The sequence below is a fragment of the Triticum urartu genome, chromosome 2 (assembly GCF_003073215.2).
Source record: "Triticum urartu cultivar G1812 chromosome 2, Tu2.1, whole genome shotgun sequence".
Lineage (NCBI taxonomy): Eukaryota > Viridiplantae > Streptophyta > Magnoliopsida > Poales > Poaceae > Triticum > Triticum urartu.
The window spans coordinates 193,073,081-193,144,851 of NC_053023.1; the positions used below are offsets into that span (position 1 = coordinate 193,073,081).

The 71,771-nt window shown below is 47.0% G+C and overlaps 4 protein-coding genes across 4 annotated transcripts; 3 read left to right on the forward strand and 1 right to left on the reverse strand.

The window, feature by feature from the left end:
- Positions 1-27,464: 27,464 nt before the first annotated feature.
- LOC125541394 (laccase-4-like) lies at positions 27,465-30,319 on the forward strand. Its single transcript, XM_048704819.1, has 4 exons — positions 27,465-27,569; positions 27,665-28,190; positions 28,915-29,889; positions 29,978-30,319. The coding sequence occupies exons 1-4, from the start codon at positions 27,465-27,467 to the stop codon at positions 30,106-30,108; spliced, it is 1,737 nt and encodes a 578-aa protein (XP_048560776.1). The 3' UTR covers positions 30,109-30,319.
- Positions 30,320-32,719: 2,400 nt separating this feature from the next.
- Positions 32,720-37,595, forward strand: LOC125536704 (putative PAP-specific phosphatase, mitochondrial). The gene is made up of 9 exons (XM_048699947.1): positions 32,720-32,880; positions 32,987-33,119; positions 34,701-34,803; positions 34,893-35,128; positions 35,214-35,273; positions 36,471-36,844; positions 36,958-37,036; positions 37,126-37,176; positions 37,284-37,595. The coding sequence occupies exons 1-9, from the start codon at positions 32,780-32,782 to the stop codon at positions 37,425-37,427; spliced, it is 1,281 nt and encodes a 426-aa protein (XP_048555904.1). The 5' UTR covers positions 32,720-32,779; the 3' UTR covers positions 37,428-37,595.
- Positions 37,596-43,966: 6,371 nt separating this feature from the next.
- Positions 43,967-45,938, forward strand: LOC125536707 (transcription factor MYB41-like). Its single transcript, XM_048699948.1, has 3 exons — positions 43,967-44,365; positions 44,473-44,602; positions 44,745-45,938. The coding sequence occupies exons 1-3, from the start codon at positions 44,233-44,235 to the stop codon at positions 45,529-45,531; spliced, it is 1,050 nt and encodes a 349-aa protein (XP_048555905.1). The 5' UTR covers positions 43,967-44,232; the 3' UTR covers positions 45,532-45,938.
- A 23,607-nt stretch (positions 45,939-69,545) lies between these two features.
- LOC125536708 (transcription factor MYB41-like) lies at positions 69,546-71,518 on the reverse strand. Its single transcript, XM_048699949.1, has 3 exons — positions 71,120-71,518; positions 70,883-71,012; positions 69,546-70,740 (listed from the first exon to the last, which is right to left on the reverse strand). The coding sequence occupies exons 1-3, from the start codon at positions 71,250-71,252 to the stop codon at positions 69,954-69,956; spliced, it is 1,050 nt and encodes a 349-aa protein (XP_048555906.1). The 5' UTR covers positions 71,253-71,518; the 3' UTR covers positions 69,546-69,953.
- Between the last annotated feature and the right edge of the window lie 253 nt (positions 71,519-71,771).

Consider the following 71,771-nt stretch of genomic DNA (forward strand, 5'->3'; position numbering starts at 1 on the left):
GGAACAAGGAAAAGGGGGCTGCACCCCTTGTCCAATTCGGACCAGAGGGGGGCGCGCGCCTCCTTCCTTTTGGCCTCTCTCCTCTATTCGCGTATGGCCCAATAAGGCCCATGTACTCCCCGGCGAATTCCCGTAACTCTCTGGTACTCCGAAAAATACCCGAATCACTCGAAACCTTTCCGATGTCCGAATATAGTCGTCCAATATATCGACCTTTACGTCTCGACCATTTCGAGACTCCTCGTCATGTCCCCGATCTCATCCGGGACTCCGAACTCCTTTGGTACATCAAAACTCATAAACTCATAATATAACTGTCATCGAAACCTTAAGCGTGCGGACCCTACAGGTTCGAGAACAATGTAGACATGACCGAGACACGTCTCCGGTCAATAACCAATAGCGGAACCTGGATGCTCATATTGGCTCACACATATTCTACGAAGATCTTTATCGGTCAAACCGCATAACAACATATGTTGTTCCCTTTGCCATCGGTATGTTACTTGCCCGAGATTCGATCGTCGGTATCTCAATACCTAGTTCAATCTCGTTACCGGCAAGTCTCTTTACTCATTCCGTAATATATCATCCCGCAACTAACTCATTAGTTGCAATGCTTGCAAGGCTTATAGTGATGTGCATTACCGAGTGGGCCCAGAGATACCTCTCCGACAATCGGAGTGACAAATCCTAATCTCGAAATACGCCAACCCAACAAGTACCTTCGGAGACACCTGTAGAGCACCTTTATAATCACCCAGTTACGTTGTGACGTTTGGTATCACACAAAGTGTTCCTCCGGTAAACGGGAGTTGCATAATCTCATAGTCATAGGAACATGTATAAGTCATGAAGAAAGCAATAGCAACAAACTAAACGATCAAGTGCTATGCTAACGGAATGGGTCAAGTCAATCACATCATTCTCCTAATGATGTGATCCTGTTAATCAAATGACAACTCATGTGTATGGCTAGGCAACTTAACCATCTTTGATTAACAAGCTAGTCAAGCAGAGGCATACTAGTGACACTCTGTTTGTCTATGTATTCACACATGTATTATGTTTTCGGTTAATACAATTCTAGCATGAATAATAAACATTTATCATGATATAAGGAAATAAATAATAACTTTATTATTGCCTCTAGGGCATATTTCCTTCACATAATTATTCGACTACTCATTGATCTTCACTTATATCTTTCGGAGTAGTTTGTCATTTGCTCTAGTGCTTCACTTATATCTTTTTAGAGCACAGCGGTGGTTTTATTTTGAAGAAATAATTGAACTCTCATGCTTCACTTATATTATTTTGAGAGTCCTAAACAGCATGGTAATTTGCTTTGGTTATGAATTTAGTCCTAATATGATGGGCATCCAAGAGGAGTATAATAAAACTTTCATAGAAAGTGCATTGAATACTATGAGAAGTTTGATACTTGATGATTGTTTTGAGATATGAGGATGGTAATATTAGAGTCATGCTAGTGACTAGTTGTGAATTTAAGAAATACTTGTGCTAAAGTTTGTGATTCTCGTACCATGCACGTATGATGAACCGTTATGTGATGAAGTCGGAGCATGATTTATTTATTGATTGTCCTCCTTATGAGTGGCGGTCGGGGACGAGCGATGGTCTTTTCCTACCAATCTATCCCCCTAGGAGCATGCGCGTAGTACTTTGTTTCGATAACTAATAAATTTTTGCAATAAGTATGTGAGTTCTTTATGACTAATGTTGAGTCCATGGATTATACGCACTCTCACCCTCCCACCATTGCTAGCCTCTATAGTACCGCACACCTTTCGCCGGTATCATACACCCACCATATACCTTCCTCAAAACAGCCACCATACCTACCTATCATGGAATTTCCATAGCCATTCCGAGATATATTGCCATGCAACTTTCCACCGTTCCGTTTACTATGACACACTCCATCATTGTCATATTGCTTTGCATGATCATGTAGTTGACATTGTATTTGTGGCAAAGCCACCGTTCATAATTCTTTCATCCATGTCACTCATGAGTCATTGCACATCCTGGTACACCGCCGGAGGCATTCATATAGAGTCATATCTTGTTCTAAGTATCGAGTTGTAATTCTTGTGTTGTAAGTAAATAAAAGTGTGATGATCATCATTATTAGAGCATTGTCCCGGTGAGGAAAGGATGGTTGAGACTATGATTCCCCCACAAGTTGGGATGAGACTCCGGACGAAAAAAAAAAAAAAAAAAAAAGGCCATAAAAAGAAAGAGAAAAGGCCCAAATAAAAAAATAAAAAATGAGAGAAAAAGAGAGAAGGGGCAATGCTACTATCCTTTTACCACACTTGTGCTTCAAAGTAGCACCGTGATCTTCATGATAGAGAGTCTCTTATGTTGTCACTTTCATATACTAGTGGGAATCTTTAGAACTTGGCTTGTATATTCCAATGATGAGCTTCCTCAAAATGCCCTAGGTCTTCGTAAGCAAGCAAGTTGGATGCACACCCACTTAGTTTCTTTTTGAGCTTTCATACACTTATAGCTCTAGTGCATCGGTTGCATGGCAGTCCCTACTCACTCACATTGATATCTATTGATGGGCATCTCCATAGCCCGTTGATACGCCTAGTTGATGTGAGACTATCTTCTCCTTTTTGTCTTCTCCACAACCACCATTCTATTCCACCTATAGTGCTATGTCCATGGCTCACGCTCATGTATTGCGTGAAGATTTGTGACGCCCCCGATTCAATCGTACACTAATCATACATGCAAACTTGTACGATCAAGATCAGGGACTCATGGGAAGATATCACAACACAACTCTACAAATAAAATAAGTCATACAAACATCATATTACAAGCCAGGGGCCTCGAGGGCTCGAATACAAGTGCTCGATCATAGACGAGTCAGCGAAAGCAACAATATCTGAGTACAGACATAAGTTAAACAAGTTTGCCTTAAGAAGGCTAGCACAAACTGGGATACAGATCGAAAGAGGCGCCGGCCTCCTGCCTGGGATCCTCCTAAACTACTCATGGTCGTCGTCAATGGGCTGCACGTAGTAGTAGACACCTCCAGTGTAGTAGGAGTCGTTGTCAACGGTGGCGTCTGGCTCCTGGACTCCATCGTCTTGTCGCAGCAATCGGGTATAGGAAGGGGGAAAAGGGGGAGCAAAGCAACCGTGAGTACTCATCCAAAGTACTCACAAGCAAGGAGCTACACTACATATGTATGCATTGGTATCAAATGAAATAAGGCTATCATATGTGGATTGAACTGCAGAATGTCGGAATATGAGGGGGATAGTTAGTCCTATCGAAGACTACGCTTCTGGCCACCTCCATCTTGCAGCATGTAGAAGAGAGCAGAAGGTAAGTCCACCAACTAGCATCGTGTAGCATAATCCTACCCGGCGATCCTCTCCTCGTCGCCCTGTTAGAGAGCGACCACCGGGTTGTATCTGGCACTTGGAAGGGTGTGTTTTATTAAGTATCCGGTTCTAGTTCTCATAAGGTCAAGGTACAACTCCAAGTCGTCCTATTACCGAAGATCATGACTATTTGAATAGTTTAACTTCCCTGCAGGGGTGCACCACATTTCCCAACACGCTCGATCCCCTTTGTTCGGAGACACATTCCTGGGTCATGCCCGGCCTCGGAGGATCAACACGTCGCAGCCCTACCTAGGCACAACAGAGAGGTCAGCACGCCGGTCTAAATCCTATGGCGCAGGGGTCTGGGCCCATCGCCCATTGCACACCTGCACGTTGCGAGGGCGGCCGGTGAGCAGACCTAGCCTCCCTTATACAAGAGCAGGCGTTCCAGTCCAACGGCGCGCGCCGCTCAGTCGCTGACGTCACGAAGGCTTCGGCTGATACCACGACGTCGAGTACCCATAACTGTCCCCGCGTAGTTGGTTAGTGCGTATAGGCCAGTATCCAGACTTAGATCAAATACCCAGATCTCGTTAAGCGTGTTATTTTGAAGTAACCGCGAACGCAGACCAGGGCCAGGCCCACCTCTCTCCTAGGTGGTCTCAACCTGCCATATCGCTCTGCCTCAAAGTAACAGTCGGGGGCCGTCGGGAACTCAGGCCCACCACTACCTGGATGGAGCCACCTGCCCCTTCAGCCCCCACATCCGAATCACTTGCGGGTACTCAATGAGCTGACCCGTCTTTAGTCACTACCTGTATAGTATGTATGTATGTATGTATGTATGTATGTATGTATGTATGTATAAGTATATTCCCGTGATCACCTCCCGAGTGATCACGGCCCGATAGTATAGCATGGCAGACGGATAAGAATGTAGGGCCACTGATGATAAACTAGCATCCTATACTAAGCATGTAGGATTGCAGGTAAGGTATCAACAGTTGTAGCAACAATGACATGCTATGCATCAGGATAGGATTAACGGAAAGCAGTAACATGCTACACTACTCTAATGCAAGCAGTATAGAGAAGAGTAGGTGATATATGGTGATCAAGGGGGGGCTTGCCTGGTTGCTCTGGCAAGAGAGAGGGGTCGTCAACACCGTAGTCGTACTTGGTAGCAACGGTGTCGGTCTCGGTGTCTAGCGAGAGAAGAGGGGGGAAACAATAAATATTAAGCAAACAGATGCATAGCGATGCATGACATGACAAGTAGCGGTGCTAGGGGTGCCCTAACGCGGTATGAGGTGGTACCGGTGAAGGGGGAAACATTCGGGAAAATATCCCCGGTGTTTAGCGTTTCCGGACAGATGAACCGGAGGGGGGAAGTTGCGTGTTCGCTATGCTAGGGATGCGTGGCGGACGAACGGGCTGTGTATCCGGATTCGTCTCGTCGTTCTGAGCAACTTTCATGTACAAAGTTTTTCCATCCGAGCTACGGTTTATTTCATATTGATTTTAAAAGATTTAAATCATTTTTAGGATTTATTTAATTATTTTAATTCAAAATTATCCAGAATAGTGCCAGCTGATGTCATCATGACGTCACGGTCAACTGTGACCGTTGACCGGGTCAAACTGACATGTGGATCCCACTGTCATTGACTAAGACTAACTAAACCAGTTTAATTATCTTAGTTAATTAATTAGTTTAATTAATCAAATTTAATTAAGTTAATTAATTCTTTAATTAATTAATTAATATTATTTTATTATTTTATTATTTTCATTTTTTAAATACGTTCTGGGTGGGCCCCGGCTGTCATTGGGCCAGGGGCCCCAACGGGTGCATGGGTGGCGGTTTACGGGCACTGGGCGTACTGACGTGAGCACCCGAGCGGGGCTGTGGGCACCGGGCCACCGGACACGGGCGCCTGTTGGCTGGCCGGCGGCCACAGCAGGGCGGCCGCAGTTGGAGGGAGCGGCGGGCGCCGACGACTGCAGAAGTGGGAGAGCGGGGCGGACACGAAGGGGGCGAGGGCCCTAGCAGCGAGCGACGCAGGTGAGCGCGGGTGCTCGTGATAGCAAGTGGCGCGACAGATGCATCAGCGGGGAATAGTAGCAACAACGCGTGGCGAGCAGGACGGAGCGGGGCCAGGCGGTCGCCATGGCGGGCGGCGAGCGGAGAACACGGGCTGGCAAGCCCGCGCCGGGCGGGCGACGAGCGCGTGTGCGTGAGGCGGTTGTGGTGGTGCGGGGCAGTGTAGGGGGGTCGGCGGGGGGGGGGGGGGGGGGGGGGGGGGGGGGGGGGGGGGGGGGGGGGGGGGGGGGGGGGGGGGGGGGGGGGTAGTGGAGCACAGGGGGGGGGCCAGGCAGGGCTTGGCCGACTCAGGCGCGCGGTCTGGGCGCCGTTGCGGGCGACGGCCACGGCAAGGAGCACGCGGGAGCATGGGGCAAGCGCCGGTGAGCGCGGGCGCATGCATCTGGCGTGGCCAGAAGCAGGGAGGGGGAGAGGGGAGGCACGACCGGCTCGGCAGCTCACCGCGTAGCTGTAGGGGGTGGCAGTGGGGGTTGAGGAGGAGGACGGGGATGCGTCGCCGGTGAGGAGGAGAGGTCGAGGCGGCGACGGACGACAGCGGGCATCGAGGGCGCGGCGCGGGCACGGTGACCTCGGCACGGGGCGAGGAGGAGGCCGAGGCACGCGGGGCGATGGCGATGCTGCGACGCGGAGGCGGCAGTCCTCAGGCGTGACGCGTCGGGTGGAGGTGGCAGGCGGCGATGCGGTCCGGGGGGGTTGCTCCCCCGATCTGGAAATGGGGCGGGGAGAGGGAGGAGTGGGGAGAGTGGGGTTCGTGGGGTTCGTGGGGTGGGTTAGGGTTCGGGATGGGGGGGGTAAGCAGGGGGGTTGGGGTGGGCCGGCCTGCCCGAAGTGGCTGTGGCCAGCTGGCTTGGCCGAGGCCCAGTTGGCCATGGGGGGTTCTTTTACCTTTTTTATTTTACTTCTTGTTTATTTATCTTTTAGTCTTTAATGTATTTTATTTTAATTAAAAGACAAAAATAAACTTCTAAATTAGTATTATCATTTAACCCACGGCCACAAAAAGTTTGACCCCTAAATAAAATGTTTTAGTATTTTTATATAATTTATAAAAGGCATTTAATTATTGTTTTAGTTATTGTTTTAATTATCTTAGTGCATTTAATTATTTTATAGAAATGTGGTTTCTCTACCAATATTACATATGATTTAATTGCCACATTTAGAACATTTTAGTTTTAACATTTAAAAACTTTTTTTGACTTTATTTTAAATTTGAATTTGAACGGGTTTTGAATCAACGTGAGGTTTATCAACAGTAATCGTGGGGACGCGGCATCGTTAGCAGAGGGTTACTGTAGCTTAATTATCCGGGCGTCACAATTCTCCTCCACTACAAGAAATCTCGTCCCGAGATTTAGGAGCGGGAGTAAGGGGGAAGAGATTAGGTTACGAGATTCGAATGGATCTTCTCGGTTGTGGTTGCTCTTCTCGAAGAAGTTGACCGCTTCCGTTGATGTCGTCATTCCTTAGCTTCGGGTTATCAGGATAAATCATCAGCCTTTCTTGGTGAACTTCATCGTACTTATTAATAAGAAAGAGGCAGCCTGACAACGATAGATTGCTATCAGGGGAAATCATCTGGGGTTTATCCCTTGAATGTTCACACGAGTAACTCTCGAATTGGTCAAATGGAACACATCGAGAGCCTAGCAAGAAGGTGCGGTAAGAAGTTTCAAGTGGCTAGCCAATCGTTCGTTGCCTAAAACCGAGTGTGAAAGGGTTTTAGAGCAACGGGAATAAGTAATATGTCTGATACCAGAATTGATGATTTCTTGGAAGGTGGCTCATGAATTACATACGAAGCCAAGCATGAGGAATAGCCTTTAGGAGCTAGGGTGTACAGGAGAGTCAGGTTTTGATCCTGGGACTTGTGGGTTATGGGCCCACCATGTGGGTTGAAAGTAGGAGGAGTGGTGACATCTTGCATGGTCATGATAGCAAGGCATGTCAGAGGGTAGCCTGCCAGTTATGTCGGCAACAACATCGGTACCAAGGGCGAGGGACGAAGAGAACCATCTTCCTGCTCGTTGAACGAGGCGGACCAATAGGCAAAGTTCTCGTCCATCGATGGTTACCGGAATGTCAACAACAATAGTAACAGGGTCTTACTGACAGAGTTGTGCACTGAGGTGCTTATAAAAGCAGTGATGTATTGCTGCTTAGATCATATAAACCTCAAGAAGGTTAAACAGAACAATGGAAAGGAAAATTTGATTATCAGATTAAATAGAACAATGGAAAGGAAAATGTGTTTAAACACATATTTCAGGGGTATATCCTTCCCAAGAACAAGCAGAGTCTGATATCCAAGACCGGATAGAAGGTAGAAAACCACTTAAGTAAGGGGGAGGAAGCTCATGATATTACACATACAACGGTGTTTGGATAATTGAGCAGGAAACATTTAGCATTAGCTTCAATGTTCTTGTTGAAAATCGGAGTACCATAGACATGCTTCGAGATAGCATTGACATGGTCAACAGGTGAAGATCAGACTTTGGAGACATAAAGGATCCATCAGGAATAACTTGTAGAATAGGTCTTACAATTCCCTCATGGAAGAAGGGATAACCTTGCTGAAAAGGAATCTATAACAACAAGTCCTCCGGCCAGGTGTGATAGGCATGACATCACCTTACAGATATATAAGGACTAATGTAATAACTCTTGGAAATATATTCCAACCATCATATCTGACCGAGATTCAGATCTGATTGGTGCCAGGATGCCTCAGACTCAGGATGCCTGAGAAGAAAAGGTGCAACACAATTGACGAGATGACATTGTAAGATTCTCGGGAAATGTACTATGGAAGCGAGTTCTGAAACAGGAGTTCATCATTAAAACCAAGGAGAGGATGAAGAGGTGGCTGATGAACTCAGTGACAATTCATTGAGATTTTCAAAAGATGGATTTCCACATTATGTGAACAAGGAGATAACATTTGTCGGATCAAATGATATAAGGACGTATGCTCGAGGAAAACATACACAATTAAGCATTGGTTGAAAAGTGCACCCAAAATATGGTCTTAGGTAGCATGATCAATGTTAGAAAGGTGATTCAACAACCAATAGTCTAAGAATGAAATATTGACCATTAACTTGAAAGCAATAGGGTTGCTAGAAACACGAACAAGTTTGTGTTGAACGGAAGACAATAAAGTGGTCGATGATAACACAAATCATGAGGGCAAGGATGGTACTTCTCATCATGAATTCAATTGATATCCTGGAAGGGGTCAAAATGTTGATGATGATCACGACACATTCGTCGAGAGGTTTCAAGAAGATGTAACCGATCGGCGATGACATCAAGTCAACGGAATGATGAAGCGAGAAGTTATTGAAACCATAGGTACAACACAAACTTGAAATCAAGCTTGTCATTCAAGGACAATTGTTATGAAAAGGAAGATCGACGTAAGATTAGCTCACCTCGAAATGTTTGCTCCGGGAAGAAGGACCAGGTAGCACAGTTAAAATCGGCATGACAAAGGTATAGCCAAGCAGGCTAGGAATGACGTGATCGAGTTTATCACCTCAAGAGTTGATTAATCATGGTGCGGACTTGAGTCAGTTATCGGTGTCTTTGAGTGTTTAATAACTCAGAGCCCGTGAAAAATTGGAATCAATGGGAATGTAGCACTTGATGAAGAGCTCATAAGAAATTATGCGGTTCCATGATATTCTCGAGATACCAGAGTGTAATACTCGACGGTAGATCAAAGTAAAGGTTGGACTGGGGTATTGATCCACAGAAGACAAATGCTTAAACTTGCCCGAGAAAAGGAATCAAGGAATATCAATATGGCCGAAACCATAGTTGCAAGGGATCCAATTCAAAGACACCGGAAGAATTATCCAACTGATTAAAAGTTTTGCAAGAAGCTTCCATGATAAGTTCCACATCGGGTCCATGGGCATGAACACTAAGTTCAAGGTCGACTCCCACTTCTTCAATGCATAACCTTCCATTCACCTCTCACTTTCAAAGAAATTGTAGTGTTGAAAATTTAATTGGCATAACACTACAAGAGTATGACTCGTGAAAAACTTTCGAGTCCATACGGTTTAGGGAAGGCATAGGTTCAACCCATCAGGGCACCTTAGGAACATATAACACAAACTTCAGGAGTAATTAACACAAGTTCGAAAGTAAAGCATGGTTGGCAAAAGGAAAGGATACAATTTACCGAAGGCAATATGTATCAGGGGAGGAGCGCATGAGATTTTGAATATGAAGGACATTGCCAGATAATAATTCAACAAAGGATTCAGCGGTCCTCAATGGATCTGATGTGAGTATCAGTACTCAATCAGAAGGGGGAAAGAATGCAAAGGCATTAGATTATAGAAATAGCTGAATAATTCGACGTTCAAGTTGAAGGGAACTAGGTGGACAATCAATTACAACATGATTGGCCGAGATCCAGCCATGTCTAGAATGACGTATGAGCAGGAAGGTCAAATTTCAGGGTTCGGCTGATGATTGCGAGCAATCGCAACATAATGAATCAATAGGCTCAGGAAGGCAATGACAAAGGATGTTAATGAATATTGATGGACATATGGATTTAACCATAATGCGGGTAGACAAGACTTTCGGGAGCACTAGGCTGCAGAGGATCTTCAGGAGATCCAATTGCATTCGAAGAATTTTGTGAGACATATGATCAACTAGGGATGAACGAACCCCTGATAAGTTTGAGGAATTATTCATAGGGTTATTCAGGCAGAAAAGAGCTGCATGGCAGTCGAAAAAGGATTCTCGAAAGTCGGAGAATACTTTCGAGTATCTTGTAATAACAAGAACAACTAGGGATGAAAGTATGAATGGCGAGGGTACACAGTTATCCATAAGGATGCAACGGTGTTAAGGGATTGCAAAAGAAATCAACACAAGTTCTCAGGAGTACATCTAAGAGTATTGTCAGAATCTTTTGTTGAAGCAGTCGATTGTTCAGACCGAGGGGCTCTCCGGGAGAAAGTATTTACGAGAACCTAGAGTTTAGAGCTAGCATATCATTTAACCCGAATAGGAGAGAGATCAGAGTCCCAGAGTATAGACAAGGAGTAAAAGATCCTAATACCACCCAATGGCGACGTGGGCCCGTAAGCCACACAGCCATGTTAGTAGAAGTTTTTCAATGACTAGATTCAACTTCAGCCAAGGAGTTGGAAAGGGGGATTCCTATAGGCAGTTGGCTCTGATACCAACTTGTGACGCCCCCGATTCAATCGTGTACTAATCATACACGCAAACGTGTACGATCAAGATCAGGGACTCACGGGAAGATATCACAACACAACTCTACAAATAAAATAAGTCATACAAGCATCATATTCCAAGCCAGGGGCCTCAAGGGCTCGAATACAAGTGCTCGATCATAGACGAGTCAGCGAAAGCAACAATATCTGAGTACAGACATAAGTTAAACAAGTTTGCCTTAAGAAGGCTAGCACAAAATGGGATATAGATCGAAAGACGCGTCCGCCTCCTGCCTGGGATCCTCCTAAACTACTCCTGGTCGTCGTCAACGGGCTGCATGTAGTAGTAGACACATCCAGTGTAGTAGGAGTCATCGTCAACGGTGGCGTCTAGCTCCTGGACTCCATCGTCTGGTCGCAGCAATCGGGTATAGGAAGGGGGGAAAGGGGGAGCAAAGCAACCGTGACTACTCATCCAAAGTACTCGCAAGCAAGGAGCTACACTACATATGTATGCATTGGTATCAAATGGAATAAGGCTATCAAATGTGGACTGAACTGCAGAATGCCGGAATAAGAGGGGGATAGCTAGTCCTATCGAAGACTATGCTTTTGGCCACCTCCATCTTGCAGCATGTAGAAGAGAGCAGAAGGTAAGTCCACCAAGTAGCATCGTGTAGCATAATCCTACCCGGCGATCCTCTCCTCGTCGCCCTGTTAGAGAGCGACCACCGGGTTGTATCTGGCACTTGGAAGGGTGTGTTTTATTAAGTATCCGGTTCTAGTTGTCATAAGGTCAAGGTACAACTCCAAGTCGTCCTGTTACCGAAGATCACGGCTATTCGAATAGTTTAACTTCCCTGCAGGGGTGCACCACATTTCCCAACACGCTCGAACCCCTTTGTTTGGACACACTTTCCTGGGTCATGCCCGGCCTCGGAAGATCAACACGTCGCAGCCCTACCTAGGCACAACAGAGAGGTCAGCACGGTGGTCTAAATCCTATGGCGCAGGGGTCTGGGCCCATCGCCCATTGCACACCTGCATGTTGCGAGGGCGGCCGGTGAGCAGACCTAGCCTCTCTTATACAAGAGCAGGTGTTCCAGTCCAACCCGGCGCGCGCCGCTCAGTCGCTGACGTCACGAAGGCTTCGGCTGATACCACGACGTCGAGTGCCCATAACTGTCCCCGCGTAGTTGGTTAGTGCATATAGGCCAGTAGCCAGACTCAGATCAAATACCCAGATCTCGTTAAGCATGTTATTTTGAAGTAACCGTGAATGCCGACCAGGGCCAGGCCCACCTCTATCCTAGGTGGTCTCAACCTACCCTGTCGCTCCACCTCAAAGTAATAGTCGGGGGCCGTCGGGAACTCAGGCCCACCACTACCTGGATGGAGCCACCTGCCCCTTCAGCCCCCACATCCGAATCACTTGCGGGTACTCAACGAGCCGACCCGTCTTTAGTCACCACCTGTATAGTATGTATATATGTATAAGTATATACCCATGATCACCTCCCGAGTGATCACGACCTGATAGTATAGCATGGCAGACGGACAAGAATGTAGGGTCACTGATGATAAACTAGCATCCTATACTAAGCATGTAGGATTGCAGGTAAGGTATCAACAGTTGTAGCAACAATGATAGGCTATGCATCAGGATAGGATTAACGGAAAGCAGTAACATGCTACACTACTCTAATGCAAGCAGTATAGAGAAGAGTAGGTGATATCTGGTGATCAAGGGGGGGGACTTGCCTGGTTGCTCTGGTAAGAGAGAGGGGTCGTCAACACCGTAGTCGTACTGGGTAGCAGCAGCGTCGGTCTCGGTGTCTAGCGAGAGAAGAGGGGGAAAACAATAAATAGTAAGCAAACAGATGCATAGCGATGCATGACATGACAAGTAGCGGTGCTAGGGGTGCCCTAACGCGGTATGAGGTGGTACCGGTGAAGGGGGAAAACATCCAGGAAAATATCCCCAGTGTTTAGCGTTTCCGGACACATGAACCGGAGGGGGAAAGTTGCGTGTTCGCTATTCTAGGGATGCATGGCGGACGAACGGGCTGCGTATCCGGATTCGTCTCGTCGTTCTGAGCAACTTTCATGTACAAAGTTTTTCCATCCGAGCTACGGTTTATTTTATATTGATTTTAAAAGATTTAAATCATTTTTAGGATTTATTTAATTATTTTAATTCAACATTATCCAGAATAGTGCGAGCTGACGTCATCATGACGTCAGCGGTCAACTATGACCGTTGACTGGGTCAAACTGACATGTGGGTCCCACTGTCATTGACTAAGACTAACAGTTTAATTAATTTAGTTAATTAATTAGTTTAATTAATCAAATTTAATTAATTAATAATATTATTATTATTTTCATTTTCATTTTTTTAAATATGTTCTGGGGTGGGCCCTGGCTGTCATTGGGCCAGGGGCCCCAACGGGTGCACGGGTGGCGGTTTACGGGCGCTGGGCGTACTGACGTGAGCGCCCGAGCAAGGCTGTGGGCACCGGGTCGCCGGACCCGGGCGCGTGTTGGCTGGCCGACGGCCATTGTAGGGCGGCCGCAGCTGGAGGGAGCGGCGGGCGCCGACGACTGCAGAAGCGGCAGAGCGGGGCGGGCGCGAAGGGGGCGAGGGCCCTAGCAGCGAGCGAAGCAGGCGAGCGCGGGTGCTCGTGACAGCGAGTGGAGTGACGGATGCATTAGCGGGGCGTAGTAGCAGCAGCGGGCGGCGAGCAGGACGGAGCGGGGCCAGGCGGTCGCCGTGGTGGGCGGCGAGCTGCGAACACGGGCTGGCAAGCCCGCGCCGGGCGGGCGGCGAGCGCGTGCGCGCGAGGCGGTTGTGGTGGTGCGGGGCAGTGCAGGGGGGTCGGCAAGGGAGCGGGGGTTGTGGAGCACAGGGGAGGGGCCAGGAAGGGCTTGGCCGACTCGGGCGCGCGGTCTGGGCGCCGGTGCGGGCGACGGCCACGGCGGGGAGCGCACGGGAGCATGGCGGAAGCGGCGGTGAGCGCGGGCGCGCGCATCTGGCGTGGCCGGAAGTAGAGAGGGGGGAGAGGGGAGGTGCGACCGGCTCGGCGGCTCACCTCGTAGCTATAGGGGGTGGCAGTGGGGGTCGAGGAGGAGGACGGGGATGCGTCGCCGGTGAGGAGGAGAGGTCGAGGCGGCGGCGGACGGCAGCGGGCATCGAGGGCGCGGCGTGGGCACGGCGACCTCGGCACGGGGCGAGGAGGAGGCCGAGGCACGCGGGGCGATGGCGATGCAGCGACGCGGAGGCGGCAGTCCTCAGGCGGGACGCGTCGGGTGGAGGTGGCAGGCGGCGATGCGGTCCGGGGGGTCGCTCCCCCGATCTTGAAATGGGGCGGGGAGAGGGAGGAGTGAGGAGAGTGGGGTGGGTTAGGGTTCAGGATGAGGGGTTAAGCAGGGGGGTCGAGGTGGGCCGGCCTGCTCAGAGTGGTTGTGGCCAGCCGGCTTGGCTGAGGCCCAGTTGGCCATGGGGGTTCTTTTACCTTTTTTTTATTTTACTTCCTGTTTATTTATCTTTTAGTCTTTAATGTATTTTAGTTTAATTAAAAGACAAAAATAAACTTCTAAATTAGTATTATCATTTAACCCATGGCCACAAAAAGTTTGACCCCTAAATAAAATGTTTTAGTATTTTTACAATTTATAAAAGGCATTTAATTGATGTTTTAGTTATTGTTTTAATTATCTTAGTGCATTTATTTTATAGAAATGTGGTTTCTCTACCAATATTACCTATGATTTAATTGCCACATTTAGAACATTTTAGTTTTAACATTTAAAAACTTTTTTTGACTTTATTTTAAATTTGAATTTGAACAGGTTTTGAATCAACGTGAGGTTATCAACAATAATCGTGGGGACGTGGCATCGCTAGCAGAGGGTTACTGTAGCTTAATTATCCGGGCGTCACAAGATTGAAAAAGTTTGAGAACATTAAAAGTATGAAACAATTGCTTGGCTTGTCATCGGGATTGTGCATGATTTAAATACGTTGTGTGATGAAGATGGAGTATAGCCAGACTATATGATTTTGTAGGGATAGCTTCCTTTGGCCATGTTATTTTGAGAAGACATAATTGCTTAGTTAGTATAATTTAAGTATTATTATTTTTATGTCAATATTAAACTTTTGTCTTGAATCTTATGGATCTGAACATTCATGCCACAATAAAGAGAATTACTTACAGAAATATGTTAGGTAGCATTCCACATCAAAAATTCTATTTTTATCATTTACCTACTCGAGGCCGAGCAGGAATTAAGCTTGGGGATGCTGATACGTCTCCGACGTATCTATAATTTTTTATTGTTCCATGCTATTATATTATCAACCTTGAATGTTTTATATGCATTTATATGTTATTTTATATGAATTTTGGGACTAACCTATAAATCCAGAGCTCAGTGCCAGTTCTGTTTTTTCCTTGTTTTAGAGTATCGCAGAAAAGGAAATCAAACGGAGTCCAATTGACCCGAAACTTCACGGAACTTATTTTTGGACCAGAAGAAGCCCACGGAGTATCGGAGTTGGACCAGGAGAGTCCCGGGCTTGGGCGCGCCCCCTGCCTCGTGGACAGACCGGAGGTCCACCGACGTACTTCTTCCTCCCATATATACCCATATACCCTAAAAACTTCGAGGAGCAGAATAGATCGGGAGTTCCGCCGCCAAAAGCCTCCGTAGCCACCGAAAACCAATCTAGACCCGTTCCGGCACCCTGCCGGAGGGGGAATCCCTCTCCGGTGGCTATCTTCATCATCCCGGTGCTCTCCATGACGAGGAGGGAGTAGTTCTCCCTCGGGGCTGAGGGTATATACCAGTAGCTATGTGTTTGATCTCTCTCTCTCTCGTGTTCTTGAGGTGATACGATCTTGATGTATCGCGAGCTTTGCTATTATAGTTGGATCTTATGATGTTTATCCCCCTCTACTCTCTTGTAATGGATTGAGTTTTCCCTTTGAAGTTATCTTATCGGATTGAGTCTTTAAGGATTTGAGAACACTTGATGTATGTCTTGCGTGGGATAACCGTGGTGACAATGGGTTATTCTATTGATTCACTTGATGTATGTTTTGGTGATCAACTTGCGGGTTCTGCCCATGAACCGATGCATGGGGTTGGCACACATTTTCGTCTTGACTCTCCGGTAGAAACTTTGGGGCACTCTTTGAAGTACTTTGTGTTGGTTGAATAGATGAATCTGAGATTGTGTGATGCATATCGTATAATCATACCCACAGATACTTGAGGTGACATTGGAGTATCTAGGTGACATTAGGGTTTTGGTCGATTTGTGTCTTAAGGTGTTATTCTAGTACGAACTCTAGGGCTGTTTGTGACACTTATAGGAATAGCCCAACAGATTGATTGGAAAGAATAACTTTGAGGTGGTTTCATACCCTACCATAATCTCTTCGTTTGTTCTCCGCTATTAGTGACTTTGGAGTGACTCTTTGTTGCATGTTGAGGGATAGTTATGTGATCCAATTATGTTATTATTGTTAAGAGAACTTGCACTAGTGAAAGTATGAACCATAGGCCTTGTTTCAACGCATTGCAATACTGTTTACGCTCACTTTTATCATTAGTTACCTTGCTGTTTTTATATTTTCATATTACAAAAACCTATATCTACCATCCATATACCACTTGTGTCACCATCTCTTCACCGAACTAGTGCACCTATATAATTTACCATTGTATTGAGTGTGTTGGGGACACAAGAGACTCTTTGTTATTTGGTTGCAGGGTTGTTTGAGAGAGACCATCTTCATCCTACGTCTCCTACGGATTGATAAACCTTAGGTCATCCACTTGAGGGAAATTTGCTACTGTCCTACAAACCTCTGCACTTGGAGGCCCAACAACGTCTACAAGAAGAAGGTTGTGTAGTAGACATCACTTAAGTCTGTCCGAATCATGTTAGCAAATTGCCACATTTTATGAAATCTGGCAAATGGATGTCAAAACTACATTCCTTAATGGATTTCTTAAGAAGAGTTGTATATGATGCAACCAGAAGGTTTTGTCAATCCTAAATGTGCTAACAAAATGTGCAAGCTCCAGTGATTCATCTATGGACTGGTGCAAGCATCTCAGAGTTGGAATATACGCTTTGATGAGTTGATCAAAGCATATAGTTTAATACAGACTTGTGGTGAAGCCTGTATTTACAAGAAAGTGAGTGGGAGCACTACAACATTTCTGATCAATATATGTGAATGACATATTGTTGATCGGAAATAATGTAGAATTTTATGGAAAGCACAAAGGAGTTTTTGAAAGGAGTTTTTTCAAATAAAGACCTCGGTGAAGCTACTTACATATTGAGCATCAAGATCTATAGAGATAGATCAAGACGCTTGATAAGTTTTTTCATTGAGTACATACCTTGACAAGATTTTGAAGTAGTTCAAAATGGAACAATCAAAGAAAGAGTTCTTACCTGTGTTACAAGGTGTGAAATTGAGTAAGACTCAAAGCCCGACCACGGCAGAAGATAGAAAGAAAATGAAAGTCATTCCCTATGCCCCAGCCATAGTTTCTATAAAGTATGCCATGTTGTGTACTAGATCTATTTTATTCCCTACACTCTGTTTAGCAAGGGGGTACAATAGTGATCTAGGAGTAGATCACTGGACAGCGGTCAAAATTATCCTTAGTGGAATAAGGATATGTTTCTCGATTATGGAGGTGACAAAAGGTTTGCCGTAAAGGGTTACGTCAATGCAAATTTTGACACTGATCCAGATGACTCTAAGTCTCAATCTGGATACATTTTGAAAGTGGGAGCAATTAGCTAGAGTAGCTCCATGCAAAGCATTGTTGACATATAAATTTGCAAAATACATACGGATCTGAATGTGGCAGACCTGTAGACTAAACTTCTCTCACAAGCAAAACATGATCACACCTTAGTACTCTTTGGGTGTTAATCACACAGCGATGTGAACTAGATTGTTGACTCTAGTAAACCCTTTGGGTGTTGGTCACATGACGATGTGAACTATGGGTGTTAATCACATGGTGATGTGAATTATTGATGTTAAATCACATGGCGATGTGAACTAGATTATTGACTCTAGTGCAAGTGAGAGACTAAAGGAAATATGCCCTAGAGGCAATAATAAAGTTATTATTTATTTCCTTATTTCATGATAAGTTTATTATTCATGCTAGAATTGTATTAACCGGAAATATGGTACATGTGTGAATACATAGACAAACATAATGTCACTAGTATGCCTCTACTTGACTAGCTCGTTAATCAAAGATGGTTATGTTTCCTAACCATAGACATAAGTTGTCATTTGATTAACGGGATCACATAATTAGGAGAATGATGTGATTGACTTGACCCATTCCGTTAGCTTAGCACTTGATCGTTTAGTATGTTGCTATTACTTTCTTCATGACTTATACATGTTCCTATGACTATGAGATTATGCAACTCCCGTTTACCGGAGGAACACTTTGTGTGCTACCAAACGTCACAACGTAACTGGGTGATTATAAAGGTGCTCTACAGGTGTCTCCGAAGGTACTTGTTGGGTTGGCGTATTTCGAGATTAGGATTTGTCACTCCGATTGTCGGAGAGGTATCTCTGGGCCCACTCGGTAATGCACATCACTATAAGCCTTGCAAGCATTGTAACTAATGAGTTAGTTGCGGGATGATGTATTACGAAACGAGTAAAGAGACTTGCCAGTAACGAGATTGAACTAGGTATTGAGATACCGACGATCAAATCTCGGGCAAGTAACATATCGATGATAAAGGGAACAACGTATGTTGTTATGCGATTTGACCGATAAAGATCTTCGTAGAATATGTGGGAGCCAATATGAGCATCCAGGTTCCGCTATTGGTTATTGACTGGAGACGTGTCTCGGTCATGTCTACATAGTTCTCGAACCCGTAGGGTCCGCACGCTTAACGTTCGGTGACGATTTGTATTATGAGTTTATGTGTTTTGATGTACCAAAGGTAGTTTGGAGTCCCGGATGAGATCAGGGACATGACGAGGAGTCTCGAAATGGTCGAGACGTAAAGATCGATATATTAGACGACTATATTCGGACATCGGAAAGGTTCCGAGTGGTTCGGGTATTTTTTCGGAGTACCGGGGAGTTACAGGAATACGGGGGAAGAAGTATATGGGCCTTATCGGGCTTTAGGGGAGAGAGAGAGTCAGGCTGCACGCCCCCCCCCCCAATGACTTGTCCGAATTGGACTAGGGGGAGGGGCGGCGCCCCCTCCTTCCTTCTCTTCCCTCTTCCCCTTCCTTGTCTCCTACTCCTACTACTTTGAAGGGGAGGAATCCTACTCCCGGTGGGAGTAGGACTCCTCCAGGGCGCGCCATAAGGGCCGGCCCTCCCACCTCCTCCACTCCTTTATATACGTGGCCAGGGGGCACCCCATAGACACAACTGTTGGCTTTCGTAGTAATTTCAAAAAATTTCCTACGCACACGCAAGATCATGTGATGCATAGCAACGAGAGGGGAGAGTGTTGTCTACGTACCAACGCAGACCGACTGCGGAAGCGATCACACAACGTAGAGGAAGAAGTCGTACGTCTTCACGATCCAACCGATCAAGCACCGAAACTACGGCACCTCCGAGTTCGAGCACACGTTCAGCTCGATGATGATCCACGGACTCCGATCCAACAAAGTGTCGGGGAAGAGTTCCGTCAGCACGACGGCGTGGTGACGATCTTGATGTACTACAGCAGCAGGGCTTCGCCTAAACTCCGCTACAGTATTATCGAGGTATATGGTGGCAGGGGCACTGCACACGGCTAAGGAATAGATCACGTGGATCAACTTGTGTGTCTAGAGGTGTCCCCTGCCTCCGTATATAAAGGAGTAGAGGGGGGAGGCTGGCCGGCCAAGGAGGGAGGCGCAGGAGGAGTCCTACTCCTTCCGGGAGTAGGACTCCCCTCCAATCCTATTCCAACTAGGATTCCCCGAGGGGGAAAGAGGGAGAGGGGTGGCCGGCCACCTCTCCTAGTCCTAATAGGACTAGGGGAAGGGGGGGAGGCGCGCAGCCCTTGTGGGCAGCCCTTTCACCTTTCCACTAAGGCCCATGAAGGCCCATATGGCTCCCGGGGGGTTCCGGTAACCTCCCGGTAACCCGGTAAAATCCCGATTTCACCCGGAACACTTCCGATGTCCAAACATAGGCTTCCAATATATCAATCTTTACGTCTCGACCATTTCGAGACTCCTCTTCAAGTCCGTGATCACATCCGGGACTCCGAACAACCTTCGGTACATCAAAATGCATAAACTCATAATGTAACTGTCATCGTAACCTTAAGCGTGCGGACCCTACGGGTTCGAGAACAATGTAGACATGACCGAGACATGTCTCCGGTCAATAACCAACAGCGGGACCTGGATGCCCATATTGGCTCCTACATATTCTACGAAGATCTTTATCGGTCAGACCGCATAACAACATACGTTGTTCCCTTTGTCATCGGTATGTTACTTGCCCGAGATTCGATCGTCGGTATCCAATACCTAGTTCAATCTCGTTACCGGCAAGTCTCTTTACTCGTTCCGTAATACATCATCTCACAACTAACATATTAGTTGTAATGCTTGCAAGGCTTATGTGATGTGTATTACCGAGAGGGCCCAGAGATACCTCTCCGACAATCGGAGTGACAAATCCTAATCTCGAAATACGCCAACCCAACATCTACCTTTGGAGACACCTGTAATGCTCCTTTATAATCGCCCAGTTACATTGTGACGTTTGGTAGCACCCAAAGTGTTCCTCCGGTAAACGGGAGTTGCATAATCGCATAGTCATAGGAACATGTATAAGTCATGAAGAAAGCAATAGCAACATACTAAACGATCGTGTGCTAAGCTAACGGAATGGGTCATGTTAATCAGATCATTCAACTAATGATGTGACCTCGTTAATCAAATAACAACTCATTGTTCATGGTTAGGAAACATAACCATCTTTGATTAACGAGCTAGTCAAGTAGAGGCATACTAGTGACACTTTGTTTGTCTATGTATTCACACATGTATTATGTTTCCGGTTAATACAATTCTAGCATGAATAATAAACATTTATCATGATTATAAGGAAATAAATAATAACTTTATTATTGCCTCTAGGGCATATTTCCTTCAACAACAATTGATCTCTTGATCTCTTAGCCGTGTGCGGTGCCCCCTTCCACCATATTCCACCTCGATCATATCGTAGCGGTGTTTAAGCGAAGCCCTACGTCGGTAGCAACATCATCACCATCACCACGCCGTCGTGCTGATGGAACTCTCCCGTGAAGCTCTGCTGGATCGGAGTTCCCAGGACGTCATCGAGCTGAACGTGTGCTGAGCTCGAAGGTGTCGTACATTCGGTACTTGGATCAGTCGGATCGTGAAGACGTACGACTACATCATCTGCGTTGTGCTAATGATTCCGCTTTCGGTCTATGATGGTATGTAGACAACACTCTCCCCTCTCGTTGCTATGCATCTCCATGATCTTGTGTGTGCGTAAGAATTTTTTTGAAATTACTACGTTCCCCCAACAAATACCCCCTAGAGGGCGGGGGCCCCTACGATATTGGATCTATCCTCCTCTTTTTATCTAGGGTTTCTATCTATTTTTGGTCCTCTTTTCTGGCCGAGCACCGTTTCTTAAATATTTGAAATTCCATAACTCTGATCGGGCTGAAATTTTCACATGATTTTTTATTCATAATTAGCTTCGTTGCGGCCGAAGGAGAGCTCCAACAGACTTACGGTTTGTCCACAAGCCAGGCCCCCGCACCTTGGGGGGGGGGGGTAGGCGCGCCCTACTGGCTTTTAAGGCCCAGGACCCTCATCTTGTGTTGATTCTTGGGCCATAAATTCAGATATGTACAATAAAAAATCCACGTAAAGTTTCAGGTCATTCCGGTTCTATGAATTTTTCACCTAAAACCCCCAATACAATAGAAACAAGAACTGGCCATTGGCACTGGATTAATAGGTTAGTCCAAATAGAAATAATATAAATTGTTGTCAAGAAATATGTAAAAGTGGTATGATAATAGCATGACACAACACAAAATTATGGATACGACGGAGACGTATCAGAGTGGGGGAACACAGTTAGGCACATATGAATGCATTCGTGGATACAATTGCCATGTTTGGGCTTGAAGATTTGGGTCAACATGGCTGATTTTGGACTTTCAAAAGGAAGGTGGCAGGTAGTTCCTAAACCAGGATTAGATTGGACTGAGCACTTGGCTCAGCTGAATGGGATCACAATTCCCTATGGCATTGTTGAGTCACCTTACCACGGCGACTAAGATCATTCTCCGATCTTGCTGCGCTAGAGAACGAGACAAATTTAGGTGGGGGAACATCCAGTTTCGCTATGAAGTGATGTGGGGTACCCATGAAGACTTAAAACAAACCGTTGATGCTACATGGAGGTCGAACGACCATGAATCAACGGTGGACGATGTTTGATCCAAGTTGATTAGACTACTTTTTGATCTTTGTTTGTGTCTTTCAAAAATGTTAGAAAGGAGATAAATAATTTGGAAAAAGAGTAGGAAGATCTATGTAATAACCCAACAAGCATAGGCCCTTCACATATCGATAATAAGATTAATGATAGACTTGTTGAGCTTTACTACCGGGAAGAACTCATGTGGCGTCAACAGTCTTGGGTGGAATGACTCTCAACTGGAGATAAAAATACACACTTTTCTTTTCATGTGAGAGCTTCAATGCGGAGTAAAAAAATATTAGCACTTTGAAGAAACTGGATGGTAGCATGATGGTAGAGTCGATCGAGATGCAATAGATGGCTAGAATTAGATAAATTTACATGCTTTCTCATTCCATTTGCGAGGAGTTGGATGAGAAGAAACTCTCATGTTCAGTTCTGGAAACACTTTTCGTTAGTGAGATTGAATATTTTTATGCAAAAAGAAGTACTTTAAAAATCACCTCTATCCCTTCATCTCCAAATTATTACAAATATCAATTAACAGAGCGTTTGGTTTGAGTCTTTCTCTAGAGTCCTATATTATTCTTTCTCTGGGTTTCCATAGTAAATTTTGGCTCCCATATTCATCTTCTAGGGGTCTTATCCATTAGACAATGGACGCTTTTCTTTTATATTTTATTCTTTTTTTTGTCTTGTTTAAGCTTTCTATCAAATCGCTGCAATTGATGTCCGATAATAAGGAGAAGGAAGAGATCTTCAAAAAGTAGGCTTTATGATACGATAAAGAATCAAACTTGTTTACATTTTACCAGGAAAATTTACACCACCAGCTATGAAGGAATACCTCGGAGGGTGTGTAGGGGATCTAGGAGGTTCTCTCTCATGTTCCAAGAAAAGTTATACCACCAACTATGAGGGGTGTCCAAACTGCACCGTAATCTCCTATTGAAGTTAATAAGGCATTGTTCGAGATGTTCCCGACAAAAGCACGGAGACAAGATATATACCAGACACATTTTTTCGATGCCATTGGGATGTGTGCGGCCCAGCGACCAGGACTGTTCGCAGGGAGAAAAGTGCGGAGTGCATAAATGGCACCATTTTGCTTCTCATTCCAAAGGTACCAAATCTCACTCTCTTGTCACATTTCTGACCAACCAGTCTATGAAGTGTACTGTACAAAATTGTTTCTAAAGTTGTGGCCAACCGACTAAATATGATTTTGTCGAAAATTGTTTCGGAAGAATAACATCATGCATTCATATATATTGTGCTCATAACTGATAATATCATCTCAGCATATGAATGTTTGCATTTCATGAAGCAAAATAGGGCGAAGAAGAATATCTACTGTGCTCTAGAGCTTGATATGATGAAAGCCTATATAGGGTTGAATGGACATATTTGCAGGCTATAATGAGGGAAATGGGCTTTCCTTCAACTTTGATACGGTTATGGGTATGGTTAGAATAGTCTCTCTCTCATCATTTGCACAGGGAGCCCGCCATGACTGTTAGCTTCAAGCTCCGCCGCCAGATCCGTCCACCCAGGCACCTCCTCGTCCGGATCTGCTCCTTCCCGCTGCTGCACACCTTCCCCAGCTCGAGATCGAGCACGTCGCCGCCATGGACCTCCTGTTCGTGCAGTAGCACGAGGGAGACAATGCCCCGCCTCGACCACGCGCCTGGGCCGCTTCCCTTTGCCAGATGTGTGTGTGAGAGAGGGGATGAGAAAGAAGAAGAAGAAGAAGAAGAAGAAGACCAAGTCAATTTGTGTATGTGGCAAAAAAATTCTGCCAACTCAGCCTGACCAGCGGGTCTGACCAATTAGTGATGTCATCCAAATGCTTAGTATTTTTCATCGGTGCTTTTTTGCCACTATCAAATTTTCGGTTTGATGCAAAGTGTCACGTTTTGTAAAATGGTGGTTTTTCAAAAGTTATGACGTGAAAGTGGTGGTTATGTGCATTTTACTTGATCACGTCGTATGACACGATTAATCAATAAAGCTTAGTTGTGTTGTCTAAAGAAACATCTGCTTCCCCTAAGACAAAAATCCTCTCGCGAGAGTTAACAACTGAAAAACGTTGATCGGGTTGGGTAAGGCATCCTTCTCTCCATTGGGAATTGTACAAGGAAAGAAGTCGAGAACCCAAAGTGCCTTTCTGCTCCCGAGCTCATTTGAGCTCGGTGAACAGTAAAATCGAAAAAAAATCAAAAAAAATTCAAAAAATTCTAATTTGGGGAGAAACATTGACAAAAGTTCTAAGTGCTTGCAAAAATTCATCATGAAATCACATTCCTGTAAAGTGTGGCAAAAAAACAAATTCAGTGCTCCAAAATGCTTTTGAAAGTAGCTTTTTCAGAGTACTGATTTTGTTTTTTTTTGCCACGCCTTCTAGAAATGTGATTTCATGGCGAATTTTTGTAAGCACTTAGAACTTTTGTCAATGTTTCTTCCAAAAAAAATTGGATTTTTTTAAATTTTTTTTGATTTAGTTTTGATTTTACTGTTCACCCGAGCTCATTTGAGCTCGGGTGCAGAAACTCCGCGTCCAGAACCGTCGAGAACACACGTCAAAGATAGAAAGAGATGTCAACAACCATGTCGAATTGTTAAGTAATCATGCAAACGTTGGTACATGCACATAGGATACTGATACTATATTCGTATATTGGACTGTAGTAGGTGAAGGAAAGATGGTGCTACGAACTGAAGTTACCTGCGATTCTGTGGGACTTGTTTCGGAGCTATGCTGGTTGCTTTGGCGACAGTGACCGGCTGAACTAATTTTCCATTGTGTTGTGCCTTTCTCCAGGAGCTAGCCAATCTTGCTGTACCATGCAAGTGATGTTTCGATGATTAAGCTGCAGAACCTAACTTTGACTGATGTTTCTGCCTTTTCTCCAGGAGCTAATCCAGAATACCTTGGATTAAACATAATGTAAACGTCAATTTTGATCGACTACTCCGGTAAACAACATCCCAAATCTGTCATATATATACAGTAGGAAAGATTGATGCGAAACCATCGTCCACCGAGGAGCACAAAATTGGCAAAAGTCATTATTCTAACCTGTGATGGAAATCAATTCACAAACTAAACTGTTGGCGAAAAAATTTCACTCCTTTAATCTTTTCGTGTAGCGCCCGACGGTTAGACGCCACATTATACTGTGCAACGCCTGACTAACAGGTGCTACACGCCTGGCCAACGTCGCACCTCGGACGGTCTCAAAATTGCTAAGTCAGTGTGCAACGCCTGAGAGTTAGGCGCTACACTATATAGTATTTTTTTGGAAAAGGAGGTTAAACCATCTGCCTCTGCAACAGCCGATATATACATCCATCTTTATTAATTATTTCACAAAGGTCTGACAAGAAAATACATCAAGCCACCCAAAGCCACAACTCACACCTACAAACTTAATAATATGGAGTGCTCTCACCCTTCATATCTAAAATCAGTGTCGTCGCCGATCCATCCACATAACATATCGGGACCAACAGCTGGTGCAGCAGACCTAAAGCGTGCACCACATGCACACGTTTTAGAAGCCAGAAGCCGCCATCATCCTCGGACCGCTGACCCATTTTCAGGATAGATATCCGCATCATCCTTGCCAATTTAGACATTCATCAATGCCACCACGGCGCCCAACGGGCCACCGTCCTGCGCGCAATCATCCAGACGCGAAAACTCTGGAAGATCTATCATGTGTGGCACCTGCCGACCAGGCATGACACAACGTAGCACCTGTCTGTCAGTCATGACTTGACATCTCAACCAAAGCTCCGTGCAAGACTTAGCCGCTCTACCTCCTGCCTCTGACTTCCAGCGCTGCTCCACAAACGATGCTCCCAAGAGAGTAACGATATCGAAGTACCGCCATCATCCGATCTGGATGACCAGATCTTAGGGTTTCCCCCAAAGCAACACGAGTGGGTCGACAGAGGTTACACGACGATGCCTTCATCAAGGTAGCGACGCAAAACACCTCGATCGCCCGCCATCGGCTCGGTTTTCATTGGCAACTCTGTCTCCCCAACTCACAGCCGAGACTAGATGCCGAATCTGCAGATCCGACCACCTAGTCTCAGGCCGACCCATCTTCGGCGGAGGAGGTGGCCACCACCGCCACGCCCAGGGCCGCAGCCCCCGACATCCTCGAGTTGCCGGTCGATCCCAGGGACAGCAAGCCATTGATGGAACGGTACACGAGGTTGCGACTCGCCGAAGCCCATCCGGGCCGAAATCGAGCGCCGTCGCTGGACCTGCTGTCGTACGCCGCCGCCTCCCCTCACACCCTGCCGTAGATCCGGCCATCACGGGTCGCCGCCGTTCTGACCGAAGCGCGGGCTGAGGAGGAACGCCGATGCCGCTGCAGCACACAGGCTTTGCCTGCGACGCCCCCGGTGGCGGCGGCGGGGGGAGGAGGTGCTGAAGTGAATGGGAGGAGGCAGCCGACGGGGACGCTCCGGTGCGGCACCGCGGCACCCCACGGGAGCGGGATAGGGTTAGGTGCTACACTATATAGTGTAGCGCCTAGTGTCTAGGCGTTGCACTAGTGGCTGCACTATTTGCTACTACAAGACGAAGCAGCTACTAGTGCATCGCCTAGCGTTTATAGTGTAGCGCCTAGCTGTCAGGCATTGTACACTGACTTAGCAATTTTCAAGCAACCTAGGATGCGACGCTGGCCAGGCGTGTAGCGCCTACCCTACCTGCATAGTGTAGTGTGATGTTTGGCTGTCGGGCGTTACACGAAAGGATTAGCGGAGCGAAAAAATTTCATCAACAGTTCAGTTTGTGAATTGATTTCGATCATAGGTCATATTTGTTGTTTTTGGCCACAAAATTCGGCGTCCCTATTATTAGCTTTACCCTACTTGTCGATCGGCAACGGAAGCCGTACGTGACTGGGGGTAGGAGGCATGCAAATTAAACCAGAGGTGATGGATGGAACGAATGCACTGTCTTTCGCTCGACTCCAAAGCTATAGCACTCCAGCTCAAGCTCCTGCCTTGATAGTTCATCCACCGAAGCACCTAACGAAAATTGACCACGTAGAAAACCTCAAAGAAATGGGACGGTGGTACGTAGCTGGTGGTACACGCTTGCCACTTCCTACATACATGTATATATAAACTCAAGTACCTGTTCGAGCAAAAGCATTCCATCCTCACCTGGCCATACATCTTCCCCTCAAGAGCTCAACATCGATCAGCTAGCTGATCGGGGCATACTTGAAAACTCTGACCATGGCGATTTCCTCCCGTCTTCCGGCTCCATGCTCTCTCCTCATGGCGACTCTCATGCTACTCATCGTCCAGGCACAAAGCATCACGAGGCACTACGATTTCAATGTACGTATATATGCACGTACGTCCGCATTCATCTATGTTCTACATGCATTTTCTCACATGGACGGGGATCGTCTTCATAACCTTGATCTCTGCAGGTGCAAATGGCGAACGTGACGAGGCTGTGCGCCAGCAAGAGCATCGTGACGGTGAACGGGGAGTACCCCGGCCCGACGCTGGTGGCGAGGGAGGGCGATCGCGTGCTCGTCCGCGTCACCAACCACGTAGCGCACAACATGACGCTGCACTGGCACGGCATCCGGCAGCTGCGGAGCGGCTGGGCCGACGGGCCGGCGTACGTCACGCAGTGCCCGATTCAGACGGGCCAGAGCTACGTCTACAACTTCACCGTCACCGGGCAGCGCGGCACACTCTGGTGGCACGCGCACATCTCCTGGCTACGCGCCACCGTCTACGGCGTCATCGTCATCCTTCCCAAGCTCGGCGTCCTTTACCCCTTCGTTGCGCCACACAAGGAAGTTCCAGTTCTCTTCGGTGAGTGGTGGAGGGCGGACACGGAGGCACTGGTCAGCCAGGCGCTCCGGACGGGCGGCGCCCCAAATATCTCAGACGCTTTCACCATCAATGGCCTCCCTGGGCCGCTATACAACTGCTCCGCTAAAGGTACATTGCGCTCACTCTGTGCTTCCATGCATCTTAATCTTCAAAGATTTATAAACCTAGTGACCAGTATGCTTACCGTGCGCCCATGCCACTTTGCAGACACGTTCAAGCTGAAGGTGGAACCTGGGAAAACATACCTACTGCGCCTCATCAACGCTGCTCTCAACGACGAGCTATTCTTCTCCGTCGCCAACCCGTCTGTATCGTCTGCGTCACCAACCGCGTAGCGCACAACATGACGCTGCACTGGCACGGCATCCGGCAGCTGCGGAGCGGCTGGGCCGACGGGCCGGCGTACGTTACGCAGTGCCCGATTCAGACGGGCCAGAGCTACGTCTACAACTTCACCGTCGCCGGGCAGCGCGGCACGCTGTGGTGGCACGCGCACATCTCCTGGCTACGCGCCACCGTATACGGCGCCATCGTCATCCTCCCCAAGCTCGGCGTGCCTTACCCGTTCGTTGCGCCGCACAAGGAAGTTCCTCTTCTCTTCGGCGAGTGGTGGAGGGCGGACACAGAGGCGGTGGTCAGCCAGGCGCTCCGGACGGGCGGCGCCCCAAACATCTCAGATGCTTTCACCATCAATGGCCTTCCTGGGCCGCTATACAACTGCTCCGCTAAAGGTACATTGCACTCACTCTATGCTTCCATGCATCTTTTATGTTACACCTTCGGTAATCGTCAAGGATTTATATACTTACCGTGCATCCATGGCATATTGCAGACACGTTCAAACTGAAGGTGAAACCTGGAAAAACATACATGTTGCGCCTCATCAACGCTGCTCTTAACGACGAGCTCTTCTTCTCCGTCGCCAACCACACGCTCACCATCGTCGAGGTCGACGCAGTCTACGTCAAACCATTCACAGTCAAGACCCTGATAATCTCTCCGGGCCAGACCACCAACGTGCTCCTCACAGCCAAGCCGTTCTATCCCAAGGCTAACTTCTACATGTCCGCCGCGCCATACTCCGTCATCAGGCCTGGCACGTTCGACAGCACCACGGTCGCCGGCATACTCGAGTACCACAACCCTCGCTCCGCCTCCGAGTCAAGCTTCGACAAGGACCTGCCACTCTTCAGGCCGACTATGCCGAGGTTCAACGACACGGGCCTGGTCACCAACTTCACCTCCAAGCTCCGGAGCCTTGCCACACCGCAGTACCCGGCCGCCGTGCCACAGTCGGTGGACAAGCGGTTCTTCTTCACGGTCGGCTTGGGCACACGCCCTTGCCCCGTGAATGCGACGTGCCAGGGGCCTACCAACACCACGCAGTTTGCGGCGGCCATCAACAACATCTCCCTGGTGCTTCCTTCCACAGCGCTCCTACAGTCGCACTTCACAGGCGTGTCTCGGGGTGTCTATGGGTCGAACTTTCCGACCACGCCCCTCTCGCAATTCAACTACACTGGGGTATCGCCGAACAACACGAACGTGGCCACCGGGACCAAGTTGCTCGTGCTGCCATTCAACGCCACGGTGGAGCTGGTGATGCAGGACACGAGCATCCTTGGCATCGAGAGCCACCCTCTGCACCTTCACGGCTTCAATTTCTTTGTCGTGGGGCAAGGCTTTGGCAACTACGACCCTGTGAATGACCCAACGAGGTTTAACCTCGTCGACCCCGTCGAGCGAAACACCGTTGGCGTGCCAGCTGGTGGATGGGTGGCCATACGTTTTCTCGCCGACAACCCAGGTAAAGCAGAGTTGTATATACTTACTATCTATTCATGAAACTGAATGCGTAGCCTGTGCTCATATTTGTGGTATGCATGTATCCACAGGTGTATGGTTCATGCATTGCCATTTGGAGGTGCACACAACTTGGGGACTACGAATGGCATGGCTGGTGCAAGACGGGAGCCTACCGAACCAGAAGCTGCTCCCCCCGCCATCCGATCTTCCCAAATGCTAGTCGGAGAGGATCAAAGTTGTTGATTTTTCCTCATTTACCGGTTTGCTAACTAGCAATTGTTTTCTCCTTCAGAAGATTTTTAGTGTATTTAATCAGTGTGTTGGTCTTGTAATTTTCTTGTGATTTCTAAATATTTTATTAATACTTTGTAGCGACAATGTTTTGACTCTTCTCGAATAAACAATGACTTCAATAGAATGTCCAAATCTTTAAGCCATTTTTTGTTGGTATTTCACTAGTTTGTTGTTAAAAATAAATGTTCATTAGTTTCAGTGAAACTATCTTTAGAGGTACAAATAGCATGATTGGCTAAACTTACTTGAGCTAAAATAAACTTCAATTCTTATCTTCACATGCTCGATGAATATAGAGTGCTACAAGTATTTGTTTTGAACCATTTGTTCCACATTTTGAACTATTTAGCATTTATATTAGGAAATTTCCATTTCCCAGTGAAATTGGATGTGATTTATCACATGACGGATACTTCCCGATTTATTTCCATCAACACCTTAGTCAAAGTAATACATGGCAATCTTTGGGAGATAGCGCGAGTGGAGATCACGCTTTTTAGGGTGGCATGGAGAGCCTAACACATTGGAGGAGGGGACGGTGTGCAGATGAGAACATGCCATGTGTGATTTGCACATGACGTTGAATGTGTGCATGATGCTTTATTTGTGGTTGATGCAATTTACTTAATTTTCTTAAGAATGTGTACATGATTACTTTTAAAACTAATGTTGTTCATACAAGTGTGGGTTGTTAAATGGCAGAATAAGGAAACAAATTAAAGTCTATATATGGTGATTTTGTGTTTACAGTGGCAGTTGTTGCTTGCGGTAGTAGTGATTTCCCGGGGCATCCTCAACAGTTTTTGAGGGGTATCAGACACTGAAATTGTCAAAGCACTTGCATTGCGAGAGGCTCTCTCCTTGGTAGAGGATCATGACAAGCCAATACTTTCTAATTGCTAATGAGATTATGGCTATAGGATCAGATTTTGATGATATTGCTTTCCGCCTCATCTTCGATGACATTTGGGCCATGTAGGTGCAGAGGACCTCGGCCCCCTGCCAGCGGGAGGGATCTCGTTCTCATTCTTGTTAGGTTCAGTGTCTTGGTTGGGGTTGTGTGGCGGCAACGACGTCCCTCGGCAGGAATAATGTCTCCCACATTCTATCCCGTCCTGATCGCGTGTCTAGGCTTCATTGGAGAGTGTGATAGCCTGGCTTAATAGGGATGATAGACTACTCATATCAATAAGGAATTCCTTCTTTTTCGGAAGCCCATTCGGACAGAACTCCAAAGTTAACTGTGATCAGTTTGGAGTAATTTCAGGATGGGTGACCGATCGGGAAGTTGCTCCCGGGTGCGCACGAGTGAGGACAAAGTATGCAGAAAAGACTAGTAATGATCTGTGGAGCCAGTCTAGATCCCGCCAGGAGTAACGACCACCGGCGAATGTGTCCGGGGCATTACAAGTTGGTATCAGAGCCAACCCTCGCGGTTACACGGATGTTTGCGGACAGATGCACGGTCATGTTGTCCATGACGTTTGTGACCCGTCGTGGCACACGACATGACACATGTACCGGACTGGATGCACAGACGTATGTGCCAAGAGGAAACGTTCCTGTGACCCGACAAGGGTGTCGGTTTCTCTGAGTGGGGGTGTATGTGATAGCCTGGCTTAACAGAGATGATAGACTACTCATATCAATAAGGAATTCCTTCTTTTCCGGAAGCCCATTCGGACAGAAGTCCAAAGTTAAGCGTGCTCAGCTTGGAGTAATTTCAGAACGGGTGACCGATCGGGAAGTTGCTTCCGGGTGCGCGAGTGAGGACAAAATGCGCAGAAAAAACTAGTATTGATCTGTGGGGCCAGTCTATATCCCGCCAGGAGTAACGACCACCGACAGGTGTGTCCGGAGCGTTATAGAGGGCGTGTAAAGGTGTGTCTTTGTCGGATCTCGTGGGATTCGGTCGGTGTTGGTTTTCGGTGAATCTGTTTCGATTTGGTCTTCGTTCATCTTCATTTGTATGTTTATTGGTTCGATCTTTTCGATCTACGACTTTTTTCATCAACAATGGTTGCTTCTCTAATGCGTTGGTGGCCTTAGCACACGACTTCTCGACTGTCTATTATAACTAGATTTGTCCGACTTCGGAAAAGGAAAGGCGATGACGGTGGCACGTCTTCAACTTGCACGTGTGTTTATAATCGTTGCTAGGTGGTCCATGGAACTGGCTGTAATTTTTATTAGCTTTGATGTCATTTGTACTGTCAATTGTCATAATTAACAATAAATGGATTAAAAGTTTCTTGAAAAAATATTTCTGAACAAAGCTCACACACTTGCCTTTGAAATAATTTCGGCCTGTTTGTTTGGCTGATTGATCCAACAGAGGCCTGACTTTCGTAGTAGACGAAAACATCTCTTGCGTCGCCGAAAATTCTAAAATAAATCTAAAATAATATAAATATTAAAATTTTGAATCCTGGTGGACTAAGGATATCACTATCCTCTTAACCATCCAACACAAGTTTGGTTTGTTCCAAATACTTTTGTCATGTGATCAACAAATGGGTACATAATTTTCTGAAGAAAAAAAACATCATTCAACAGTATCAGCCGTCCTGCTCCCGCCACACACACCCATATCACACATGCCGCTCCTCCACCTCTCGCTTCCGCCGCACCGTCTCCTCGTCGGCCGCCGGCGACTATTCGCCCCGCCGACGCCTCCTCCCTCTCGTATCTCGATAAGGTTTCCCTCGCAAGCTCCCAGGCCATACATCCATCCTCCGATGTGATTTTGGTAGCAGCAGCCGCCGCCGCCGCCTCTTCGGCTGATCTGTTCTGTTATTGGACAGGGCGGCAGCGTTGATATCGTCAGCCGCGGAGGATGGAAGCGATCTCCCCTTCCCTCCAGAGCGCGCTCCCCACCACCGCGAGCTCGCCGCGGCCGCTGCCTCTGTCGAGCGCGCCTGCCGCCTCTGCGTAGACGTGAGTTGACCTCATCCCCTCCTCTAGGTTTCAGATTGGGCGCCGGGGTAGTTGCCATTCGGTGGCATAGCAGTGATTTACCACTGTAAAGTAGCTCTCTTGATGTAAAGTTCGATGACAACAAAGTTGAGAAAAAAAATTAGGAAGGATCAACTAATTTGCATATTATTCTCTGAAGTCAATTCCTGCGGTGTTGCAATTTGTTTTGCAAAAAATGAGTGAAAAGCTCCGTGGAACACCAAAATGTCAGTCCTTGCAACTGTATGATAAAGCACGAGACATATTGTGTGAAGAGGTTTATTTCTGGGGTAAAGTTTTGCAAGACAGAACATTAAGCATCCAATGCGTAATGCGGTATGCTAGACACAGAGAAAATCAAGTCATTTCATGTACTCGGTAGCTTTAGTAAAATCATCAAAATGATTTACCTATTCTAAAACACAGTTGTGTATTGTGGTCGCCATGTGAGTGTGATCATAAAAGGTACACAATCTCATTTGGAAAAATTTAACCATACAGAGTAGAACAACAATAATACACTTCATTTTTTTTCGAGGAACCGGCAGGAGCACTGCCTTTTCATTTGGACGAAGAAGAAGGTTTATGTACAGATGTGTCATGTTTTTTAAGGGAACTTGGTGGAAACCATAAGACAGGAACAGACTGACTATTTCTCCCTCTGTAAAGAAAAATAAGAGCGTTTAGATCACTAAACTAGTGATCTAAACGATCTTATAGTATTTCTTTACGGAGGGAGTACCTTATAGCCAATACCTTCCGTGGCATGGGTGCGCCCAAAAGCCATGTCGCGTTGGAGAGCTAGAGCAGCAACCTCAAAATGGGTGAGGCGGGTTCCGCTGAAGATGCGATGGTTGTGTTTCTTCCATATGTTCCACAACGTGTATAAGAGAATACCACTCTGGTGTCGCTTGACCTCCTTCAGGCTATTGGGGATCATCTCGTCCCACCAATGTGAGACTGCCATGGTGAATAGAAGTGTTGGGTCCGCCGCCATATCCATATTCTCTCCCGTCCAATCTTTAATGTGGCTCCAGACCGCTGTCAAGAAGGGGCAGTTCTTGCAGAGGTGCATGGCCATTTCCGGCTCCCCCAGACATAGTTGGCATTGTGGATCATACGGCCATCAAATGCTTCATATTATGCACCGTTTATTTCTGAAGTATTGACATCACTCAGTTTAGTATGTCTAAATTCTTCCCAAATTCCAACATATATACCTGAAAATAAGTATAAACTATGGGATAGTTAGGAAATGAGAGGTACATGCATTCACGGAAGCCAGAATTATTTCTTGTGTATCTCTTCGTTTAGGTTCAAATTGGCAAAGACCCATTTTGGTCTAGCCAGTTTTGTTGCGGTTACTGAGAAGAGCATAAGTAAAAAACAGAAGCCCCAAAGGTTTCAGCAGCAATAAACTGCACTAAACCCAAACGTTGACTTTGCGAGTGCTCAGTGCATCATTTAATGGTGATGTAATAAATTCAAATGCCTAGCATGTCATCGATTATCTAGCTGATGACCTGAGCTACATTTTGCTGGTTAATTTGTATGCTTTGACAGGTGAAGAGATCACTTCTTTCAGGTGGAAGGAAGATTCTTGAAAAGAATGACCAAAGTCCTGTGACAATTGCAGATTTTGGAGTTCAGGCCCTTATCAGCTTCGGTAATTCATAGCATAATTCCTTAGTTCAGCTTACCATATGCACTTTGTGCCTTCATCTGATGCCACATTTACCCTGGTGCTACTGGAAGAGCTCCAGCAACTGTTTCCATCAATACCTCTGGTGGCAGAAGAGGACTCAACATTTCTGAAGTCATCTAATCCTGATGATAACAGTGGTAATGTACTCATTGAGTCAATTTCAAGTGCTGTCACAGACAAAGTGAAAAATAGTGGTTCACCTTTAACTCATGATGATGTGTTGAGAGCTATTGATAGAGGAGGCAAGGATGCTGTCTCCTTTGATTCAAATCCTGCTACTTATTGGGTAAACTGCCAAGGTTTCATTAATCGCATATCAGGATCTGTAAAAGTTCGTTCCACTGAGTTATCATGATGCTGCGGTTTTGAAGGTACTTGATCCAATTGATGGCACTAAAGGTTTCTTGAAAGGAGATGATGCTCTGTATGTGGTACAGCTCTCTGTTTATTTGTTTCTTTTTGCTTGAATGAACGGCAGGAGCTCTTCCTAATTATTTTATGGGAGGGAAAGATTATGTACAGGGGGCTAAAAGACAAACAGCTAGGTGCCAAAACTATTTAATCTGTACAGGAGCTTGCAGAAACAGCATTAGGCTGGCTGAGCTAAGTAGGTAGCTAGCAGTCTATCATTGCTCCATCCCATTGTTCATTGTCCTCACGAACTTCGCGTGCATTCTATCTTGGACTTAAGGGTTGATTCTGCAAGATTCTACTACTCCTCTACTTGCATACATTCTACCAGCTATGCATAACTAACCCAATGGAGTCATTCGACACCTTTCTTTTGAAAATTGTACCTTTCTCTTGTCACAAAGCTGACAGGGAAACCAAGTTGTAAGAGTCCACAATATTCATGATGTCACAGCCTAGCCAGCTGAGTACTGTATTCCGCACAAATTTAGCAACAAGGAGCATAACAGGCATAGTTGGAACACCGTTTTCTGTGATGTGTCAGTGCGGGGCAAGATTGTTCCTGAAGGCCATCCTCTCTTGGTGGGGTGGCTCTGTGTTCATTATAAGGCTTATCACTGGGTATTGCTGACCGCATCCTGTTTCTGGGCATTATGTGTGTCGGACACTATTTTCTCAAACACACATTAAAATGTGTATTGTACTAGAAAATGTCGTGATGATGCATATTGGACTATTTATATGTGTAGCTTGTCTCTGGGCCTCCATCATGTGTTCCCTGTAGCATAAGCGATCCAGATGCATGTATCAAAAGCCACAATCAACATTATGAGATTCATAGCACGTTGATGTTTGTAGCTTGATGATTTTCCACATGGTTCCTCACTGAAACAAACCATATTTAACATTGTAACATCGTCATTTTATTTACCGGCGTAAAGTTTTCTTGCAGTTTTTTTTAATGAAGCACTGTCCTTTTGAATTTGCAAACTTTGATAATACCAAGTTTGACAAAATAGGATGTCTGAATACTTAGTTTGGCAAATTAGGGTTTGTAAATACCATTTTTGTTCGCTCATCTATGGTAGCTGTTCAGCCTGAATTTTGCAGGTCCATGCTTTCTAAAATTCTAAGTGCTATCTGGGCAATAGATCATGGTCACTACATTTTCGTATTCTTTTTATTCTGATATGAAGCTATTCTTGCTTTGTCTTAAGGTCGGTTTGGCTCTTGTGGTGAACGGAAAGGTAGCAGTAGGAGTGATGGGATGTCCAAATTGGACCACGGCAAACAAGAAAGAAGAAAATCTTGATCCCTGTCCTGGCAATGGCATCCTTATGGTGTCTCATGTAGGCTGTGGTACTTGGTCTAGGCACTTGTCTCCTGAGATTGGCCAGCTCACCACAGCACAGGATGTTTGGAAGAGATGTTTTGTTGATGCATGTTCAGTTGTGCACATGGCACGCTTCTGCATTCCGGATAGCCAAACTTGGAACATGATACCATTATCCCTCCTCTTTGACTCAACGACGGACGAATCTGATACTCGAGATGAGAATAAAATTCTTCTCCGATATGCTTGCTGTGGCAGGTTTGTTGCATTTTCTGTTTATTACCACTATACTAGAAAAGTATGTTAGGTTGATAGTGACTATCTTAGACTAATCATCGGTGAGTGATAATGCTCTTGCTGATGTTTTGTAGCTTGTGCAAATATATAATGGTAGCATCTGGGAGAGCCTCAGTTTTTTTCAGTCGAGCCCGGGTGAACACTCAAATCAAGGTGTCCGCTTGCTTGAAATTCCAATGGTTCCAACTTGTGGAATATGTTTACACATACGCTGACCTTTTCTACTCCCACTGTTTGCATAGGCTTGGGATCATGCTGTTGGGATGATTTGTGTGCAGGAAGCTGGCGGTCAGGTATATACACACCTCTGTCTGTTAAGCCAGAACTCAGTCAAATGTACATTTGTTCTATCGATTCACCGGCATTAGTATTATAACCTTTTTTTTTTTGAAACTGGCAGATCAGTGACTGGAGTGGGAAACCGTTGGATCTTGCAGCTGACCTAACAGGGCGCAGAATTCTCTACCCTTCAGGCGGTGTTCTTGTGACAAACGGTGCTGTGCACGACGAACTCGTCGAACTGATATCAGCAAACCACGAATAGATGCAATGTTTCACAGCTTCAAACAGGAGCACAATTTTGTTTTGTCTGTAACATTTTACCGTGTGGACCAACAATCTGTATCGGGTCTCGCATTCAGAGAGGGGAAAAAAACGCATCCTTGTTCAGAATATTTTACATGAATCAAACAGCACAGTTCCCTTTGACTAATGAGCACCTGAATGAACTTGTCAAGCAACGTCACCCAGAAGCTATAGGCGTGATGAAATGCGGTACCGTGCTCGATGTTCCCTTGAGTCGGCATCTAAATCGCCTTCAGGATTCTACAGTCCTTGGCCTTCAGAGTCTCTGAACCTGTTGGATAACCCTCAGAAGCTTGCATTGCATGGTCGTACGACGTCCACGCAGGCACGCACCCCTGAGCCGTAGGCCTCATTCAGGCGAAGCTTGCAGCATGGAGAAGCGAAATCTCGGACCAATCTGACATCGCTGCACCTTGCAACATGTTTGGCCACCAATTCAAGCCCAAGAAAAAGACACCCCCAAAGCTCGCAGGATAACGACCTGCAGCGATCGTTCGTAATGCAAAATCGGCACCTTCCAAGCATAAGCATGATTAGCCCAGCAAATCCCCGTCACGTACACCAGGGCGAGCTTTACTGCTGCAGCCAGCACGACGGTCTGGACACTGATCCGTTGGCCTCTCCGGTGACACGTACCTCCGCCTGCCGCGGGTTCAGTAAACCGAGATGACCCGACATTATATCTTCTTGCTGTAGCCCATGCTGACTTTGATGGGCGTAATATAAGAAAGGCTACTGATCAGATGTTTTTGCCTGCACGAAGTCGCGATTGCCGTACGCGTCTTCAGAATAGCTCTGCTGCGTAAGCAAGCTAGCTTAGCTATCAGGGTGAAATTAAGTTGTCGAAGGCATCAAGAGGGTTAACTGGATACTGAAATGCTGCCTGTCGCTTGCTGCAGGAACCGCCCATGCTTGCCAAGAGTCAGCCATTCCGGCAAACCCCGGCTGATTGACCACCGGAAATGACATGACTTGGATGTACAAGTGGTTGGACTTCAGATACCGTGAAAGTGTATGGAACGAGCCAATGCCCTTCTTGCCCAAGAGATCAAGTGCCAAATGCTCTCAAGTGTATGTGCTGGTGAACTACTATTTGCGCTGGCGTCCGAGATCGAGCATTGTCGGCGCAAGTTTCGCGTATTGAGCCACGCAACTGAAATCTTGGTATCTCACTTGACACCATATAAAAACATCAAGGAAATTGTTGTTTTGCTGCTTAACAACAAGCTGTGCGTATTGGCCACTAAGCATGAGCTCTTTTTTGCTCCAAAAAAGAGAGCGCTCCCTCCGATTTCATTATCAAAACCAATGTCTTTGGTGTACATAAAAAGCTTACAGGAAATTAATGTATAAAGACACAAATGGAAGAAAACTCTCTCCGAGTGCACGAGCATGAGCTAGCGTCGGAACGGCCAACCAATGTACTACGTACTACATATGAACAGCTGAAAACAGGTTCCAAATGTTCTGAATAATTCCGACTAATATACTCCTCAGCACGTCTTTTCAGTCAGACATATGAACATTAATTTCTCCCCTTCTCTTTCTAGCCACAGATTGCACTCCATCATGAATTGTCCTCTGATGCTCTGACCCATATGCTGAATCGACCAAGGTCCAAGGCATATACGGAACCAAGTGCGCTAGCTGTTTTTATTATGCCACCAACTTGCCGCATCCAGATGACAATAATGTCGCATAAGAAAGATACACCCCTAGAAAATTAAATGCCCTTCTTGCCGTTTCCAAGCCATATGCATCCAGGGAGCAAGTACGATATGCATGTTCCATCACATGAAATAACAATGCTTCCCGCCCATCTACTCTTGCTAACCATAGGCGGAGGCGATCCAGGTCACAACCAAACGCAACCACAGCCACGGGCGCCTCATCCTGGCCAGTCACAAATACTTATATGGAGCAGCTGGGGCGTGATGCAACGGAGGCGCCAGTTTGTGTGTTGAGTTGACAGTTTGTTGACACCTCATCCATGGATCCACGTATGTACGTACCTCGACCCCCATGCAAATACCATAGTTTTATACGGACCGCACGCATGAACAGTGATCACAGGCTCGCAGAGATGCCAAAAAAGAAAAGAAATAGTATAGGAGATCGTCACAGCTATCGCAATTAACTAACCTCTCAATCATGTTCATGCCTGATCACCAAATGAATGTTCTAGCAGAATCTGGTTCAGATAATACACTTACACTTAACTATGCATGGATGCCCTATACCACGAACGATGGAGGTAAAGATCAATTGGCCGATGCGCACAGCAGCTAGTGGACCATTTTACTTTTACCTTGGTCGATCTGATCGTGTTCCAACGTGGCAGACCCTGATCCGTGATCGCAGGTGCTAATCAACCATCCCGGAGTAGAAAACGCGATCACATCCGCGTAAAGTGCAGCAAGACAAAGTCAGAGTTGCCTTGGCCATCCAGCTCCGCATTAATCTACAGTATCTAACGCGCGGTTTGCTCTTCCAATCCGGTGCCTTTTGCGTCCAAACAATCAAACCCACGGATCCCAGGCTAAAAATACACAATTATGAGAGGGATTTGAATAGGATAAACGTCAATGTTAGGATGAAGCAGGCGAGACCGGGGTGACCTCACGGAGATCTCCCGGATCACCCAACCGCGAATTAACTATGCACGCGCGCGTATTATAGAGAAGGACGCCGTAGCGCCTAGACTATTGGAGGCCGGGGGACACGTAGGCGCGTGTGTGCGTCGCGTTATTCGCAGTCGCAGCAACCATCTGCCCGTCCGTCAAACGGAGCGACGTCGGCGGAGCTCCGTTTCGGGCAGGGGATACGCCATGGAATCCTGATCGCGCGCCACGCGACCCCCCGATCAGGTATTACGGGAATACTTAAGAGCTTCGTGTGGGCGGGTTAATGGTTGTTAATTTGAGGGCGTGTGTTGAAAACTGCTGGGGATTTGTTTTGAGTAGCTACTGCGTGGAAGAGGGCCGGTGTCTCCATGGCGAGAGACATGGAGGCGTATGCAGCTTATATGTTGATTATAAGTAGAGTTAAGTTACTACCAAATCTAGCTAGCTGGCTAGGTTATCTCTGTGTGCAAGCTCTGCCTGATTAAGTAGCTAGGTAGGTGGGTTAATTGTATACGCCATGTGTATGTATCAGTGTATCTCATGCGGATTAACAAATGGTGTAACATGCATGTCTACGTACCTTGTTCGTCTTATCTACTAGTAATACGTATACGACGACCTGTCAAGTCTTGAAGCAAATCTACTAGCTATAGCTACGTAGCGAGCTCGGTAGGTTTATTCCCGGCAAAAAAGGAAATGCGTACACGTATGCATATATATGCGATATGCGTACGTACTGGCGTAGTATCTGCGTTGCCGTATGAACAACGATCGCCAGCGGAAGCTGCGCGAGAGTGTGATCTCACTGCCCGTACTTTTATCACTACATATACTTTCCCTATTGCTAATAGCGATCCGTGTACGGACACAGGTTAAAGTACGCCGGTCGATCCCCGGAAGCATCGGCAAGCGTTGCTCGCTGGCACTTCACAGGTGTGCACGGTGCGCTCACACGGCGAGGCGCTGTCGTCGTTACGTCTGCACGCTAGTCTAATCACCTCTCGGTAATTTTTGCCTCCAGTTTCGTTCGGACCAGTCGATTGGCACGTACAGTACAATTGAGCTCATCACGCATGCTCAATTAATTGAGCACTACAAAGTACTAGTATGTGGTAAATAAAAGGTTACATGCAATCATGTAATCTTAGCTGAAACAGTGATTGCATGTAGACCATTGATAGCATGCATGCATGCATTGCCCATGCTCCCCAATTAAGTCTAAGAGAAGGACGGTCGGCCAACTAGTCCGAAACAGCACTGTTTTATTGGACGCGGGGTTATTTTCATGACATACGTATATGATGTCTGCATTTGGAAACGTATGCCAAAAGCGGCCACTGCCTCCCAAAATTATAATGTCGCTGTGTGAATCCGTACCGTTAGTGGAGCGACCTGCATACTAATCGCCTTGCCTAATTTGGACTTGGTTCCCCGCCCTCTTGCTTAAACTAATTATTAAGATGGGTGCCTTAGTTTGGAGGGCTGGCTAATCAGGGGGTCGCGGTACAGGTTTGTAGTTGGGCAACAGAGTTCATTATTAATCTTATTACATTAGTATTCACCGCAAGCAAGCAAGCATTCTATAGGGCATTGACTGTTTTAGTCGTTGCGCGTTTGATGGAGTGGATGAGATATTTGTGCATTGTTAACTTTGCCGTAAGCGGCACACTTTGGCTTTCTTTTCGTCCCTTCTCCAAATTAATCTTCTATTTGTGGATGTGCTCATCAGCTAAATTGAACCTGCTCGTTGGTTTCGTCTGCGCTACTAGTAGCTTGTTTTGCGTCACCTTATATTTGAACATTAATTAAATCAACAAATTAATGCTCCGTCCTGGAGGAAAACGTAAGACTGTCAAAAACTTCATTCAAGCGTGCTCTCGTGTTGTACTGGCATGTACGAGTGGCTTGATGTGTGCCGGCCGTGTCGAGCAATTATTGTGATGCACAAAAGGTCAATTGACATGGACACTAGAAGCTCGATTGGCAGACACGCGTCCCTACCAAAGAGAGAGAGCTTAGCGGAGTACCAAGTGAGTTTTGCGTGTTTCATGGAACTAGGACAACAAAAAGACGATGCTAAATGCCAAGTATGTTTCATTTTCACCCATTTAACTAAGATCTTCTTCTTTGCGGGTGATTTAACCGGAACGTAGTAATCTTTTTAGTAATATTATTAGGTACTCCACTCAGGGTATGTACGTACATGCTGTTTTGTACTACTCCATATATGAGCCTTCACTTGCGACATCAATAGTTCATGCTTCGTTCACTCGTGGATAGCATCCGTACAGCAAGGCAGTACAAATATGATATTATCTCCAAGGTCGCATTTTCCTGGCTTGATGTCACTTTCATTTTCCTTTACACACACTCTGATATGCTTGGGCAAACTTTTTTGACATTTGTTTTCGCTTTACATATTAACTAGTAATATCAGCGAAGAAACCGCACCTGCTGGTTGTGAAGGGACACCAAGTACGAGTCGCAATTGCCCGAAAAGAAGCACACGAGCCCTCACACCACATGAGCAGGTGGCACACCTGTGCACACCCGCGTACTTGTCAGCCACACACACGGTCGCCGGCCGGCACACGACGTACGTGGGGAGCCTCTAAAAACCTCCGCGCGAAAATCGATCCATCGGTCGTTTTACACGACGCAAATCCAAAAACGAGCAAAAAAAGAAGCAAAAACGTGGCCACGTCGGGATCTTGCATGATCCGCAGATAGATCTCGACGTCGACGTCGGCTCAAACACACACGAGGGCGAGGGCGAGGCCCCCGAGCAAGAGCGTCCGTCCCGAATTCGATTTCGAACACATGCGCGTGGCGCGCCTCCTTTAGTCAGATCTTCTTTCGTTACGGACCACGGCGGGGCGAGACTGTCATGTGGCCGGCCGGCATGGCAGGTAGCGAGGACGTACGGCGGGAAGGCGGTGCGGGCGCAGGCCCATGCACAGGAATTAAAAGGAAAGCTGCACGCGGGCCTCTGCCGCCTTGCCAGTTTATCGCTGGTGCTGCTGGCCCCTCCCGCCGCTGCTGCTGCTGCCATGGCCATGGCCCGTGGCCGTGGGAGCAGGGCAGTGCGGTTTTCCTTCCACGCAGCAGCGTCCGTGCAGTTCCTCGACCACAAGGGCGAGCTAGAGATAAGAGTTGGCCGGGCCGGCACGAGTCTGGGCCGTCCGTCCCCGGCGCTGCGTTCCGTCAGCGGGGCGAGGTGGCGCAGGAGGGCGGGCGCCACAAGGCAGGGCGGGGCGGGGACGTTCGTCAACGCCAGCTAGCCGACGGGAGTGGCGAAACACGAGTCAATATCCATTGATTGGATTGGATTGGATCGGATGTTTTTGCCCGCCAAGAAATTTACCCTGCCCAGTACATCCTTGGTCTATAGTAGTAGTAAAAGTAAAATACAGTACAGTTGACCGTTTTTCACTCCATCATTGTGTTTTGTTTCCTAGCTCGTACGTTCAGCCTGATGGAGTCTAGTACTAGATTCTACCACCATCGGTAAAAATGGCATGTTCCTGATGGAACTGGCAAAGGGAAGCGCACTCTACTCCGCAAGGATCGACACATGTGATTATCCTAGTCAGTCAAAACACGAGACAATGTTGCACGGGGCTACGGGCTAGCCTTGCCTGCGACGATGGGATAGTCGGGGTGGCACGCCAGCGCGTGCCGTGGGATCTGCTTGGCCACTTTGGGGGGTGGCGTCCCGCCCTGCGTGCGTTTCTTGTCTTCCGGTCGCGACCCTTTTTTACCCCTTCCATCCTCATCCAACGGACGAGACGGTCGCTGCCGTGGGCGTGGCCGTGAGACGAGACGCAGCCCGCAGCCGGCAGGAGAGCCACGTCGCGGCCGCGATAAACAAAGGCCGGCACCGAATCCTGTTGACTTGGACCGCCACCCCCGGCCCGTCGCGCTCGCGCCCTTTATAAGCCTTTCCCTCGCCCCCACACACCTTCGTCTCCCGTCCTCTACCTCCATCCATCCGTCCAGTTTTCAGTTTTCACACTCTCCTGGCTGGCTAGCTAGCTAGCTCCTCTCCATCCTCTACAGCGGCTGCGAGACAAACTGAGCCTTTTCCTGCTCGCTCCATCGCCCAATCCGTCTCTACTCTACAGTTGTATACGCGATTAGATGGGGCGCGCGCCGTGCTGCGACAGGACCGGGCTGAAGAAGGGGCCGTGGACGCAGGAGGAGGACGAGAAGCTCGTCGCCTACATCAAGAAGCACGGCCAGGGCAACTGGCGCACCCTCCCCAAGAATGCCGGTAAGCGACTCGGACTCATGCAGCTGCTTGCTCTGCCAAGTTGGTTAGTTAGTTATCCACCGATCGATCCCACACAATAATTAACTGTGTTGCGTCTGTGTGTGCAGACCTTGAGCGGTGCGGGAAGAGCTGCCGGCTGCGGTGGACCAACTACCTCCGGCCGGACATCAAGCGCGGCCGCTTCTCCTTCGAGGAGGAGGAGACCATCATCCAGCTACACAGCATCCTCGGCAACAAGTAAGAACTACTCACTTCACATCATTCAACTCGACGTAGTACTAGCTAGGCGTCTCTGTTGCTATAGCAGCAGCAGCAGCAGCTAGGCGTACGGTTTCCTGGCGAGTTTGATTTTGATGTGCTTTTTTGCATGATTGCTCAGGTGGTCAGCCATTGCGGCGAGGCTGCCCGGACGGACGGACAACGAGATCAAGAACTACTGGAACACGCACATCCGCAAGCGCCTCCTCCGCATGGGCATCGACCCCGTTACCCACGCGCCGCGCCTCGACCTCCTCGACCTCTCCTCGCTCCTCAAGCCCGCCGCCTACTACCCCACACAGGCCGACCTCGACACGCTCCGCGCCCTCGAGCCGCTCGCCAACTACCCGGACCTCCTCCGCCTCGCCTCCACCCTCCTCGCAGCCCCGACCACAACCTCCTCGCAGCCCACGACCGAACAGCAGATGCTCCTCCCTTGGCTGATCCAGGCGCAGATGGCGCAGCAGGTATCTCAGGCGCCGCCTCAACATGCCACGGCCGCAGACATGTTTTTGCAGCCCAGCTCGGCGTGCCAAATGCCGGGTCTGGTTCACGCGAACCCCGCGCAGCAACTACACCAGGATCACATGGTGCCCTCTGACTACGGGCAGCTCCCGGGCTACGACAACCAGCTCGAGCTCGACTACGTGCCGGCGCTGATGCAGATGGCGTCAGACACGTCGAACCTGCAGTGGAGCAGCCCGGTCACAAGTAGCAACAACAACAACAACTGCAACGTCGGCTCCGGCGTATCCACGCCGTCATCGAGCCCCGCGGGGCGTGTGAACTCGGCTTCACCGACAACCTTCTGCGCCAACGCGAGCAACATCGACGCCTTCAGCGCCGACGCCGCCGGGCTGTTCGACATGCACCTGTCCGATCTCCTGGATGTGAGCGACTACATGTAATGAAAAATACAAGTACGGGTTCCACCTGCATCTGCATGCATGTGGAAGCTAGGTCGAACAGTTCATCACGTACCGACCGACAGGGGGCAAAACATGCATACGATGATGATCTCGTACGAGAGCCGTTTTTGTACAGGATTGTACCATTTTTATCCAGTTCATGGTCACTGGTTACTGTTAGAAACTTCACTTTTGTTTTTCCTGTTATTCTTATTTCGATCTTCAATTCATTGGTGTGTGTGGTGCATGTCAGTGTGGGGAAATCATGGCAAAGGTGGCTTCATATGATTGGTGGAGGCGGCTGCTATCCCTCTCACTTGCATCATATGCTTTGTCTCCAGTGAAGAAAAATAGGGTCACTCCGGTTGCTTTTCTTAGAATGCTACTTTTATTGTCTGTTTGTTCTTGTTCATTCGATTTCTTTAGTTTAATTTTGCTGCCTCTTCTATTTCATTGGTTACTGCACTGCTGAGAATTTAATATAAGTATAATAGAAGAAATCAAAGGGAGGGAGAAAAACCAACTAGAATAAGGACACAAGTAACTGTCAAGTCACTGATGGTCACATGACAAGCAATTATTCTTAAATCGTTGGGAAAATAGACTGGAGTTGGTGTGCAACTTAATCATTGCTGCTGCCTGCTCCGTCTGATCGATGAGCGACCAACAGTTACCCGATCGACCACATATGTATTTGTTTTTCTGTAAGTCAAAGAGAAATCTATGGCAATGGATTAATTAGCAAGCTTCATCAAAGTTTACATTCCTCGTAATACTATATGTTGTAGTTGTAGTTTGATATATATAACCGTCTTGTTTGGGTATGGTCAGGTCAACACACACAACTCGTACAAGGCTGCATGAGCCTAGGTCGTGGTACACCTCCAAGGCCAATGTGTGTAGTGTACGTACACACATACCAAAGTAACTCAATGTATGCATGCATTCTTAGTTATACGTATGGCATATCATTATTTCCGTACGTATTTAAGGCCTTAACTGGAAAAAACATCAGATTAATGAGGCCATGACCTTGTCTTTAAATGCATTGTGTAATTATGTACGCATAATATGTTTGCTCAAATGGAGCCACTGTCCGTCGAGCTCATTATTCAACAACAACTTTGATGAACAAACATGCATTGGATATGTTACAGAGGGAGTATATAAGTAGGTACCTTTAGTGGGCCTAGACCTTGTTAAACTACCATGTTTCCTATGAGATCCCTCCGGACACTACCACTCTCTCTATTGTTTCTTCATGACCCCTCATTTTGACCTTAAGATCGACGGTGAATCAATTATCGGCAGCTCACGCACGCCTGGAGCCTAGCTGTATTTTGTTTGTCAACCCACAAGCGGTGCAATTGCGACACTACCGATCTCTATCCTGGTCATGACCATCACTGTATTCGTGGGCATCCAGAACCACTTAGACCGAATGTGCTCTTGACTAGTCACGACAGAACCAATGAAATCGTGCTAGACTCCTCCAACCTGCCCATGAGTCGTGAAGATCGGAACGACCATGGATCCCAGGCAAGAGCGGAAACTCATTGCTTTCTCCAACATGATGCCTGGAGTTGGCCAAATAATAAGACATCACAAGGATCTTAGGCAATCCATAAACGGTGAAGGCGTATTTTACTTTCTAGCTCAATGACCTATCATTTCTAGTTCAAGCATGTAGACTTGCTACCACATAACAAAAGATGGGCCTTCATTCCAAAAAACCTTCCATGTCTCTAACAATCTAAATACTCACATGAACTTTAATCTCCATTTAGAGAGGCACCCTTTGTTTTCTTCAATATCTATGAATGTCTCTTGTGTGCAGTTGTTTATTCTTTTTTTAAGCGCAAACCGTAGAATAATAGTTCTACTGTAATTTTCATTAAAAATATTTACAAATCAATTACAAGGAGTTTAAGCTTCCAAAATAAAAGCAACTAACCAATACCAGTTCGTGTCACAATCATTTCGTTGAAAATGATTAAACTCTAGCCGATCATCATCGAAGCTGCTATCCAATCTTGCAGAGCCCTTAGGTGCTTTGACTTTATTCTGTACTCCAAGAATTGTAAGTCTACTTTAATTTGAATTTCCTGCAGTTCACACTTGCTACTTCATTTATGAAAACTTTACCATTTCGTTAGATCCATATGTTCCAGCATCCTTGTATGATAATTTCTTGGGGGGGGGGGGGGTGTTGGGGAACGCAGTAATTTCAAAAATTTCCTACGCACACGCAAGATCATGGTAATGCATAGCAACGAGAGGGGAGAGTGTTGTCTACGTACCCTCGTAGACCGTAAGCGGAAGCGTTATGACATCGCGGTTGATGTAGTCACACATCTTCACGATCGACCGATCCTAGTACCGAAAGTACGGCACCTCCGCAATCTACACATGTTCGGCTCGGTGACGTCCCATAAACTCTCGATCCAGCTGAGTATCGAGGGAGAGCTTCATCAGCACGACGACGTGATGATGGTGATGATGATGCTACCGGAACAGGGCTTTGCCTAAGCACTGCTACGATATGATTGTTGGAAATATGCCCTAGAGGCAATAATAAAAAGGATTATTATTATATTTCCTTGTTCATGATAATTGTCTGTATTCATGCTATAATTGTGTTATCCGGAAATCGTAATACATGTGTGAATAACAGACACCAACATGTCCCTAGTATGCCTCTAGTTGACTAGCTCGTTGATCAACAGATAGTCATGGTTTCCTGACTATGGACATTGGATGTCATTGATAACGAGATCACATCATTAGGAGAATGATGTGATGGACAAGACCCAATCCTAAACATAGTACAAGATCGTATAGTTCGTTTGCTAGAGTTTTCTAATGTCAAAGTATCTTTTCCTTAGACCATGAGATCGTGTAACTTCCGGATACCGTAGGAGTGCTTTGGGTCTACCAAACGTCACAACGTAACTGGGTGACTATAAAGGTAGACTACGGGTATCTCCGAAAGCGTCTGTTGGGTTGACACGGATCGAGACTGGGATTTGTCACTCCGTATGACGGAGAGGTATCACTGGGCCCACTCGGTAATGCATCATCATAATGAGCTCAAAGTGACCAAATGTCTGGTCACGGGATCATGCATTACGGTACGAGTAAAGTGACTTGCCGGTAACGAGATTGAACGAGGTATTGGGATACCGACGATCGAATCTCGGGCAAGTAGCATACCGATTGACAAAGGGAATTGTATACGGGGTTGATTGAATCCTCGACATCGTGGTTCATTCGATGAGATCATCGTGGAGCATGTGGGAGCCAACATGGGTATCCATATCCCGCTGTTGGTTATTGACCGGAGAGTCGTCTCGGTCATGTCTGCTTGTCTCCCGAACCCGTAGGGTCCACACACTTAAGGTTCGGTGACGCTAGGGTTGTGAAGATATGTATATGCAGTAACCCGAATATTGTTCGGAGTCCCGGATGAGACCCCAGACGTCACGAGGAGCTCCGGAATGGTCCGGAGGTAAAGAATTATATATAGGAAGTGCTATTTCGGCCATCGGGACAAGTTTCGGGGTCACCGGTATTGTACCGGGACCACCGGAAGGGTCCCGGGGGTCCACCGGGTGGGGCCACCTATCCCGGGGGGCCCCATGGGCTGAAGTGGGAAGGGACCCAGCCCAAAGTGGGCTGGGGCGCCAACCCCCCAAGGGCCCATGCGGCTAAGGTTGGGGGAAACCCTAAAGGGGGCGCCCCCTTGCTTGGGGGGCAAGCCCCCCACCCCTTGGCCGCCGCCCCCCCTAGTAGATCCATCTACTAGGGCCGGCGCCCCCCCCTTGGCACCCCTATATATAGTTGAGGAGAGGGGAGGACTTCACACCTGAGCTTTGGCGCCTCCCTCTCCTCCCGTTACGTCTCTCCCTCGTAGTATAGGCGAAGCCCTGCTACTGTGACGCCCTGCATCCACCACCACGCCGTCGTGCTGCTGGATCTTCATCAACCTCTCCTCCCCCCTTGATGGATCAAGAAGGAGGAGACGTCTCCCGTCCCGTACGTGTGTTGAACGCGGAGGTGCCGTCCGTTCGGCGCTTGGTCATCGGTGATTTGGATCACGTCATGTACGACTACATCATCACCGTTCTTTGAACGCTTCCGTGCGCCATCTACAAAGGTATGTAGATGCATCCGATGGCTCGTTGCTAGATGAACTCCTAGATGGATCTTGGTGAAACGAGTAGGAATTTTTTTTGTTTTCTGCAACGTTCCCCAACAATGATCGAGGTGGATTATGGTGGACGGGGGCACCACACACGGCTAAGAGATCAATGATCAACTTGTGTGTCCATGAGGTTCCCCCCTCCCCCGTATATAAAGGAGTGGAGGAGGGGGAGGGGGTCGGCCTCTCTAGGCGCGCCCCAAGGGAGTCCTACTCCCACCAGGAGTAGGATTCCCCCTTCCCTTTGTTGGTTCTAGCAGAGAAGGAAGGAGGAGAAGAAGGAAGGAAGGGGGGGGCGACCCCCCTCCCAATTCGGATTGGGCTTGGGGGGGGGAGGGCGCCCCCTCCTTTGCTTCTTTTCCCTCTCTTCCACTAAGGCCCAATAAGGCCCATATACCTCCCGAGGGGTTCCGGTAACCTCCCGGTGCTCTGGTATACTCTCGATTTCATCCGGAACCATTCCGATGTCCAAACTGTCGGGGATCGTTGCAGAAATTAAAAAAAGTTCTACGCATCACCAAGATCAATCTATGGAGAGACTAGCAACAAGATAGAGGAGAGTGTATCTTCATACCCTTGAAGATCGCGATGCGGAAGCGTTACAAGAACGCGGATGAAGGAGTCGTACTCACGGCGATTCAGATCACGGTTGATTCCGATATAAGCGCCGAACAACGGCGCCTTCGTGTTCAACACACGTATAACCCGGGAATGCCTCCTCCTTCTTGATCCAGCAAGGGGAGAGGAGAAGTTGAGGAAGAGCTCCGACAGCACGACGGCGTGGTGGTGGAGCTTGCGGTTCTCCGGCCGGGCTTCGCCAAGCACTACTACGAAGGAGGATGTGTTGGGGATGGAGAGGGCTGCGCCAGGGGAAGGGTGCGGCAGCCCTCCCACCTCCCCTCTATTTATAGGGGCAAGGGAGGGGGGGCTGGCCCCCTCCAGATGGATCTAGAGGGGGGGGGGCAAGGGGGTGGCTTGCCCCCCAGGCCAAGGGGGGCGCCCCCTTTAGGGTTTCCCCTAAACCCTACGCGCATGGGCCCTAGGGGGGTTTGGCACCCGGCCCACTTAGGGGTTGGTTCCCCTCCATATTCAGCCCATAGGGCCCTCCGGGGCAGGTGGACCCTCCCGGTGGACCCCGGGAACCCCTTCGGTGGTCCCGGTACAATACCGATAAACCCCCAAACACTTCCGGCGACCGAATAAGGACTTCCCATATATAAATCTTTATCTCCGGACCATTCCGGAACTCCTCGTGACGTTTGGGATCTCATCCGGGACTCCGAACAACATTCGGTAACCACATACTAATTCCCATAACAACTCTAGCGTCACCAAACCTTAAGTGTGTAGACCCTACGGGTTCGGGAATCATGCAGACATGACCGAGACATCTCTCTGGCCAATAACCAACAGTGGGATCTGGATACCCATGTTGGCTCCCACATGTTCCACGATGATCTCATCGGATGAACCATGATGTCGAGGATTCAATCAATCCCGTATACAATTCCCTTTGTCAATCGATACGTTACTTGCCCGAGATTCGATCATCGGTATCCCAATACCTCGTTCAATCTCATTACCGGCAAGTCACTTTACTCGTTCCATAATGCATGATCCCGTGACTAACTGCTTAGACACATTGAGCTCATTATGATGATGCATTACCGAGTGGGCCCAGAGATACCTCTCTGTCATACGGAGTGACAAATCCGAGTCTCAATTCGTGCCAACCCAACAGATACTTTCGGAGATACCCGTAGTGCACCTTTATAGCCACCCAGTTACGTTGTGACGTTTGGCACACCCAAAGCATTCCTACGGTATCCGGGAGTTGCATAATCTCATGGTCTAAGGAAAAGATACTTGACATTAGAAAAGCTTCGGCATACGAACTACATGATCTTATGCTAGGCTTAGGATTGGGTCTTGTCCATCACATCATTCTCCTAATGATGTGATCCCATTATCAACGACATCCAATGTCCATGGTCAGGAAACCATAACCATCTATAGATCAACGAGCTAGTCAACTAGAGGCTCACTAGGGACATGTTGTGGTCTATGTATTCACACATGTATTACAATTTCCGGATAACACAATTATAGCATGAACAATAGACAATTATCATGAACAAGGAAATATAATAATAACCATTTTATTATTGCCTCTAGGGCATTTCCAACAGTCTCCCACTTGCACTAGAGTCAATAATCTAGTTACATTGTGATGAATCGAACACCCATGGAATTCTGGTGTTGATCATGTTTTGCTCTAGGGAGAGGTTTAGTCAACGGATCTGCTACATTCAGGTCTGTATGTATTTTACAAATCTCTATGTCTCCATCTTGAACATTTTCACGAATGGAGTTGAAGCGACGCTTGATGTGCCTTGTCTTCTTGTGAAACCTGGGCTCCTTGGCAAGTGCAATCGCTCCAGTGTTGTCACAGAAGAGTTTGATTGGCCCCGACGCATTGGGTATGACTCCTAGGTCGGTGATGAACTCCTTCACCCATATTGCTTCATGTGCTGCCTCCGAGGCTGCCATGTTCTCCACTTCACATGTAGATCCCGCCACGACGCTTTGCTTGCAACTGCACCAGCTTACAGTCCCACCATTCAAAATATACACGTATCCGGTTTGTGACTTAGAGTCATCCAGATCTGTGTCGAAGCTAGCGTCGACGTAACCCTTTACGACGAGCTCTTCGTCACCTCCATAAACGAGAAACATTTCCTTAGTCCTTTTCAGGTACTTCAGGATATTCTTGACCGCTGTCCAGTGTTCCTTGCCGGGATTACTTTGGTACCTTCCTACCAAACTTACGGCAAGGTTTACATCAGGTCTGGTACACAGCATGGCATACATAATAGAACCTATGGCTGATGCATAGGGGATGACGCTCATCTCTTCTATATCTTCTGTCGTGGTCGGACATTGAGCTGAGCTCAATTTCATACCTTGTAACACAGGCAAGAACCCCTTCTTAGATTGATCCATATTGAACTTCTTCAATATCTTATCAAGGTATGTGCTTTGTGAAAGACCTATGAGGCGTCTCGATCTATCCCTATAGATTTTGATGCCTAATATGTAAGCAGCTTCTCCAAGGTCCTTCATTGAAAAACTCTTATTCAAGTAGGCCTTGATGCTGTCCAAGAGTTCTATATCATTTCCCATTAATAGTATGTCATCTACATATAATATGAGAAATGCTACAGAGCTCCCACTCACTTTCTTGTAAACGCAGGCTTCTCCATAAGTCTGCGTAAACCCAAACGCTTTGATCATCTCATCAAAGCGAATGTTCCAACTCCGAGATGCTTGCACCAGCCCATAAATCGAGCGTTGGAGCTTGCACACCTTGTCAACATTCTTAGGATCGACAAAACCTTCCGGCTGCATCATATACAATTCTTCCTTAAGGAAACCATTAAGGAATGCCGTTTTGACGTCCATTTGCCAAATTTCATAATCATAAAATGCGGCAATTGCTAACATGATTCGGACGGACTTCAGCTTCGCTACTGGTGAGAAAGTCTCATCGTAGTCAACCCCTTGAACTTGTCGATAACCCTTAGCGACAAGCCTAGCTTTATAGATGGTCACATTACCATCCGCGTCAGTCTTCCTCTTAAAGATCCATTTATTTTCTATGGCTCGCCGTTCAACGGGCAAGTCAGTCAAAGTCCATACTTCATTTTCATACATGGATCCTATCTTGGATTTCATGGCTTCTAGCCATTTGTCGGAATCCGGGCCCGCCATCGCTTCTTCATAGTTTGAAGGTTCACCGTTGTCTAACAACATGATTTCCAAGACAGGGTTGCCGTACCACTCTGGTGCGGAACATGTCCTTGTGGACCTTCGAATTTCAGTAGGAGCTTGATCAGAAGTATCTTGATCGTTATCATTAACTTCCTCTCTAGTCGGTGCAGGCACCTCAGGAACATTTTCTTGAGTTGCGCCATTTGCCGGTTCAAGAGGTAGTACTTCATCAAGCTCTACTTTCCTCCCACTTACTTCTTTCGAGAGAAACTCTTTCTCTAGAAAGGACCCATTCTTTGCAACAAAGATCTTGCCTTCGGATCTGAGGTAGAAGGTATACCCAATAGTTTCTTTTGGGTATCCTATGAAGACGCATTTTTCCGACTTGGGTTCGAGCTTTTCAGGTTGAAGTTTCTTGACATAAGCATCGCATCCCCAAACTTTTAGAAATGACAGCTTAGGTTTCTTCCCAAACCACAATTCATACAGTGTCGTCTCAACGGATTTCGACGGAGCCCTATTTAAAGTGAATGCGGCAATCTCTAAAGCATAGCCCCAAAAAGATAGCGGTAAATCGGTAAGAGACATCATAAATCGCACCATATCTAATAAAGTGCGATTACGACGTTCGGACACACCATTACGCTGTGGTGTTCCAGGCGGCGTGAGTTGTGAAACTATTCCACATTTTCTTAAGTGTGTGCCAAATTCGTGACTCAAGTATTCTCCTCCACGATCTGATCGTAGAAACTTTATTTTCCTGTCACGTTGATTCTCAACCTCACTCTGAAATTCCTTGAACTTTTCAAAGGTTTCAGACTTGTGTTTCATTAAGTAGACATACCCATATCTACTCAAATCATCAGTGAGGGTGAGAACATAACGATAGCCACCGCGAGCCTCAACACTCATTGGACCGCACACATCAGTATGTATGATTTCCAATAAGTCGGTTGCTCGCTCCATTGTTCCTGAGAACGGAGTCTTGGTCATCTTACCCATGAGGCATGGTTCGCACGTGTCAAAATGATTCATAATCAAGAGACTCTAAAAGTCCATCTGCATGGAGCTTCTTCATGCGTTTGACACCTATGTGACCAAGGCGGCAGTGCCACAAGTATGTGGGACTATCATTATCAATCTTACATCTTTTGGTACTCACATTATGAACATGTGTAGTATCACGTTCGAGATTCATAAAGAATAAACCATTTACCATAGGAGTGTTGGGGAACGTAGCATAAATTCAAAAATTTCCTACGTGTCACCAAGATCTATCTATGGAGTCATCTAGCAACGAGGGAGGATTGGATCTACATACCCTTGTAGATCGCGCGCGGAAGCGTTCAAGAGAACGGGGTTGATGGAGTCGTACTCGTCGTGATTCAAATCACCGATGATCCTAGCGCCGAACGGACGGCACCTCCGCGTTCAACACACATACGGAAGGGAGACGTCTCCCATGCCTTGATCCAGCAAGGAGGAGGGAGAGGTTGATGGAGATCCAGCAGCACGACGGCGTGGTGGAAGTAGCGGGATTCCAACAGGGCTTCGCTAAGCGCTGCGGGAGGAGGAAGATGTGTCACGGGAGGGAGAGGGAGGCGCCAGGCCTTAGATTGGTTTGCTCCTCCTTTTTCCCCACTATATATAGGGCCAAGGGAGAGGGAGAGGCGCAGCCCTTGCCCCTTCCTCCAAGGAAGGGTGCGGCCAAGGGTGGGGAGGAGTCCATCCTCCCCAAGGCACCTCGGAGGTGCCTTCCCCTTTTAGGACTCTCCCCTTTTTCCCATCTCTTGGCGCATGGGCCTCTTGGGGCTGGTGCCCTTGGCCCATATAGGCCAAGGCACAACCCCTACAGCCCATGTGGCCCCCCGGGGCAGGTGGCCCCACCCGGTGGACCCCCGGGACCCTTCCGGTGGTCCCGGTACAATACCGATGACCCCGAAACTTGTCCTGATGGCCGAAATAGCACTTCCTATATATAATTCTTTACCTCCGGACCATTCCGGAACTCCTCGTGACGTCCGGGATCTCATCCGGGACTCCGAACAACATTCGGGTTACCGCATACTAATATCTCCATAACCCTAGCGTCACTGAACCTTAAGTGTGTAGACCCTACGGGTTCGGGAGACATGCAGACATGACCGAGATGACTCTCCGGTCAATAACCAACAGCGGGATCTGGATACCCATGATGGCTCCCACATGTTCCACGATGATCTCATCGGATGAACCACGATGTCAAGGACTTAATCAATCCCGTATACAATTCCCTTTGTCTAGCGGTATGTTACTTGCCCGAGATTCGATCGTCGGTATCCAATACCCAGTTCAATCTCGTTACCGGCAAGTCTCTTTACTCGTTCCGTAACACATCATCCCGTGATCAACTCCTTGGTCACATTGCGCATATGATGATGTCCTACCGAGTGGGCCCAGAGATACCTCTCCGCTTACACGGAGTGACAAATCCCTGTCTCGATTCGTGCCAACCCAACAGACACTTTCAGAGATACCTGTAATGCACATTTATAGTCACCCAGTTACGTTGTGACGTTTGATACACCCAAAGCATTCCTACGGTATCCGGGAGTTGCACAATCTCATGGTCTAAGGAAATGATACTTGACATTAGAAAAGCTTTAGCATACGAACTATACGATCTTTGTGCTAGGCTTAGGATTAGGTCTTGTCCATCACATCATTCTCCTAATGATGTGATCCCGTTATCAACGACATCCAATGTCCATGGTCAGGAAACTGTAACCATCTATTGATCAACGAGCTAGTCAACTAGAGGCTTACTAGGGACATGGTGTTGTCTATGTATCCACACATGTATCTGAGTTTCCTATCAATACAATTATAGCATGGATAATAAACGATTATCATGAACAAGGAAATATAATAATAACCAATTTATTATTGCCTCTAGGGCATATTTCCAACAGTCTCCCACTTGCACTAGAGTCAATAATCTAGTTCACATCGCCATGTGATTAACACTCACAGGTCACATCGCCATGTGACTAACACCCAAGAGTTTACTAGAGTCAGTAGTCTAGTTCACATCACTATGTGATTAACACTCAATGAGTTTTAGGTTTGATCATGTTGCTTGTGAGAGAGGTTTTAGTCAACGGGTCCGAACCTTTCAGATCCGTGTGTGCTTTACAAATCTCTATGTCATCTCCTAGATGTAGCTACCATGCTCTATTTGGAGCTAATCCAAATAACTTTTCTGCTTGGAGCTATTCTAAATTGTTGCTCCATTACATGCATCCGGTATCTCTACTTAGAGCTATCCGGATAGGTGTTAAGCTTTCATCGACGTAACCCTTTACGACGAACTCTTTTACCACCTCCATAATCGAGAAAAATTCCTTAGTCCACTAGTTACTAAGGATAACTTTGACCGCTGTACTGTGATCCATTCTTGGATCACTCTTGTACCCCTTGACTGACTCATGGCAAGGCACACTTCAGGTGCGGTACACAGCATAGCATACTGTAGAGCCTATGTCTTAAGCATAGGGGACGACCTTCGTCTTTTCTCTCTATTCTGCCGTGGTCGAGCTTTAAGTCTTAACTTCATACCTTATAACTCGGGCAAGAACTCCTTCTTTGACTGATCCATCTTGAACACCTTCAAGATCATGTCAAGGTATGTGCTCATTTGAAAGTACCATTAAGCGTTTTGATCTATCCTTATAGATCTTGATGCTCAATGTTCAAGTAGCTTAATCCAGTTTTTCCATTGAAAACACTTTCCAAATAACCCTATATGCTTTCCAGAAATTCTACATCATTTCTGATCAACAATATGTCAACAACATATACTCATCAGAAATTCTATAGTGCTCCCACTCACTTCTTTGGAAATACCAGTTTCTCATAAACTTTGTATACACCCAAAATCTTTGATCATCTCATCAAAGCATACATTCCAACTCCGAGATGCTTACTCCAGTCCTCAGAAGGATTGCTGGAGCTTTGCATACTTATTAGCATCTTTCAGGATTGACAAAACCTTCCGGTTGTATCACATACAACCTTTCCTCAAGAAAATCGTCGAGGAAACAATGTTTTGACATCCTATTTGCAAGATTTCATAAATAATGCAGTAATCGCTAATATAATTCCAACAGACTCTTAGCATCGCTACGAGTGAGAAAGTCTCATCGTAGTCAACTCCTTGAACTTGTCGGAAAACATCTTAACAACAAGTCGAGCTTTCTTAATGGTGACATTTACCATCATTGTCCGTCTTCCTTTTAAAATCCATCTGTACTCAACAGCCTTACGACCATCAAGTAGTTCTTCCAAAGTCTACACTTTGTTTTCATACATGGATCCTCTCTCGGATTATATGGCCTCGAGCCATTTATCGGAATCCGGGCCCACCATCGCTTCTCCATAGCTCGTAGGTTTATTGTTGTCATTAGGCACCCCAGGCTTTACACTTTATGCTTCCGGCTCGTATGTTGTGTGGAATTGTGAGCGGATAACAATTTCACACAGGAAACAGCTATGACCATGATTACGCCAAGCTATTTAGGTGAGACTATAGAATACTCAAGCTTCCACTTCAATTGGTGTAGGTGCCACAGGAACAACTTCCTGTGCCCTGCCACACACTAGTTGAAGAGACGGTTCAATAACCTCATCAAGTCTCCACCATCCTCCCACTCAATTCTTTCGAGAGAAACTTTTCCTCGAGAAAGGACCCGATTCTAGAAACAATCCTTTATTGCTTTCAGATCTGAGACAGGAGGTATATCCAACTGTTTTGGGTTGTCCTATGAAGATGCATTTATCCGCTTTGGGTTCGAGCTTATCAGCCTGAAACCTTTTTCACATAAGCGTCGCAGCCCCAAACTTTTAAGAAATGACAGCTTAGGTTTCTCTAAACCATAGTTCATACGGTGTCATCTCATCGGAATTACGTGGTGCCCTATTTAAAGTGAATGTGGTTGTCTCTAATGCTTAACCCATAAACTATTGTGGTAATTCGATAAGAGACATCATGGTATGCATCATATCCAATAGGGTGCAGTTATGATGTTCGGACACACCATCACACTATGGTGTTCCAGGCTGTATTAGTTGTGAAACGATTTCCACAATGTCTTAATTTTGTGCCAAACTCGTAATTCAGATATTCATCTCTATGATCATATCATAGATCTTTTATCCTCTTGTCACGACGATCTTTCAACTTCACACTGAAATTACTTGAACCTTTCAATAATTCAGACTCGTGATTCATCAAGTAAATGTACTCAACATCTACTCAAATCATCTGTGAAGAAAGAACATAACGATATCCACTACATGCCTCAGCACTCATTGGACTGCACACATCAAAATGTATTACTTCCAACAATTTGCTTTCTAGTTCCATTTTACTGAAACCGAGGCTTTCAGTCATCTTGCCCATGTGGTATGATTTGCATGCCTCAAGTGATTCAAAATCAAGCGAGTACAAAACGGTCCATTTGCATGGAGTTTCTTCATGCATATATACCAATAGACATGGTTCGCATGTCCCAAACTTTTCAAAACCGAGTGAGCCCAAAGATCCATCAACATGGAGCTTCTTCATGCGTTTTATACCGATATGACTTACGTGGCAGTGCCACAAGTAGTTGGTACTATCATTACTATCTTATATCTTTTGGCATGAACATGTGTATCACTATGATCGAGATTCAATAAACCATTCATTTCAGGTGTAAGACCATTGAAGGTATTATTCAAATAAACAGAGTAACCATTATTCTCCTTAAATGAATAACCGTATTGCGATAGACATAATCCAATCATGTCTATGCTCAACGCAAACACCAATCTCGATGGTAGAGGGAGCGTGCGATGCTTGATCATATCAACATTGAGAACACTTCCAACACATATCGTCAGCTCACCTTTAGCTAGTCTCCGTTTATTCTGTAGATTTTATTTCGAGTTACTAACACTTAGCAACCGAACCGGTATCTAATACCCTGGTGCTACTAGGAGTACTAGTAAAGTACACATCAACACAATGTATATCCAATATACTTCTATCGACCTTGCCAGCCTTCTAATCTACCAAGTATCTAGGGTAATTCTGCTCCAGTGGCTGTTCCCTTTATTACAGAAGCACTCAGTCTCGGGTTTGGGTTCAACCTTGGGTTTCTTCACCAGAGGAGCAGCTGAATTGCCGTTTCGTGAAGTATCCCTTTGTGCCCTTTCCCTTCTTGAAACTAGTGGTTTCACCAACCATCAACAATTGATGCTCCTTCTTGATTTCTACTTTCGCGGTGTCAAACATCGCGAATATCTCAAGGATCATCATATATGTCCCTGATATATTATAGTTCATCACGAAGCTCTAGCAGCTTGGTGGTAATGACTTCGGAGAAACATCACTATTTCATCTGGAAGATCAACTCCCACTTGATTCAAATGATTGTTGTACTCAGACAATCTGAGCACAAGCTCAACAATTGAGCTTTTCTCCCTTAGTTTGCAGGTTAAGAAAATCGTCGGAGGTCTTATACCTCTTGACGTGGGCACGAGCCTGAAATCCCAATTTCAGCCCTCAAAACATCTCATATGTTTCGTGACGTTTAAAAAACGTTTTTTGGTGCCTCAACTCTAAACCGTTTAACTGAACTATCACGTAGTTATCAAAACGTGTATGTCAGATGTTCGCAACATCCACAGACAATGTTCGAGGTTCAGCACACTGAGCGGTGCATAAAGGACATAAGCCTTCTATGAAGCAATGAGGACAATCCTCAGTTTACGGACCTAGTCCGCATAATTGCTACTATCAACTTTCAACTAAATTTTCTCTAGGAACATAACTAAACAGTAGAACTATAGCGTGAGCTACGACATAATTTGCAAAATCCTTTTGACTATGTTCAGGATAATTAAGTTCATCTTATGAACTCCCACTCAGATAGACATCCCTCTAGTCATCTAAGTGATTACATGATCCGAGTGAACTAGGCCGTGTCCGATTAACACGTGAGACGGACTAGTCATCGTCGGTGAACATCTCCATGTTGATCGTATCTTCCATACGACTCGTGTTCGACCTTTCGGTCTCTGTGTTCCGAGGCCATGTCTTCACATGCTTAGGCTCGTCAAGTTAACCCTAAGTGTTTTTGCATGTGTAAATCTTGCTTACACCCGTTGTATGTGAACGAAAGGATCTATCACACCCGATTAACACGTGATGCTTCGAAGCGACGAACTGTAGCAACGGTGCACAGTTAGGGGAGAACACTTCTTGAAATTTTAATGAGGGATCATCTTATTTACTACCGTCTTTCTAAGCAAATAAGATGTATAAACATGATAAACATCACATGCAATCAAATAGTGACATGATATGGCCAATATCATATAGCTCCTTTGATCTTCATCTTGGGGCTCCATGATCATCTTGTCACCGGCATACTCATCGACATGTAAGTTGTGATTCCTTTGACAAGAACATGATCAATCTCATACATCACATATATCATTCATCACATCCTTTTGGCCATATCACATCACATAGCATACCCTGCAAAAACAAGTTAGACGTCCTCTAATTGTTGTTTGCATGTTTTACGTGGCTGCTATGGGTTTCTAGCAAGAACGTTTCTTACCTACGCAAAACCACAACGTGATATGCCAATTTCTATTTACCCTTCATAAGGACCCTTTTCATCGAATCCGATCCGACTAAAGTAGGAGAGACAGACACCCGCTAGCCACCTTATGCAACTAGTGCATGTCAGTCGGTGGAACCTGTCTCACGTAAGAGTACGTGTAAGGTTGGTCCGGGCCGCTTCATCCCACGATGCCGCCGAATCAAGATAAGACTAGTAACGGCAAGCATATTGAACAAAATCAACGCCCACAACTTCTTTGTGTTCTACTCGTGCATAGAATCTACGCAATAGACCTAGCTCTGATACCACTGTTGGGGAACGTAGCATAAATTCAAAAAATTTCTACGTGTCACCAAGATCTATCTATGGAGTCATCTAGCAACGAGGGAGGATTGGATCTACATACCCTTGTAGATCGCGCGCGGAAGCGTTCAAGAGAACGGGGTTGATGGAGTCGTACTCGTCGTGATTCAAATCACCGATGATCCTAGCGCCGAACGGACGGCACCTCCGCGTTCAACACACGTACGGAAGGGAGACGTCTCCCATGCCTTGATCCAGCAAGGAGGAGGGAGAGGTTGATGGAGATCCAGCAGCACGACGGCGTGGTGGAAGTAGCGGGATTCCAACAGGGCTTCGCTAAGCGCTGCGGGAGGAGGAAGATGTGTCACGGGAGGGAGAGGGAGGCGCCAGGCCTTAGATTGGTTTGCTCCTCCTTTTTCCCCACTATATATAGGGCCAAGGGAGAGGGAGAGGCGCAGCCCTTGCCCCTTCCTCCAAGGAAGGGTGCGGCCAAGGGTGGGGAGGAGTCCATCCTCCCCAAGGCACCTCGGAGGTGCCTTCCCCTTTTAGGACTCTCCCCTTTTTCCCATCTCTTGGCGCATGGGCCTCTTGGGGCTGGTGCCCTTGGCCCATATAGGCCAAGGCACAACCCCTACAGCCCATGTGGCCCCCCGGGGCAGGTGGCCCCACCCGGTGGACCCCCGGGACCCTTCCGGTGGTCCCGGTACAATACCGATGACCCCGAAACTTGTCCCGATGGCCAAAATAGCACTTCCTATATATAATTCTTTACCTCCGGACCATTCCGGAACTCCTCGTGACGTCCGGGATCTCATCCGGGACTCCAAACAACATTCGGGTTACCGCATACTAATATCTCCATAACCCTAGCGTCACTGAACCTTAAGTGTGTAGACCCTACGGGTTCGGGAGACATGCAGACATGACCGAGATGACTCTCCGGTCAATAACCAACAGCGGGATCTGGATACCCATGATGGCTCCCACATGTTCCACGATGATCTCATCGGATGAACCACGATGTCAAGGACTTAATCAATCCCGTATACAATTCCCTTTGTCTAGCGGTATGTTACTTGCCCGAGATTCGATCGTCGGTATCCAATACCCAGTTCAATCTCGTTACCGGCAAGTCTCTTTACTCGTTCCGTAACACATCATCCCGTGATCAACTCCTTGGTCACATTGCGCATATGATGATGTCCTACCGAGTGGGCCCAGAGATACCTCTCCGCTTACACGGAGTGACAAATCCCAGTCTCGATTCGTGCCAACCCAACAGACACTTTCAGAGATACCTGTAATGCACCTTTATAGTCACCCAGTTACGTTGTGACGTTTGATACACCCAAAGCATTCCTACGGTATCCGGGAGTTGCACAATCTCATGGTCTAAGGAAATGATACTTGACATTAGAAAAGCTTTAGCATACGAACTATACGATCTTTGTGCTAGGCTTAGGATTAGGTCTTGTCCATCACATCATTCTCCTAATGATGTGATCCCGTTATCAACGACATCCAATGTCCATGGTCAGGAAATTGTAACCATCTATTGATCAACGAGCTAGTCAACTAGAGGCTTACTAGGGACATGGTGTTGTCTATGTATCCACACATGTATCTGAGTTTCCTATCAATACAATTATAGCATGGATAATAAACGATTATCATGAACAAGGAAATATAATAATAACCAATTTATTATTGCCTCTAGGGCATATTTCCAACAAGGAGCATGACCATAAAACATATCTCTCATATAAATAGAACAACCATTATTCTCGGATTTAAATGAGTAGCCATCTCGAATTAAACGAGATCCCGATACAATGTTCATGCTCAAAGCTGGAACTAAATAACAATTATTAAGGTTTAAAACTAATCCCGAAGGTAGATATAGAGGCAGCGTGCCGACGGCGATCACATTGACCTTGGAACCATTCCCGACGCGCATCGTCACCTCGTCCTTTGCCAGTTTCCGCTTATTCCGCAGCCCTTGCTTTGAGTTACAAATGTGAGCAACTGCACCGGTATCAAATACCCAGGAGCTACTACGGACACTAGTAAGGTACACATCAATTACATGTATATCACATATACCTTTTGTTTTGCCGGCCTTCTTGTCTGCTAAGTATTTAGGGCAATTCCGCTTCCAGTGACCGCTTCCCTTGTAATAAAAGCACTCAGTCTCGGGCTTGGGTCCATTCTTTGGCTTCTTCCCAGCAGCTTGCTTGCCGGGCGCGGCAACTTCCTTGCCATCCTTCTTGGAGTTCTTTTTACCCTTGCCCTTCTTGAACTTAGTGGTTTTATTGACCATCAACACTTGATGTTCCTTCTTGACTTCTACCTCCGCTGATTTCAGCATTGAGAACAACTCAAGAATGGTCTTTTGCATCCCCTGCATGTTGAAGTTCATCACAAAGCTCTTGTAGCTTGGTGGAAGCGACTCGAGGATTCTGTCAATGACCGCATCGTCCGGGAGATTAACTCCCAGCTGAGACAAGCGGTTATGCAACCCAGACATAGTGAGTATGTGCTCACTGACAGAACTATTTTCCTCCATCTTACAGCTGAAGAACTTATCGGAGATTTCATATCTCTCGATCCGGGCATGAGCTTGAAAAACCATTTTCAGCTCTTCGAACATCTCATATGCTCCATGTCTCTCAAAACGTTTTTGGAGCCCCGGCTCTAAGCTGTAAAGCATGCCGCACTGAACGAGGGAGTAGTCGTCAACACGTGTCTGCCAAGCGTTCATAACGTCTTGGTTCTGTGGGACGGGAGCTTCACCTAGCGGTGCTTGTAGGACATAATCTTTCTTGGCAGCTATGAGGATGATCCTCAGGTTCCGGACCCAGTCCGTATAGTTGCTGCCATCGTCTTTCAGCTTGGTTTTCTCTAGGAACGCGTTGAAGTTGAGGACTACGTGGGCCATTTGATCTACAAGACATATTGTAAAACATTTTTAGACTAAGTTCATGACAATTAAGTTCATCTAATCAAATAATTAATGAACTCCCACTTAGATTAGACATCCCTCTAGTCATCTAAGTATTACATGATCCGAGTTAACTAGGCCGTGTCCGATCATCACGTGAGACGGACTAGTCAACATCGGTGAACATCTTCATGTTGATCGTATCTTCTATACGACTCATGCTCGACCTTTCGGTCTTCTGTGTTCCGAGGCCATGTCTGTACATGCTAGGCTCGTCAAGTCAACCTAAGTGTTTGCATGTGTAAATCTGTCTTACACCCGTTGTATGTGAACGTCTGAATAAAACACCCGATCATCACGTGGTGTTTTGAAACAGCGAACTGTCGCAACGGTGCACAGTTAGGGGGAACACTTCTTGAAATTATTATGAGGGATCATCTTATTTACTACCGTCGTTCTAAGTAAACAAGATGCAAAACATGATAAACATCACATGCAATCAAATAATAAACGTGACATGATATGGCCAATATCACATAGCTCCTTTGATCTCCATCTCGGGGCTCCATGATCATCTTGTCACCGGCTTGACACCATGATCCCCATCATCATGATCTTCATCATCGTGTCTCCATGAAGTTGCTCGCCAACTATTACTTCTACTACTATGGCTAACGCGTTTAGCAATAAAGTAAAGTAATTTACATGGCGATTCTCGATGACACGCAGGTCATATAAAAGAATAAAGACAACTCCTATGGCTCCTGCCGGTTGTCATACTCATCGACATGCAAGTCGTGATTCCTATTACAATAGCATGAACATCTCATACATCACATATAGATCATTCATCATTCATCACAACTTTGGCCATATCACATCACAAACCACTTGCTGCAAAAACAAGTTAGACGTCCTCTAATTGTTGTTGCAAGTTTTACGTGGCTGAATTAGGGTTCTAGCAAGAAAGTCTTCTTACCTACGTTAAAGCCACAACGTGATTTGTCAACTTCTATTTACCCTTCATAAGGACCCTGTTCATCGAATCCGCTCCAACTAAACTGGGAGAGACAGACACCAGCCAGCCACCTTATGCAACTAGTGCATGTTAGTCGGTGGAACCGGTCTCACGTAAGCGTACGTGTAAGGTAGGTCCGGGCCGCTTCATCCCACAATGCTGCTGAAGCAAGAAAAGACTAGTAGCGGCAAGAAGGTTGACAAATCTACGCCCACAACAAATTGTGTTCTACTCGCGCAAGAAGAACTACGCATAGACCTAGCTCATGATGCCACTGTTGGGGAACGTTGCAGAAAACAAAAAAAATTCCTACTCGTTTCACCAAGATCCATCTAGGAGTTCATCTAGCAACGAGCCATCGGATGCATCTACATACCTTTGTAGATGGCGCACGGAAGCGTTCAAAGAACGGTGATGATGTAGTCGTACACGATGTGATCCAAATCACCGATGACCAAGCGTCGAACGGACGGCACCTCCGCGTTCAACACACGTACGGGACGGGAGACGTCTCCTCCTTCTTGATCCAGCAAGGGGGGGAGGAGAGGTTGATGAAGATCCAGCAGCACGACGGCGTGGTGGTGGATGCAGGGCGTCACAGTAGCAGGGCTTCGCCTATACTACGAGGGAGAGACGTAACGGGAGGAGAGGGAGGCGCCAAAGCTCAGGTGTGAAGTCCTCCCCTCTCCTCAACTATATATAGGGGTGCCAAGGGGGGGGCGCCGGCCCTAGTAGATGGATCTACTAGGGGGGGCGGCGGCCAAGGGGTGGGGGGCTTGCCCCCCAAGCAAGGGGGCGCCCCCTTTAGGGTTTCCCCCAACCTTAGCCGCATGGGCCCTTGGGGGGTTGGCGCCCCAGCCCACTTTGGGCTGGGTCCCTTCCCACTTCAGCCCATGGGGCCCCCCGGGATAGGTGGCCCCACCCGGTGGACCCCCGGGACCCTTCCGGTGGTCCCGGTACAATACCGGTGACCCCGAAACTTGTCCCGATGGCCGAAATAGCACTTCCTATATATAATTCTTTACCTCCGGACCATTCCGGAACTCCTCGTGACGTACGGGATCTCATCCGGGACTCCGAACAATATTCGGGTTACTGCATATACATATCTTCACAACCCTAGCGTCACCGAACCTTAAGTGTGTAGACCCTACAGGTTCGGGAGACAAGCAGACATGACCGAGACGACTCTCCGGTCAATAACCAACAGCGGGATCTGGATACCCATGTTGGCTCCCACATGCTCCACGATGATCTCATCGAATGAACCACGATGTCGAGGATTCAATCAACCCCGTATACAATTCCCTTTGTCAATCGGTATGCTACTTGCCCGAGATTCGATCGTCGGTATCCCAATACCTCGTTCAATCTCGTTACCGGCAAGTCACTTTACTCGTACCGTAATGCATGATCCCGTGACCAGACATTTGGTCACTTTGAGCTCATTATGATGATGCATTACCGAGTGGGCCCAGTGATACCTCTCCGTCATACGGAGTGACAAATCCCAGTCTCGATCCGTGTCAACCCAACAGACGCTTTCGGAGATACCCGTAGTCTACCTTTATAGTCACCCAGTTACGTTGTGACGTTTGGTAGACCCAAAGCACTCCTACGGTATCCGGAAGTTACACGATCTCATGGTCTAAGGAAAAGATACTTTGACATTAGAAAACTCTAGCAAACGAACTATACGATCTTGTACTATGTTTAGGATTGGGTCTTGTCCATCACATCATTCTCCTAATGATGTGATCTCGTTATCAATGACATCCAATGTCCATAGTCAGGAAACCATGACTATCTGTTGATCAACGAGCTAGTCAACTAGAGGCATACTAGGGACATGTTGGTGTCTGTTATTCACACATGTATTACGATTTCCGGATAACACAATTATAGCATGAATACAGACAATTATCATGAACAAGGAAATATAATAATAATCCTTTTTATTATTGCCTCTAGGGCATATTTCCAACAATCATATCGTAGCAGTGCTTAGGCAAAGCCCTGTTCCGGTAGCATCATCATCACCATCATCACGTCGTCGTGCTGATGAAGCTCTCCCTCGATACTCAGCTGGATCGAGAGTTTATGGGACGTCACCGAGCCGAACATGTGTAGATTGCGGAGGTGCCGTACTTTCGGTACTAGGATCGGTCGATCGTGAAGATGTGTGACTACATCAACCGCGATGTCATAACGCTTCCGCTTACGGTCTACGAGGGTACGTAGACAACACTCTCCCCTCTCGTTGCTATGCATTACCATGATCTTGCGTGTGCGTAGGAAATTTTTGAAATTACTGCGTTCCCCAACACCCCCCCCCCCCCCAAGAAATTATCATACAAGGATGCTGGAACATATGGATCTAACGAAATGGTAAAGTTTTCATAAATGAAGTAGCAAGTGTGAACTGCAGGAAATTCAAATTAAAGTAGACTTACAATTCTTGGAGTACAGAATAAAGTCAAAGCACCTAAGGGCTCTGCAAGATTGGATAGCAGCTTCGATGATGATCGGCTAGAGTTTAATCATTTTCAACGAAATGATTGTGACACGAACTGGTATTGGTTAGTTGCTTTTATTTTGGAAGCTTAAACTCCTTGTAATTGATTTGTAAATATTTTTAATGAAAATTACAGTAGAACTATTATTCTACGGTTTGCGCTTAAAAAAAGAATAAACAACTGCACACAAGAGACATTCATAGATATTGAAGAAAACAAAGGGTGCCTCTCTAAATGGAGATTAAAGTTCATGTGAGTATTTAGATTGTTAGAGACATGGAAGGTTTTTTGGAATGAAGGCCCATCTTTTGTTATGTGGTAGCAAGTCTACATGCTTGAACTAGAAATGATAGGTCATTGAGCTAGAAAGTAAAATACGCCTTCACCGTTTATGGATTGCCTAAGATCCTTGTGATGTCTTATTATTTGGCCAACTCCAGGCATCATGTTGGAGAAAGCAATGAGTTTCCGCTCTTGCCTGGGATCCATGGTCGTTCCGATCTTCACGACTCATGGGCAGGTTGGAGGAGTCTAGCACGATTTCATTGGTTCTGTCGTGACTAGTCAAGAGCACATTCGGTCTAAGTGGTTCTGGATGCCCACGAATACAGTGATGGTCATGACCAGGATAGAGATCGGTAGTGTCGCAATTGCACCGCTTGTGGGTTGACAAACAAAATACAGCTAGGCTCCAGGCGTGCGTGAGCTGCCGATAATTGATTCACCGTCGATCTTAAGGTCAAAATGAGGGGTCATGAAGAAACAATAGAGAGAGTGGTAGTGTCCGGAGGGATCTCATAGGAAACATGGTAGTTTAACAAGGTCTAGGCCCACTAAAGGTACCTACTTATATACTCCCTCTGTAACATATCCAATGCATGTTTGTTCATCAAAGTTGTTGTTGAATAATGAGCTCGACGGACAGTGGCTCCATTTGAGCAAACATATTATGCGTACATAATTACACAATGCATTTAAAGACAAGGTCATGGCCTCATTAATCTGATGTTTTTTCCAGTTAAGGCCTTAAATACGTACGGAAATAATGATATGCCATACGTATAACTAAGAATGCATGCATACATTGAGTTACTTTGGTATGTGTGTACGTACACTACACACATTGGCCTTGGAGGTGTACCACGACCTAGGCTCATGCAGCCTTGTACGAGTTGTGTGTGTTGACCTGACCATACCCAAACAAGACGGTTATATATATCAAACTACAACTACAACATATAGTATTACGAGGAATGTAAACTTTGATGAAGCTTGCTAATTAATCCATTGCCATAGATTTCTCTTTGACTTACAGAAAAACAAATACATATGTGGTCGATCGGGTAACTGTTGGTCGCTCATCGATCAGACGGAGCAGGCAGCAGCAATGATTAAGTTGCACACCAACTCCAGTCTATTTTCCCAACGATTTAAGAATAATTGCTTGTCATGTGACCATCAGTGACTTGACAGTTACTTGTGTCCTTATTCTAGTTGGTTTTTCTCCCTCCCTTTGATTTCTTCTATTATACTTATATTAAATTCTCAGCAGTGCAGTAACCAATGAAATAGAAGAGGCAGCAAAATTAAACTAAAGAAATCGAATGAACAAGAACAAACAGACAATAAAAGTAGCATTCTAAGAAAAGCAACCGGAGTGACCCTATTTTTCTTCACTGGAGACAAAGCATATGATGCAAGTGAGAGGGATAGCAGCCGCCTCCACCAATCATATGAAGCCACCTTTGCCATGATTTCCCCACACTGACATGCACCACACACACCAATGAATTGAAGATCGAAATAAGAATAACAGGAAAAACAAAAGTGAAGTTTCTAACAGTAACCAGTGACCATGAACTGGATAAAAATGGTACAATCCTGTACAAAAACGGCTCTCGTACGAGATCATCATCGTATGCATGTTTTGCCCCCTGTCGGTCGGTACGTGATGAACTGTTCGACCTAGCTTCCACATGCATGCAGATGCAGGTGGAACCCGTACTTGTATTTTTCATTACATGTAGTCGCTCACATCCAGGAGATCGGACAGGTGCATGTCGAACAGCCCGGCGGCGTCGGCGCTGAAGGCGTCGATGTTGCTCGCGTTGGCGCAGAAGGTTGTCGGTGAAGCCGAGTTCACACGCCCCGCGGGGCTCGATGACGGCGTGGATACGCCGGAGCCGACGTTGCAGTTGTTGTTGTTGTTGCTACTTGTGACCGGGCTGCTCCACTGCAGGTTCGACGTGTCTGACGCCATCTGCATCAGCGCCGGCACGTAGTCGAGCTCGAGCTGGTTGTCGTAGCCCGGGAGCTGCCCGTAGTCAGAGGGCACCATGTGATCCTGGTGTAGTTGCTGCGCGGGGTTCGCGTGAACCAGACCCGGCATTTGGCACGCCGAGCTGGGCTGCAAAAACATGTCTGCGGCCGTGGCATGTTGAGGCGGCGCCTGAGATACCTGCTGCGCCATCTGCGCCTGGATCAGCCAAGGGAGGAGCATCTGCTGTTCGGTCGTGGGCTGCGAGGAGGTTGTGGTCGGGGCTGCGAGGAGGGTGGAGGCGAGGCGGAGGAGGTCCGGGTAGTTGGCGAGCGGCTCGAGGGCGCGGAGCGTGTCGAGGTCGGCCTGTGTGGGGTAGTAGGCGGCGGGCTTGAGGAGCGAGGAGAGGTCGAGGAGGTCGAGGCGCGGCGCGTGGGTAACGGGGTCGATGCCCATGCGGAGGAGGCGCTTGCGGATGTGCGTGTTCCAGTAGTTCTTGATCTCGTTGTCCGTCCGTCCGGGCAGCCTCGCCGCAATGGCTGACCACCTGAGCAATCATGCAAAAAAGCACATCAAAATCAAACTCGCCAGGAAACCGTACGCCTAGCTGCTGCTGCTGCTGCTATAGCAACAGAGACGCCTAGCTAGTACTACGTCGAGTTGAATGATGTGAAGTGAGTAGTTCTTACTTGTTGCCGAGGATGCTGTGTAGCTGGATGATGGTCTCCTCCTCCTCGAAGGAGAAGCGGCCGCGCTTGATGTCCGGCCGGAGGTAGTTGGTCCACCGCAGCCGGCAGCTCTTCCCGCACCGCTCAAGGTCTGCACACACAGACGCAACACAGTTAATTATTGTGTGGGATCGATCGGTGGATAACTAACTAACCAACTTGGCAGAGCAAGCAGCTGCATGAGTCCGAGTCGCTTACCGGCATTCTTGGGGAGGGTGCGCCAGTTGCCCTGGCCGTGCTTCTTGATGTAGGCGACGAGCTTCTCGTCCTCCTCCTGCGTCCACGGCCCCTTCTTCAGCCCGGTCCTGTCGCAGCACGGCGCGCGCCCCATCTAATCGCGTATACAACTGTAGAGTAGAGACGGATTGGGCGATGGAGCGAGCAGGAAAAGGCTCAGTTTGTCTCGCAGCCGCTGTAGAGGATGGAGAGGAGCTAGCTAGCTAGCCAGCCAGGAGAGTGTGAAAACTGAAAACTGGACGGATGGATGGAGGTAGAGGACGGGAGACGAAGGTGTGTGGGGGCGAGGGAAAGGCTTATAAAGGGCGCGAGCGCGACGGGCCGGGGGTGGCGGTCCAAGTCAACAGGATTCGGTGCCGGCCTTTGTTTATCGCGGCCGCGACGTGGCTCTCCTGCCGGCTGCGGGCTGCGTCTCGTCTCACGGCCACGCCCACGGCAGCGACCGTCTCGTCCGTTGGATGAGGATGGAAGGGGTAAAAAAGGGTCGCGACCGGAAGACAAGAAACGCACGCAGGGCGGGACGCCACCCCCCAAAGTGGCCAAGCAGATCCCACGGCACGCGCTGGCGTGCCACCCCGACTATCCCATCGTCGCAGGCAAGGCTAGCCCGTAG

Excerpts from the sequence above, each read along its gene's own strand:
- LOC125536707 (XM_048699948.1), top strand. The coding sequence starts at position 44,233 with ATGGGGCGCGCGCCGTGCTGCGACAGGACCGGGCTGAAGAAGGGGCCG. Across the intron at positions 44,366-44,472 it reads CACCCTCCCCAAGAATGCCG|ACCTTGAGCGGTGCGGGAAG; the intron begins GTAAGCGACTCG and ends CTGTGTGTGCAG. Across the intron at positions 44,603-44,744 it reads CACAGCATCCTCGGCAACAA|GTGGTCAGCCATTGCGGCGA; the intron begins GTAAGAACTACT and ends ATGATTGCTCAG.
- LOC125536704 (XM_048699947.1), top strand. The coding sequence starts at position 32,780 with ATGCCGCTCCTCCACCTCTCGCTTCCGCCGCACCGTCTCCTCGTCGGC. Across the intron at positions 35,129-35,213 it reads CAAATCCTGCTACTTATTGG|GTACTTGATCCAATTGATGG; the intron begins GTAAACTGCCAA and ends GCGGTTTTGAAG. Across the intron at positions 37,177-37,283 it reads TGCAGGAAGCTGGCGGTCAG|ATCAGTGACTGGAGTGGGAA; the intron begins GTATATACACAC and ends TGAAACTGGCAG.
- LOC125536708 (XM_048699949.1), bottom strand. The coding sequence starts at position 71,252 with ATGGGGCGCGCGCCGTGCTGCGACAGGACCGGGCTGAAGAAGGGGCCG. Across the intron at positions 71,013-71,119 it reads CACCCTCCCCAAGAATGCCG|ACCTTGAGCGGTGCGGGAAG; the intron begins GTAAGCGACTCG and ends CTGTGTGTGCAG. Across the intron at positions 70,741-70,882 it reads CACAGCATCCTCGGCAACAA|GTGGTCAGCCATTGCGGCGA; the intron begins GTAAGAACTACT and ends ATGATTGCTCAG.
- LOC125541394 (XM_048704819.1), top strand. The coding sequence starts at position 27,465 with ATGGCGATTTCCTCCCGTCTTCCGGCTCCATGCTCTCTCCTCATGGCG. Across the intron at positions 28,191-28,914 it reads ATACAACTGCTCCGCTAAAG|ACACGTTCAAACTGAAGGTG; the intron begins GTACATTGCGCT and ends GGCATATTGCAG. Across the intron at positions 29,890-29,977 it reads TTTTCTCGCCGACAACCCAG|GTGTATGGTTCATGCATTGC; the intron begins GTAAAGCAGAGT and ends ATGTATCCACAG.